At 39.9% G+C, this 72,089-nt stretch overlaps 1 protein-coding gene across 1 annotated transcript; it reads right to left on the minus strand.

The window, feature by feature from the left end:
• Positions 1-7,448: 7,448 nt before the first annotated feature.
• On the minus strand, positions 7,449-44,056 carry SDHAF3 (succinate dehydrogenase complex assembly factor 3). The gene is made up of 2 exons (XM_039388647.1): positions 43,882-44,056; positions 7,449-11,978 (listed from the first exon to the last, which is right to left on the minus strand). The coding sequence occupies exons 1-2, from the start codon at positions 44,047-44,049 to the stop codon at positions 11,775-11,777; spliced, it is 372 nt and encodes a 123-aa protein (XP_039244581.1). The 5' UTR covers positions 44,050-44,056; the 3' UTR covers positions 7,449-11,774.
• Positions 44,057-72,089: the final 28,033 nt, after the last annotated feature.

Below are 72,089 nucleotides of genomic sequence, written 5' to 3' on the forward strand. Positions count from 1 at the left end.
ACCTTCACTATCTATGGCAGAGACTGAGTCTAGCAACAAGCCCCATTCCTGGGAACTCCAGACATGCTGTCTGCCTGCATCCCATCCTAGGCATGTAGTTTGGCTGGGGTTGAAAATGGACGCTAAAAGGGTTTTAATTTTCCCTTTTTGTGTGCTGTAGAGAGGCAGTAAGCAGTTGCAGGCCAATTCAGCTGATCAAAGTCCCTGTTTCCTACTCACAGAGGGATTCCCTCTTAAAATGTTCCCTCTGCTACTCGAGCACATATTAACAGTGTCGTGCTGTTATTGGTGAAGTCACCTTTGATTATGATCCAATAAGTTAAAAGAACTTTGCAAAGCTGAAGAACATCTCCTGTCAATCAAATGCCCAGTTAGAACTGATTTGAGAACTTCATTCTATTTAATTTTAGAATGTGAGCACATGCCACTGGGTGGTGGGAAAATGGACCTGTCCTAAGTATCTTAAAATGACAGTTTCTTAGCGTCTGTGTCCAAATCTTACCAAAATCTTTCCACTGGAAAACTTGAGCTCAAAATAGTATTATACATTGCTCCCACGATGTACAGTAAAAAGGAAAACCCATATGGGGCTTTTCTTTACAAATGATGAAATGCAACTCTTCTGCTTTGGCTTTTCCTCTGAGTGAAATTACAACATTCCCGTCCAGTTCAGCTATTCCAAATTAATGTTGTTAATTGGAAGATCATCTTGGAAAAGAAATTAAACGCATTTTTATCTACACTGAGGTACAATAACGTTTGTTCAGATTCATCTGTATTTCAGCTTGCTTTTGTTGTCCTTCTCGTCATAGAAACACAGAAATCCTTAGTTGGAAGGGACCCACAAGAATCATTGAGTCCAATTCCTGGCCCTGCACAGGACCATCCCTAAGAGTCACACCATGTGTCCAAAAGTATCATCCAAACACTTCTTGAACTCTGGCAGGCTTGGTGCTGTGACTACTTCCCTGGGGAACCTGTTCCAGTGCCCAGACACCCTCTGGGTGAAGAAACACTCCCTAATATCCAACCTAAACCTCCCCTGACACAGTGCTAGCCATTCCCTCAGGTCCTGTCACTGGCCACCAGAGAGACTGACCAGCAGAGCACCAGTTATGCTGGTAGTTGCTGATTTCGTATGGGGGGACTTTTCCCAGATAGTGAGAGAGAGGGAATCAACACCTTCACTACAAATGACTGTAATGCTGTGTGACTGACACATGTTGCTGCATCACAGGCAGGAACATGGCACACACAACTGAACATCTGCAGCCCCTGCCTGCTGCTCACTGGCAACCTCTGCCCAAGAGACTGGCAGGCAGGGAAAAAAAAAGATCTAGGAAGATCTGACTTTACAGAAAACCAGAGAGGTCTTCCAAGCATCTCTTGGTATTTTAAGGTACTTTCATCTGAAAAGGCCTCTGCCAAGTGCTGATCCATCACACAGAGCACCAAAGCCACAGCAGAGGTCTTGGTGCCAGACACTGGCTCGAACTGCGGGTTCCAGCCTTTCTCAGGCTCAAGATTCCTCAGTCTGTCCTGGGAAATTCCATTTGTCTACCTCAGGAGGCAGCGGTCATTGATGGATCTGAGCTCCCCTGTGCTCAGGAGTGCAGCACTGCCTGTGTGCAGTGTGCACTCTGCATACCTGTGGCAGGTTCATGGCAGTAACGTGGGACAATTGCTTTGATTTTGGTGCAAATACAGCAATGCAGCTCCATATTTTCAGGGGACTTAGTGTTGCCTTCCTGATCCCACAGTGGTGGGATGGTCAGTCTAAGGAAGACTGTCACTATATAGTGTTAAGTCCTACAGAGGTAAATGTGCTATTTCCTACCTGCTGTTCCCAAGCCTGTGTCTCACCTCCCAAAGCTCAGGAAAGCGTTTTGGTTCTCATTTGGTCCACGCTACTTACCCCAGTAGCCTGCTTTTAAAACTGCAATGAGCAAGGAAGTTATGAGATGTTTTAACCTCTTGCCGTTCATGCAAGCCTCAGGTGAGACTATAGGATTGGAATTGTAAAACTGAGTAAGGGAAACATCTATCATTGTTGCTATGGAGACTGGAGTTTATGTAGCAATGACTTGTTCTGTTTTTTATCTCCTGGATCTTAGGCCAAAAAAAAAAAAAAAAAAAAAAAAAAAACCCGCAAAAATATAATGGACAAAACCTCTGGGACATGAGAATACAATTTGAATGACCTCTCAGCAGTATTGCAAAAGAAAACAAAGATGACAGGAATAGAGAGAAAAAAGTCTTTGTGTGTCAGGACAGTATCTTTCTGCAGAAAAGGAACTAGGAAGAGGCTAGAAAATGAACTAGGGCCACAGTGGACACAAGAGCAACCATCAGTTGCAGATTCTTTGGGTCATTCAGTGTTCTCTGTCCAGAGCCACTGCTCCAGCCGCACAGCTTATGCACTCTGGTCACGGTCAGATGCTCAAAGAACAGCATAACATTTTTTAACAATAAGGCCTACCCACATTTTACCTGTAATATGCGTCAATGGACAACAGGGATATGGAAACTGGGACTTTACCTTCTCCTAAATGGCTGTGTATGATGTCTTCCCTTGCTAGCCCATTACCTGAAGGAAAATCTGCTGCAGGAACTGTATGGCAGTGTAGTAAGGAAAAAACATGTACCTGTTCCTTGTGGGCACACGATCAGCATGGGTATGATGACAGTACATGAAATCTGTACCAGGCTCTATTGCAGACCAAAGCATGAAGCATGTCTGATCACATTGCTACAGTAAATAGATTATCTGCAGTATTTGAAAGCAGCTCTGAAGTTTCAAAAAATGACACATCTTAAGCATAATAGATTGCCCTTAAAAAAAACCCTACATATGCATATCAGAAAGTGAGGCTCTGTCAGACTAAAGTTATTTTGATGTCACAGAATTTAAGCCTTGGAGTGGAGGGACAAGGTATCCCTAAGACAGTGGTCAGACAGGTTTCAGAGCATTGTGGAAAAATATGCCTTTTGGTTTATGATCATTAAAGTTCTGTGCTGAAGACGCAAAGAAGGTGGCCGCGTTACCCCATCCCTGGCCATCCAGATCCATGAGCAGCCTCTTCCGGTTGTCATGAATCAGGACATAACTGAATCCCTGTCCTTTTCCACAGCAATGCATATATAAGAAAGATATTAAGCTACTGGAGAGTGTCCAAAGGAGAGCAGTGAAGATGGTGAAGGGCCTTGAGGGGAAGACATATGAGGAGCGGTTGAGGGCACTTGGTCTGTTCAGCCTGGAGAAGAGGAGACTGAGAGGAGATCTCATTGCAGTTACAACTTCCTCATGAGGGGAAGAGGAGGGGCAGGCACTGATCTCTTCTCTGTGGTGACCAGTGACAGGACCTGAGGGAATAGCCTCAAATCATGTCAGGGAAGGTTTAGGTTGGATATTAGAAAAAAATTCTTCACTCAGAGGGTGTTTGGGCACTGGAACAGGCTCCCCGGGGAAGTAGTCACAGCACCAAGCCTGCCAGAGTTCAAGAAGCGTTTGGATGATACTTTTGGACACATGGTGTAACTCTTAGGGATGGCCCTGTGCAGGGCCAGGAATTGGACTCGATTCTTGTGGGTCCCTTCCAACTCAGCATATTCTGTGATTCCGTGATTCTGTGTGCTAGTCCAGAAACAGCAGCCCACCAAGCAGAGATGTTCCAGGACAAGTAAATCAGATGGAATTTGCTCCATTTTCTCTTCTTTTTCACTGTTCACATGGGCTCTGCAAAGCTGCACCGGGCTCCCAAAACAAGAGGCACTCTAATGGCTGTTTCTTTAACATCTACATAGCCTCTTTTTAAGAGCAGCCACGTTGAGGGCGTATGGACTTGTGTGCTAACTGACAGTCCTTTAAGAGTGGCTAATGGCTTTGAGAGTAAAAAAAAAGAAAACAAAACCAAGAAATGAGATGACAGGGTACAGGGGACATGTTACAGCAATTTACTAGTTTGATCCCTAATGCTGAACTGTTGTAGGAATTTTACTCCATATCACAACAGAAGCTCACTAAAAGTGAGACAAAACAAGCAAGGAATATCGACCTGGAGAGCCAAGGGGGTACTTGGAGTTAGAGGCAATTCTGTAAAAGCTATTTAGATGTTATTGACATCCTACAATGTGTATAGCTATTTTGAAACCAATTTTCAGCAAGTTTATAGGCCAAAATATAATTCCGCCCATCTCAAAAATAGGATGAACTCTAAAAGTCCATGTAAAAATCAGTCTCAAAGGGAGACTAAGGGAGCATCTGAGACAAATTCTAGAGAACTGGAAGGGGAATCTGGGATATCATTTAAATCCCAGAGTGTCTTCAAATGCTAAGTGCAAATTAAGAAACTGATGCTGGCTCGAAGTCAGTTCTTGCCTGTCACTGGGAAGTACGGTGCTTTTCCTCTGTTGTGCGGACCAGGCAGAGCAGGTCACACACAGGCTGGAACTGCTGTCTCTTCTGCTCTTCCTGCAACAAGTCTTTGTATCTCATGGGTGACCAGGGACTCAGATCTCTTCTGAGAGAAAATCCCAAACTTTGCAGGATGAAACCTGCTTTGCTAAATTTATTTGAACAGTGATAGTTAAGCTGTGGCATGAATTTGGAGGTAAGTAACTTCATCTTGACCCAGCTTGTGTTCTTGGTTATTTCTATCAGGTTGGGGTGGTGGTTTCGTTTAATTCTACAAAGTTGGTATTATCTCCTGGTATGGAGTACAGGTGATCAGCTTTGCTGTTCTTCATAGATTAGACTGGATATTAGGAAAAATTTCTTCATTGAAGGGGTGGTCAGGCATTGGAAGAGGCTGCCCAGGGAAGTGGTGGAATCACTGTTCCTACAAGTGTTCAAAAAACATGTAGATGTAGTGCTTAGGGACATGATTTAGTGGTGTTAGGTTAATAGCTGGACTCGATGATCTCGGAGATCTTTTCCAACTGTAAATAGTTCTGTGATTTGTTCTGCATTTCACTCTGCTTAATTCATCTTTTTATTACCATAAGAACTACTCGATGAGCTAAAAATTCTAGCTATTTCTTTTCAAGTTCAGGTGATGGTGAGGGTTCTTTAGACCACTACAAAAAAGTTCCTATAAGTAACTAAGACTTTGGAAATTTGAAAATGCCTGGGCTATATGCCACAAAAATCAACAAACAAAAAGGCTCAGAAAATAGTTATTTATTACTCCAGAACATAATATATTTAGTGAGATACCTGTGTAGCTCTTTGCATCACATGAACCTTATGTATGATTTATAATCACTTCTGGGTCTCATTATTACCACATAACCCTTCTATTAAAATAAACTGATAACTATGTAATTAGTGATGGTACTGTCATTTGTAAGAGCAAAATTTTGTTCCCTGCCTAGAGGGAGCTGGAGAGAGCTATAAACATGAAATATCAATGCTACTCGTGGGATTAAATTGCTATTTTCCAATAGCTGCGATGCTTAACAGGATATTGCTGTAGTATGGATGTTTCGGGAATACGAGGCATGATGCATAGCTGTGATTAAGCTAAACCACACTTTCTGTCTTTCATTTGGCTTCCCTCTAAATCAGATATCACTGGGTATTGCACTCTTGCAGCATCCTCTGGGGTCCAGAGGAGTACATGTGCTGGTGGGAGCCGGGGAATGTTCTCCTATGGAAAGGGGGTACCTATCCCCAGGGCCCTTCCCCATGGTCCCCACTCCTGGCTCCTCCCCAGGCAGTGTGACCAGCTTCAGGGGGCTCAGGGCAGCCATCTCCATCCTCTGCATGGTGAGGAAAGGCACTTCTGGCATTGCACAGCAAGCCAGAGGGACATCCTGACGTTTCCATACCCATTGTCCTCAGCAGGCTGAGGTTTGGACTGCAAAGGGTTCATTTCTTCCACATGTAACACACCAGCAAAGCATCTTCTGAGTGCAGGGGTGTGCCCACAGCTAGACTTTTCGTTTCCCTTGGGGGGAAACAAAATGGAAGAAACCGAAAATTGCATCAAAGGAAATCTGTTCCCAAATGTGTTTGTTCTGACTGGTTTTTCCAGTCCCAAGGTGGATTTCTTTACCAGAACTGTTTGCTTTTCAGCTGAGAAAATGGAACTGGCTTGGAAAAAAGGTAGTCCTTAGCTCTTCCCCTTTGCAGATAAGAAAACCTGCTTACAGTTTGCAAACCTGGTTGAGATTATTAAAATTGATGCTATTTTACTGCAATGTCAGAAGCTTTGGGAAGCTCAGGACCCACTGCACTGGCCTCTGCACTAAAGGTCTCCTCTTTGCAAATGAGCAGAGGCTTCTGTCATCACTCCGAGGGATCTGTGAGGTTTTTCTGAATTATTTTTAACATACCACAGAGAGGATTAGGAGGGAACCTTTGTACCATCTGTACTGGACTGCAAGTGAGCCTTTCCGGAAATTACTCAGATTCTTTGGTGTGAATAGGCTGCTTAGATGTTGCGTTTTTCAGCCTCTGGGCACTGCACAGTGCCTGTAACACCAATATTTTAAAGAGCATGGCCTTAAAATGCCACATCTTTAAATAAGAAATGAACTTTGTAATGAACATTGGCAACAAGCCCCAAACATTTTTTTTTTTAATGATTCTCACTCCCTGTGCCAACAAGTACCAAGTATGCAGAAACATCTGCTGCATAAAAAGTACATCTGCTCAGCAGGTGGAGAGGTGGCAGGCACAGGGATCGCCTTTGGAGGGCATGGTCGGGGTGGGGATAAACAGATATAAGAGGCTGCAGAGGGTGTGAAGAAGCTTTTGGTACAGCTGCTCTCTGAGCATCCTGCTGCACGTGCCTCTGTCCTGCCTTGTGCCATCTCTGGTCAGCCTCTTTCACCATGGAGGAGAAGGCTTTCCCAGACGGCCACATGCAGTTTAAACCCCAGACTGGTTGGCAAAGCCTGTCGGAACACTGGCCTGTCATCCCCTTGGGCTATTTACCAATTCCTGACATCACCATGCTATTTTTTATGTGAGTCCCTTGTACAAAGGAAGAGCATGGCCAGTTTCCATTGCTCTGGCAGACTTTCTATGCTACAGATTCTGTACAATATTCCACTACAGCAAAGCTAAGTGAAATCCTGCCTTTGTTACAACCCCAACTGTGTATTGCCAGCTTACAGTCCTCTACATGTTTTATTGCTTTTGCTGTTAATCTCTCAGGGTAAACACATATCACTACTTTAGATTCTGTAGTAGTTGTTTCTCCAGTCACAATTAGAAATAGGAACCTTTGGGGAAAAATGGTAAATATGTTAGCTCACTTAACACATGATTGAAATTTCACTTCAGCCCTCAAGGAATGTAATTGGCATAAAACAGAAGGCTCGTCTGTGCTGGAAATGGTGTTGCAAATGGTGGTATTTCCACAAACTACTTCTCAGGGTTTTACAGTGGTAATACACAGTTGTCTCTATGTTCCTCAGCATTTATAACAAGTTGACAAATATTCGGTAACTAAAGGTCATTTTATTAAATGAAGATACTTGTTATATAGTATCAAGTTCTAGCTTTGAAATTGTTAGAGAGCAGATTAAACACTGAACTCCCCAGACACACATATCGGTTGGGCAGGATCATACACCATGTAAATAAGCTAGTTGAAACACCTGACATTTACTCATAACACACTGCTACAAGTGGCAAAACCATTCCGTTCTTAGTCATTTATACACTGAATTTACACACTGACTTATCACTCTCAATTTCAATGAACAAAGAATACTTTGTATTATGCTTATGTAATGGCTGCATCCAAACAAAATTAAATTCTGTCATCTTCGTGTGCTGTAATTGGTAGACAGAAACCACTGGAAAAGCTGGAAGGACTCAGCACTGTCAAGACTGTTCCCAGAGCAGAGCTGTGGACACTGAAACTGCTGAAAATGTTCCTACCAAAGCCAGTGGTTTTGCATCAGATACGTAACCTCCGTGAACAAGAGCAGACCATTTACAGCTGCAAATGTTATCACTTCTAACACCAACCACTTGATTTGTGCCAATCTTTGCAGCAAGCTTCCTGATGCAGTTCAGTGGGGAAGACCTCTCTGCACCACCATTGCTCAGTGTAAGGCTCTCAAATACTGGCACACCAAGCCTGGTCCCACACCAGGACATGGTGCAGCAGGAGGTGGTTCAGGCAGTTTTGTTCACCAAACAAGCCCTGCAAAACCTCTGCTGGTGCATCTATACCCTCCAGCAGGAAGCATTTACCTTGAAACCCTTTCCAAGAGGTGTGAAAATCAACAGTTAAGCAGGACAGCATTAGAGACATCTTCTGCCCTAGAATGTGAGCTGTTTTTTAAAGTGATTCAGTTTTCACCCTACATCAAAGGTACATCGATCCTCCGTGGTTGCACTTGAGTAAATCAGTCTGCTGAGAAATTCAACCTTCCCTCTTATATTAGTTCAGCTATAAAAAGTAAAAATTAAAATAAGTTATAACATGCAGGGAAAGGCATGTTTCCTTCATTAATTGTTCAATATTTTTACCTAAAAGCCAGTTAAAATTTGGCCACTGACTCAGTGAATAGCCAGCATCTCATAAATACGTATCCAAGAAGAAGAAATAGAATGTCCGCTAATAAATCAAAAAGATTAAACTCCAAATAGCTGAGAAATTTCTTCATAAATCCTACTTTCAATATGTTACATTATTAATTTATTTTTAAGGAAGAAGTATGTCCCAATAGCTCTTCCTGGATGGACAGTTTAAAAAAGCGTAATAAAACACTGGAAGAATGACATTTTTAGGGGGTTTTTTTTGTATTTGCATATCATGTAATTTTTAATAAGACAGAAATTTCTGAAAATTTCTTTACATATTGCTAAGACTTCAGTTCGTGCCTTTCCCAGCTACCTAAAACTTCTGCACCCTCCAACTCCTACCAGTTGCCAGGCGATTATATAAAATGTTACCACAGATAAGGTTCAGTCAAATCAAGCAGTGAATTTTATCACTCTCTTTTAGTTCTATAAGAGCCAAATGGATTTAAGATCAACAAAATATAAAGAATCTTTCTTAATGGATAAACTGAATGGAGAGAAGGCTTTTTAGGGTGGTAGGAGCTTCTTAGTGGTGAGTTGTATAACAGCAATCCATCCAACACACAGAGAGTACAAAACTCTATACTCATTTCTGAAGTGATCAGAGTCATTTTTCATTTTAAGGTGAGTAGCATCTTTTTTTTTCTAAACAACTCTTTTGCCATTTGAAATAGCATGCTGCTTGTAGTTTTGAAGTATTTTTGATGGATGCTTTCCTCCGCTCATTGTCCTTCAATCCCAGGGTAAAATTCTCCACAGAAAGTATCCTATAACTCACAAGTAAAGAAACAGAAGAATCTGTGTCATTTTGTCTTTCTGTGGCCAAGATGAGAAGCCCATTGTCTTCTTCATCTTCTTTAACTTGTCATTAACCACTCTTGTAAATTAAAGAATTTCACTAAGCACAGCAGTGTTGGCATCACGAAGCTTCTTTGGGGCCATTTGTGCCCACCACTTGCATAAGCCCTACTCAGATCAGAGCATGCCTTACTACTAGCACTGGCTGTCTTAAAACCAACAACCTTTAAAGATGTTTCATTCCTATTATGAAATTTTGGCTTTTGTAAGACTTGTTTTAAACAAGGCACAAAAACTGTACAAAATACAAGCCACCAGGGGGAATGAAAGAAAAAAGCTGTTGGATTTACTAGAAAAGGGACTACGGATGTTAAGATGTCTACCCTCACCTCCAACTCCCTTTAAATCTCATTATATGCTTAAGTTTTTCATACCAAATAGCAATTTTCCGTTATTAATTTAGGCTCTAAAAATGTGCATTATCTAGGTGCATACATGAGTAGACAGATGCAAAACAAGTACTCTAGTTTCATTGAACTAACAAGTTTCATCAAATGTGTTGATAAAAGCAACTGTGCTTTAAATTGCAGCATTTGAAGTAAATTTGAAGCAACTTGGTTATTGACTGGAAAGCGGGCACATGTGTACTAGCAGTCAAGGAGGGAAACAAACTCTGTTGTCAACACCTAAACATCATTTTTGGTATGAAAACTGAATAGATTTAGTGATGCAATTACTGATTACTGTACATCTGATGGAAGTGCAACAGAATACATCCTTATGTCCTCAACTCCGGAGTTGGATTAGACTTGCACAGACTTTGAACTTTAAAAAGAAAAAAGCTTAAGCAATGTGTAAATGGGAGTATCAGAGACTGATACTGCTTCAAGCTTCCTGCGTGCATGTCCCATCTGCTTCCCACTTGGATGCTGTGGCAGGACCTAGGTACAGAGCAGGCCAGAAGGGAGCTGCCATTCTCTCCAACCGTGCCCCTGAAGCACCAAAAATCAGGACTCGTGAACCTCAGCCTTGCAGTCTGGGTGTCATCTCTGCCCTTCAGTCCTACTTGGATTAGGTGCTTGAGGCTAAGGGATGTTCCTGCAGCACAAGCAACAAAGGCTAGGGGTACCAGAGGAAGATGCAGGAAAGCAAGCATAAGTGTTTCTCACACAGGAGTCTTGCAATTGAACTTTTAATAGAAATGAGCAACCTGCAACCTACAATCCCATCAAAGAATTGGGAAGAGAGATAAGGGAGAAAGAAAAAGGCTGTTCCCCAGATTGCTCCTCCACCCCATTAGGATCCAGGGGCACAGCTTTGGCGAACAGCATGTTGTTACAAACCGAGACAGATGGAAATGTGGTTACTTGTCAAAGCTGTTATCCCTCAAGAGCAAAGAAATTATGTTGTCCTGAAAACGCTGTGGGTAACAGACAGGGAAAGGTTCAGAAATAGAACAAAACTAATAATATAAAACTAGGTTTGGAAGAAGAAATGAAAGCTGTCTTTTGCAGAGAAAAGGATGTGTTTTTTCTTAACAGATAAAAATCTTTCTTTAGTCCCAACAGTATATGTTACAATAGATAAGCATTGTCCTACTGAAGACTTAACCTATTAGAAATAAAACAGTAATGTTTGTCATGCAGTATTATCAACAGGATAATTTCTGTGATTGAAACTGAAGGTATTTACAAATTCCGGTCTATACCAAATACTGGATAATATAGGATACCGAGTTTTTAGAAAACCTTTAAATTCTAACTACAGCACAACCCACTCATAAAAGGCTTTTAAAAATTTTAGGTATTAACAAAGATCTGAGTCTACCTTTGAAAAAAATGCAGAATTTTCTTCCTAAGACAGTGATTCCTTCAAGATTAATTTAATAGTGAGCTACATCTTTTACTTTTAAGCACATTTCACAATAAAGCTCAAGAAGAAAACCAATTTCCCCAGCAGTATGTTTTCCTAATACTGCTCATTTCTTTCCATCAAAACAAACTGACTCTAGTACCATACCTTTGTCTGCTGAATCCAAGCCAGAAAATAAATGATAACTGCATCTTTTCCATTAAGGAAGGGGATGATACACAAAGAGGAAGATGTTTTGTCCTACAGGTGCCAAAATTAAAAAACAAAACAAAACAAAACTAACAACTTTATATTTTAAAAATGTCACTTTACTTTTACCGAAATCTTTCAGTCTTCACCTTTCATTAGGAGAAAACAATAAAGGAGAAAAAATACTGCAATTAAAATAGCAGTGTTGTGATTATTCCATTTTATATTTATTCTTGCACAAAAAGCCAAATAGCCAGAGAAGTTATGGCATCAGCAGCGACCATTATTTCACAGAAACCACATTCAACTCCAGTGGGAAAAGGAAGTTTCAAAATGCTTCCATATGTAATAAAACAATTTTCAAAATCTTTTAGGTTTTGTATTTTGAGTCTTCAGAAATGGTGATTTTTTTATTAGGTTTGGTAGCCTCGTCCATCAGTTCCTTCAGCTGCCCAATCTGTTCATCACGGAAGTCATTAAGTTTTTCTTCTGTGAGCTGGAGTCCATAAACAGTCTTTTCTCTCAAGTTTTGTTTGTCCTCATCGATTTGTTGCTGTATCAATGCTGCATAGTTCTAATGAGGAAGGAATACGAAGGTTACAAAACTGGCAAATGCAGGATTCATGTCAACTTTTTTCAAAAGCATTTTACTGTAATAACATACTCTTACATGATCTCCTACAACAGTCTATTAATCAACACCAAATGACAAAAAATTACACTTTTTATAAGAAAGAAAAGTTATTAAAACATTTCTACATTAAAACATCTACCACCAATTTTATGTAACTAGTTTAAAATGCATATTATATATGTACAGATTAATTTCATTATGTCCTATCGTATAACAAAACTGAAAACTACTGAAAACAAAACACAATTTAATTATAGATCAAATATAACTACTAAAATAGTGTTTTCTATCTAGCAGGATATCAATAGGATTCACTTTGTAAACTGATACAGCTGGAAAAGTATTATTCTTGAAATGTATTAGAAAAAGCAATCTATAATTAGACAAATGTCCTGAAGCCTTTTTGCCTAACCAGTCTCTGCTTTCCTCAGAACTGATAAGGTCACTTACATCCAGCCCTGGACTGCTCCAAACGCAGTAGGAATTCAGTAACTATGAGACTTCTGTCATTCTGCCAGTTTTTAGAAGAAATTAATTTAAAAAATCAAAAGTCAGGTGAGAATAAGAAGGAGCTTAAAGATACCTCTGTATTGCATACTCACTCCCCAAAGGAAAAAAAGAAAAAGATAACCCCCCTTTCTGCAGGGTTTTGAATATATGTAAGTTTGTTCAGACTGATTTACAATCCTGTTGTAACAGAAAGCATTTGGACCATGTTTACTCAGATAACAGCACTTATGTCAGTGGACAGGCAACACGGTCAGTGTGTGTTACATCAACAGCAGGCTGAGGACCACTAAAAAAAATCAAACCTTTCTCAAGAGCAGAAACAGAAGTGGCCAAGGGATCACACCAGTAATGTGGGCATAGTTGGAAAATTGCTTTCTCACCACTTCAGAGCAATCTTTGGCCATTACGATTTTTCTAAATTACAACACTCAAGGTTCTGCAAGGACAGCAGTTCTGCAAATTTAATTCAGCTGGTGGTGCTCCCACTGACACCACTGTGTCCAAGGCCCATCAGCATGGATGCTGCGAGCTTCCCAGCTCCCTCTGCCCAGCACCAGCCCCGCTGCAGCAGCTCTCAAACAGGTTGTAGTGAGTGAATTCATCAAAAGCCTCATGGCGTGTGTACTTACAGAAGTCAGCAAACCTACTCAGATGTTTAGAAGTTAAGTATACATTTAACCACTGGGTTGGAAGGGAGCCTAAACGTCCATTTTTCTTAAGAAGAACTTAAAAACAAGCTCAAAAATTAAGAAATTATTTTCAAAAGTTAATTTTTAATTGGAAAAAATACAGGTTTCTATCCTACTTCAGTAAGGTATCCTTTAAAGTACCTTTAAAGTTTCAAGCACAACTCTGAATAAAGTATAAGAAGCTGAACTAAAAAAAACATTTTCTGAATACTAAGAATAAGGACTGTTACATGGCAACACCCTTTTTTAAAGAAAGGATTAAATATCAGAAGTATTCAAAAGCACAGCATTACAGCAATGAGAAATAAGCATTATTTGAATTCCCAATCTTCAGCTAAGAGAAAACTCATTACTGCATACTGAATTGTTAATCCAATTACCAGCAGAGTAACTGAAGCCACTACTTCAACTGTCTGTCTAATAATTCCAGAGAAGTGGGCAAGAAGGAAGAATATTTGTGAGCATGTGATAAATTTCAAAATGACACCATTTACTAACATAAATACACTACATTGTTAGTGAACCATGTCAAGCCTCACTCAAGTCAGCAGGATCTTATCACTCCTGCTGCAAAATATAATTCATGGCTATTTAAAGAAAATAGACAGCTAAAACAAACCAGGGCAAACAAAAATACATTTTTATTAATAGGGACTCTGAACTAATGTGATTCTTTGAGGTTCTTCCCAACATCACCTCTCCTGCTTTTACATTAAATATGCATTCAGGAACAGTAACACTGCAGTTAATCCCCACAGTAAACCTACACTTCAGAGGTATTACCTCATGGTAGAGTTGGTGTAGGGTTTAGAAGGAACTAAAGAGTTTTTTTTCCGGATGATTGAACAATAAAGTAGTAAGAACAAGATAAAAAATTATAATGGCTTAAGTCTTCAACTTTGTGATTTACAGAATTTCTTATCAAGGCAGATGGACAAATGTGATCTGTGAAGCTATCTGCAGACCAGAAACACACCAACTATTCCAGCTCATTCTGTCTTCACATTTCTGCACAGAACAATCCAATCTGACTCTGGACTACCAAAAGAAAGAAAAGAGAAAACAAACCACACTCTCATTATACCAAAGAACAACATTCACAGCATATAATAAACTATAATGAAAGCAAGCAATGTGAAGCTCTTCACATCTCATCAACAGATCTGACTAAATGTAGAAACCCTGAGAACCCCTCCATGTGATGTCCTGTGCAGGTACTGCAGCAAGAGAAAAGTCCTTCCCACTGCTAATGAACAACACCCAGGAGCAGCCTGGGGCTACTGCTACAGGCATGGGCTATAGTACCCAGAAATAACTGAAGCCCATTTAAAGAGTGGTTATAATTTTACAAACTTTGTTGACAAGATCATTTTTTACAAAAATATCAAACTAATTACTGGAAAAGAGTCTGTAGTTTATTTTTTTTTCATCTAACATCAAAGCATCAGACTTCACAGAGCACCAGTGTTAAAGAATCCAGATCTTGAAAGTGGTAGTCCTGAACAAAGCTGCAACGCCCACTCTCACAGATGTTCTGCATCCAGATACAGAGCAATGGACTATACCTCCCCCATTCCCTGATGCCAGGTGTTCCACCTCTCAGCACTCCAACGTGCTCTCATCCAACTGTCACTGCTGGCTCTTTTCCCCTACTCGTTTTCTAGCTGAACAAATGTTTTGTATGTGCCAGAAAATCTCAATAGCTGCAGTTTCACATCAATTTGCAATGTGAACAGAAATTTAAAATTGGACCCTGGAAACATGCTGGGTTTTGGTTGGCTCATGACAGAAAATGGAACTTTCTCACCTCACTTTACCAAAAGTCAGTGAAGCACCAAAGAAAATATCTTTCAGCCTTTACGAAAGTGCTGAGAAAAGATCAGCTATATGGCATATCTCATCTTCTCTCTCTGTGTTTCCAGATGAGGAACAAACAAAGCCTGGAATATTTAACTCTTTAACACTTTACTGCTACCTAAGAAATTCATATTGTTATTATGTGATCAGTGATTTGTGGAAAGCTACTACATGATTTGACGATACACGGTAATTTAAGATTTGGGGTCTATACAGAAAATGTGCCACTTTGCTAACTGCACATGAACTTTAATATGCTGAACTCCAAAGTTCTGTAATAGGTTTAAAAGCATAATGAAAAAAACGTGGGGGGAAGCTAACATTTTTACTTCCAGTAATATAACTGGTCACAAAATATGATGACCACAGTCCCTCTCAGGTAATAAGGAGCAGCATGTTCATGTATGGTCTAGTTTTCACTGGAACTTAAATAGTTAGAGAACTTTAGTATTTTCCAGTGTCATCTTCCCTACCAGCAGAACTGCAACAAACATTTGCTTAGCTTTTCCAAACAAGGAAAATTATTTCCCTTCTGTCTTTATGTTACATATAACTGCATCTTCCAAATGTAACACCTTTGTCAATCACGACACAAGTCCTGGGCAGATTTTTCAAGGGCATTGTATTCCCATTATGGTTCACACTGTGCTCACAAAATCAGAGACAGGAGACACAAAATGGAACACAAGTAAACCTGCACTCTCACAGAGCCAGGCTCAGCATACACAAGGATGGCAGAGGGACACAGGCGCTCTCCTCCTTTGCACAGAGGGTCAAATACGGTAGGTCAGTCAGGGACAACTTCTGCATCTTGGGGGTTTTTTAGGTTGCTTGGTTGTCTCTTTGTAAGTACCTCTCACTGCAGTGATCCTCTGCGTGCACCAGGTGTAGACTTTCTGAGCACCCACATGAAAAAAAACCAAACAAGAAAGGCCCTACCATCTGAATGGTAAAAGTCTTTGCCCCTTGTATACGACTGCCACCAGAAACCCAGAAGATCAGAATCAAGTTCAAGTTAAGACAACCTTTCCTGACCATTTACCATCAAAAGATGGCTGATTTATCCAGTACTAAATCCCAGCATGCTGGCCATCCATATCACAGACACACTCTCCATCTTAAAGGAGGTCCAAGGTAACAGTGTGAGGTGTAGACTGGCCATGTCCCTGCACTGCCATCAGTATGTGCAACCACAGACACACCCCAAAATTCTCTGTATCACCAATGCAGAGAGGCAGATCCCTCACCTGGATGGTCTCCTTAGAGATGCTGGTTCTGCCACAGATCACAATGGCACCTACAGCATGCAAGCTGAATCCAACCATTAGGCTCTCTTAAAATCCTATGACGTGACAAAATACTTGAACCTCTAAGTGATTTATACAAAAAAAAATAAGGTAAGTATTTGCTGTAATCAACAGCCACAGGGGTTTTTGTTTAAATTCACTAACTGAAATGAATACACATTATGTCTCTGCTGTCTGATTCATAAGCACTCACGGAATGCACAAATTCATTAAAAGGACAAGAGGATGAGCGACATTTGAGGTTTTAAAATACCTTACATCACAGAAAGGGCATTGGCCTTGTTGTTTTCAAAGTTTTCAAAGGATTAAATAAAAAAATATAAGCAAAAATCACACAACCAAAAGCCCCACTCCCTGACTGCCAGATATACAGACTCTTACCTAGGCCAGTCCACATTGATGGATGTTTATCTCATATGCAAATAAAAAATGCAGACAGACACTTATGATTTAATCATAAGATTAAATGAGTTAAGAGCCCATTTTGGCCATTTTCACTGGAAAGAACAGTAATCATAATTTCTTTGCATCCCCCTCAACATGTACAATTTTACATTTTAGAAAACCACTCCAAAAATCTCTGTAAGATTGATTTAGATAGAAAAAGTCAGAACAGATATGTCTGTTCACAGCAACTACCTGTACAATTCACTTTCCTGCCAGATTTTCTCTTAAAAAAAAGGTCTAAAATTTTTATCTCCCTTGAGCATCTGAAGTATAAAGCTGAAGAATTCACACATTCCAGAACAACTATATCCACTTGCAGCCATAGCACTGATAAACAACAGTACTGGGGCCAGATCAGAAAATGTTGCTCTGAGACATGTCAAACAATCAGGGCAAAGTCAGGCACTAGAAAAATGCTATCAGATTATTTGAAATTTATTTTTCTCGGGGTGACATAAAAAAAAAAAATTAGCATGGCCTGACAGGCCACCCTCATTGCTCCCTGGAGGTTAACTTCCCATTGCAGTATTTCAAATTCTTCTGCTGCTACTCAGAGCAAAATCAAACACACGCTGCCAGGATGGCAGCATGAAGAAACTGCTGTAAATGAACAGCACAGCAAGCTGCAACCTGTCCTTATTACTGTGCAGAGATATTTTGAATTATTTTATATTCATTCAGACAGAATTCTGCAAGCTATTTATTATATGTTTTACTGGAAAACTGTTTTGATGTTAAACTAATTGAGCATCAGCAAAAGATAAAATATTACAGAAGTGATTTTTAAATGGGTGCTATGCCCCATGAAATTCCAGACCTTCTTCATACATTTTATCTGAAGCTGTAAGTATAGTTAGAAATGCAATAAAAAAAACCCAGGAAAATTCTACCACACAAGTTGAGCTTAATACACCACTACAGTGAATATTTTCATACACTCAAGTACCTATTAAGCCATAGCAACCTACATTTCATGCTATAAGACCACTTAAAATAGCCCATAAACATTTTAAAAATTGCATAAAATACAATTACTGCCAAATAAATTAACTGGTGTGAATAAACAGCTATGTATCCTCTAACAGGAACAATGTACTATCAATTTCAAAATTGAAATTTCAACCCACTTTTAGTTTTGTAAAGAACACAGCATGGTCACTTAAAAAAAAAGTGAATGTACTATAAAGAATGCTGAGTAAGCCTTCCCCTGCTTCTGAAGATATCCATCAAATGGTATCTGAATGATACCAGGTAGTGACATATGGTAGCATTATCACAGTTTCTTTTTTGGAAAATTAAAATAGCAACTGCTGGGAAAAGGGCAATAAAAGGAAGATGGTAATTTCATTCTGAGGTATCCAGCACAGCAGAGGATCTGTGGGGAATAAAGATATCCAGCTCCTACTGCACATCTCGACAGAAGGTGAAAAAACAGCTTTCTCTTCTGGCATTTAAATGACCTCAGAATCCATCATACGTGTAACAGCAGACCAGGCAGATACAAGGAAAAATAGGGACAAGCTTGTTTATCAAAGAAACCAATGTTTTCCCTCATGTTTTGTTCTAGCATCTCCTTCATCAACAATATCACCACACATATTCCATCAACAACATCTTGAATATCTATTAAGAGTGGCAGAGCTGTGCAAAGTAACACAAAGCGTTCTAGTTTCAAAACCAAAAAGGTCTTCCCAGCACAGATATGTTAAAGAAAGTCATGGAACATCCCTTCAGCAGGGTAGTTTGGGGAAGGTAGCCATGGCTGCCAAATTAGAGACCTGAGATGGTGCTGCAGCCCACAAAAGCTGCAACAGAGGTAAGCGAGCAAATGCTCTTCATGTCCTGTGTTCACCACTGCTTATCCTGAGGTATTGCTTAGTTTCAGTCCTCCTGAGATCCACACACAAACCTTTGTTGTTCAAATTAAACATACTGTAAACACAAGCTCTTTGGCCTGAGTGAAGCACCGGGGTGGCTAATGGACAGATACCAGTGGCTATGCTATAGGCTACAGATGTAATTAGCTGTCCTGCTGAATGATTTACCTACCTCTCATGAGAGCAATCTGGTTTTAGATGCTGCTGTTCTGAGATTTGTTTACCACCTTCTGACAGCTCTTAGATGTAAAGAATACGGTGCCTGAAACAAGCTATAAAATCTGTTATTTCTGTTACATTTCAAACTTCAGCCACCCTTGATACTGTCCATTAATAACAGAAGGGTTCTGTTAAGCAGAAGTTAGGATACAACATATTAAATGTCTGTTTTATTCGTATACATTTTATTCACAAGCCAAAACACTTAAAAATCAGACTGAGTAGCTCTTAAGTCATAATAGCAGTCATAAGAAGACTAAGAAGAAACTTAAAACACCTATAAATAAGAATCAGAAAGGGTATCAGAAAGATATGCTGAAACATTACTCATGCTTACTTTAAAAAAGCACTCTTCTCAGAAATTAAAGGAAAGCACATTTTCATATAAAATTTTGGGAATTTCAGACTATATGAAAAATAATTTTTTTTAATATTTCTTTCCTAAACTAGCAATAGTGAAAATTGCATACCTGCCAATACGACTTTCCTGTGCACTACTACTTTTCGAGCAGGGTAGTGGAGGAATCCCCAAAGGGAAAAAAAATCCCAAAATAGCACTAAATCAGAGTTGGTAACTCACAGCCATTGTCCCTGCCCCTCTGCTGAGGCAGCCACTACAGTGGTACTCTAGAAAAGGAAGGAAAAACAGGGACAGCAGAGCAGCACACAGAGTTCATTTAAGCAAATGCAGAGCAAGAAGGTACAAAAATGACACTGTTTGCCAGCTGCCAAACTGGGTCCTCAAGAATCCTTTAAGATTATTAGTATGGAGAACCCATTTCACTACAGGGTATAACTCCAAACTGCAAAGAAAAACAATGTAGGTGAAATAAATTCCTCTCTTTTCTAAAAAATATACACAACTGTAATTAATAAGGAGCTCTAAAAATGTTGTGTGAAGAGCAGCTTGGATAAGCTCTTTTGTATTTCAGTTCATTATTAGATGGAAAGGCCATCTTTGCAGAGGCCACTTCAAGCCATGGGAATAGTCTTGCACTTGCAATCAGACTGCCTACGTCTAAATGTCATGTGTCTAAGTGCAGCTAGAGATGTAGGATGTCTTTGTGCTGAGCACTGGAGAGAGAACTTTGGTCTTAAACATGATGTGATGACTGGATACACTGTCCTCCAGAGATGTGCCTCTCATCACTGCAAAAGCAACTATGTGTCTCTCTCTGTGTCCCTGGCTGTAGATGACTGTCTTCAATAACTTCCTTGCTTATGGTAAAAGGAAAGTGTTCATTAGTTATTTTGTTTTGTGCTTTTTTAATTACACAAGGCAACAAAAATACCATTTCTCCTTGAGCGAATCTACAATCTCTCCCTGGGAGTTTTATCTTTTCCTAACGCTGCTAAAATCAGACTCAGCAACATCCTGAAGTGAAACACATGATGAAAACAAAAATTGTAGTTTTCCTCTTTATCCTTAGAAATAAGTATGCATTACGTATATTTTAACTTCTGGGGATGAGAGACCATGTCACCATTTCTAACAATGCACAGAGGTAAAACAGATTTATCCAAATAACGTCACTGGATCATAAAGAATGGGAACAACCACAAAACTTCAGTTTACTGAAAGTTAATCTGAAAGGAAAACAGGAGAACTTTATAACAATATCATGTTTTCCCAGGATATTCAGGAAGGATGCTAGGGTATGTGATTATCAACCAAATTTCAGGGAACAGATCACACTAACACAATGATGCACACAGAACTGTTACCATAAGGGGTTTGGGGGTTTTTTTCAGTTGCTTGTTCGTTCTCAGTTTGGGAGGAGAGAATGAAAAATTGTTAAGCTAAAACGGAGCCAGGGAATATAATTATGTAATACTTAGTAATCAGCATGGAGAATTATTATTTGATCAGGAAGGTATAAAATGGACTGCTTTTTTTTGAACACAGTTAACTAATATTGTTAAACTGGAAGAAATGACATTTATTTAGAGGAATGTGAAAAAAGCTCAAGAACTAACTCAGCTTTGTTTATAGCTTAAATAACATGGTATTTTAATGTTCTTTTTTAATGTAAGGCTTATGAGATCATAATTTGAGGTGGAAGTGGGAAGTTTATGGCCTGACCATCAAGGTAAACATATATAAATGTTATTAAGTCCAAAATGGAACACAATACCATTACAGTACATCAGAGGCTACTGTCATTTGTTGAAAAACAAGCTGTGATTATTTCTTTCTTTCTGGATGCACAATACTTACACCAGTATTGTACATCAGGGCCAAAATATAGGTCACTAAAAGCTTTTTGCTTCATCTGGTAACAGCCATAGTCTTTAAGATTCTTTCCACTTAGATTAATAAGCTTCATCTCAGGCCTTAAATAAAAAGCTTGAGCTTATTCTAGGGCATAATAAAGGAAAAAAATTGCAACATACTTGAGAGAAAAACAACATTTAAACAAAAATAAAATGGCCAATTAAGTTCTTAAAAGAGAGATCAATGTGAAATGTATGTGCAGCACAAGAAAGGAGGACGATATGGGAGGCAGAATGAAAGCAATGGCCACCCAAGGGGGTTCCAAGGGCTCAACAAGATCTCGTCATGGTTCTCTATCCTTGGACAGGTTGTATCATTCAAAGTGTGAGCTCCACTGAAATAAAAGACTTATTTTATGAAAGAATTAAAAAAATATTCTTCTCCGAAGTACATATCAGTATTTGGAAGCCTTTTAAATTGCTATTGAAGACAAAAGGACTTGGAAGAGAAGTATATTAAAAACCCCATTAGACTATACTTAAGAATAAAAGGTGGAAAATTATTCAGACTGGACCTTCATCTGTAAAAATTACGATAAAATTACACTGTTGCTAATACCAAAGTGTAAGACTGCTGTGACTGAACAAATAACCTACAAACCAGAAAAGTTAAATTTCAAGAACATTGTTTCGTATTTTCATACAAATCCTAACAATCCTGAGCAATTTGAAAGATGGTAATTTCTTGACTCAGTTTCTATTTTGCTTTGACATTTTATGCTGTGCGTGGCAGTTCTTTGGCTAATAAAAAAAGCTATTCTGTGCACTTTTGTCTACAGCTGATGTTTTGTCTGGTAAATATTATGCTATAATCTCACAAAATATTCAAGGATTTACCAATTACTGCTAATTTAAAGCAAGGCAAAGGAAAAGACTGGAAGTGATAGTATCACTTTGTTTTTAGGAACTTAACTTCCACAATGCATCAGTTATACTGCAATATGTCTATTTAAATATTAAGCTAGGAAATCTTGGCAAAGTGTTTCACTGCAGATAATTCCCAGACAAAGATCAACGCTAAGTACAGGCATTTTACCTTAAAAAACCCTAAAGACTGTTTTAGCAACATAATCAGACAATTATAATTAAAGCTCACAATGCAAACATCTCTTACAGACTCCTGTAACAATTCTTTAAATAGACAACAAGCATCTTAAATATGCAGTTATTTCTTTCAGAATTATTACTTCCAGATTGTCAAGGAAGACAATGATTTCATATCTAGATATTCACAAAAGGAAAATAAAGCCTGTTTCCAAGACAACCAGATTAGTTTCCAGACCGCTAGATACTAAGAACATTCAAATGATTATATATCCCAGATGATGACACTTGAAAGACTTCCACGCATGTTCTTCTACTCAATTTATACCTAATGAAGCATTTCAAGTGTACATATATACCCAAGAGAGACTCGGTATTCTTATTTTTCCATTACTCATATTTCTAGATGCTCAATAGAGCCAAAACCTTAAACTAATAAAGTAACAAAGAAAAACTCAAGTATAAACAAAAAATTAATCCACTAATAGGCATCTTGTATTGATTTCCATGACACCACGAAAAACCTTTCTGCTGAGGGTGCATGGAATTTTTTACTTTAATGAGCCTGTAGAAGAAATATGTGCTTGAATGAATTAAGTAAAAAGTCGTGTGCAATATTTAATAAATGCACCAGAAGGTCCATTTTACCATTAGTGTAAAAGTCAGATCCATCTCTTAGGATAAACAGACCAAAGCTTCTGCATTTTTAAATGAACGAACTCTACATTACCTGTTCCAATACAATACATGGAATTTGGCAACAGAAAACACCGAGTCAAAGGCTCATTTTCTTGGCCAGTATTACCATGATCGTTCCAGTAATAGGGGAGAGATACAAGCCCTACATGAGTGCTTCTAGAGGCATTTAAAAGAGACAAACAAGGAGTCATTGAAGTTTATCTACCTGCTTCTTCAAAAAGGCACAAACATTTTGAGGTGAGCTCTTTATAGAGTACTATGTAGGAGACTCGCCATCAATAAAAGAAAGCCTACACACTGGTGGACTCGTGATTAAAAAGTAAAAAAATATTGCCACTGTGAAACACAGGTGAGTTCTTATAAGGGTGTTATTTACCTGAGTATGACATTCAGTCCGGAACTTTTGAAAACACTGCTCTGTAGAAATAACTCAGTGTATTTGGTCACAATCATTTGATTACCATTCAGTCCTTCTTGCTTTTAAATAGCAGCAATAGGACATTCCTATGAAAAGAAATGCATACTGATATAACTGACATTTTCCTTAAGACAACTAACAATATATTAGTTTATATTTGTAAACTCACTTTATGGAAAGAGGGCTTGTTACTGCAATTAACATCTACTTCACAGTACTTAATAAAAGGCAAAAAAGATTAACTCACTAGTCTCTGTGCTAGACCCAGTGCAAATCTTTAAAGGTCTTGTTGCTACAGACCTTTGTAACCTAAAATATGTTACATGACGTTCAAGTTTTAGACCATGCATATGCTTCATATACACATAAAAGTACCTCTGTCAAATGAAATCAATGACATACACAATTTAAAAAGTCTTCCATGTCCTCCAAGCAATAGAATAAGTTAGAGCATTTCCTTCATCTTTAGTTTGATTGCTCTCAAAATTACAACAGAAAGTTCCTTACTCTGGTTTATTTTCCTAAAATATTATGATATAACCTATGGAGCCACAAAGTCCTCTGAACTGCAGAGGACTGCAGAGTAACTGCAGACAAAAAAGGCCAGAGAAATTAGAAGTTCCCATTCCAAACATAATTCTAAAATTGTGCTTATTTTTTAGCACTTTCTTAAGTGCCTAAGCTGACGAATCTGTGTAACTCACCAAGGGTTTTTAACTTGCAGATTTTTATACAATCTCTGAAATAATTCAGAAATAGCCACAGAAGTTAACTGAAGAAAACAAATGTGTAATCAGTATCCCAAAAGCTGCTAAAAAGGAGCATCCATTTTTACTGACATCAGAGCCATCAAATCTGAAACCCCCCAAAACTTCTGTAATCATCTGCAAGTCACTATTTATTCCTTTATCCAATGGTTCTGACATTTAAGAGGATTTTTATAGCGTCTGTCACAATACAGCAAGTGAGAGCTGGGGCTGTCACAGAAGACTGGAGGGATTAAGCACAAAAGGAAAATGGAAAATTCAGTCACCTGCTGAATAACTTTCAAAATTCAATGAAGTACTGTAGAGACAGCTAATCTGAAAGCACTTCTGAAAAATTCCATTAAATATTCTGTACTGTTCTTGGGGAGATCATATACGTATCAAATTCAAGCCTGAACGCATTCTACTGTAATCTCTATACAACAGATACTTCAAAATTAACTCACCTAAACCTTGCTCTATTCCTTCTTTTTTGTTTCTGCTATTGTTGGAGGTTTTCCAGTTATTAAAGGGGGTTTGCTTTTAATTAGCAAATGGTGGGGAAAACAGGGCAGGGGAGAAATACAGGTATGGAAATCAAATAAGTCGAAGAGCTTAGAGCTTTATGTACCTCACTTTGAAATGAATACTCAGTTAACAAAACCCTAAGATTTCACAGCAAAAATCCAGATTGTCTACTTATTCCTAAAAATTCTCACCCACCTAGAACCTCTCCTTTTTCCCTGTGCAAACATAGGCTGTCTGGTCCCAAGCAAAAAAATACATGTTGAACTGGAATAGAAGTTAATTTACCTCAATACTTTAAAGGAAAAGAATGCAAAAACACCAGAGCCAGGAAAATACCAGGGCAACCTTCCAGAAATGCAGATGCACCACGTTCAGATTGGTCAAGCCAATTTAGCTCTGTGGTCTGGCTGCCAGCCTCACAGGTGCTTCCACAGCCAAGTGCCGTGGTCTTCGCTTAGAGCTAAACCATCAACTTTTGTAATAGAAGCACCCTGCCTGTAGAGAAGGTATCACGAATGGGGAAGTGTCACATACTAGTTCTACTTGTGTGTCAAAAACTCCCAAGATAAACTACCTCTACTCTAAGTGGTATCATTTAATCATTTTGGTATGGTACATCCACATCTGCTCAGCTGCTCTCTCCACACTAATATAACGATACTTTTATCATTAGCGTCAATGTCAAACCACTGCACTGTCTGCTTATATTGCACTAAGAAACAAGTTCTTTTTCTACTGTATATGAGAAGAGTTTTCAAACTGACTATATAATAAGTTCTAGAAAAATCTCTGCTTCCCATCTACTGATGATGTGAATAAATAAGGTTTCTAGCAGTCAAGAGAATACTAAAACTATTCAGGAAGTTTCATTTGTGTTTCAGAATTTTTTAACACTAAAGAATTATCTCAACTTACATTTGCACTGCTTTAAAATTACTCTGGACTTACTTAAAGCAATGCAATACTATATGAACAATAAAAACTTGAATTATTTTTGAGTTGTTTATACATCTTAATGGATTTTGCTTGCTAGTCAATAAAAATATGGAAAAGAAAGTCTTGTGTAAATCTGCCCACAAGTAGGGCAGAACCTCATGAATCACACTGATTGGTAAATTATGGGGTCTTTGTGACCAGGGGTTTATTTTCATCTTGAAAGGGGGATGAATGTTAGAAAGCTTTGCTGTTCTGCACAATGTTTCACATGCCTTTGGAAAGAAGTAATTTGTGAAGTCACCAGTCCAGGGGAAAGCTTAGGTCAGCCCAACTAAATCTGTTCACTGATGTAGCGGAAACTTCTCCCGCTCACCTGTATCATGAAGATGCAGCACGTGAGCACAGCATGCAGATGCTGCAGGTCATTGCTCTGAGCACTGGCCCTGCATAGGAAGGCAACAGATTGTGAGGGTTCCTCTACCATCTCAGTATGTGCATCATTTCTATCACAGAAAAGATGAGAAGTTCTTTACACCAAAACCCACTTATGGGATGCTTGCTGAACTGTCCCTATGGGTTGGACATTGAAAGCATCTGCACAGGCTGGTCCCAGGGCCATGGCCAGGCACTACTTTGGTGCCCCGAGCATGCTGGGCTTCCCAGAGGATCTCTGATCTGCGGGCACATGCACTACAGTAAATTCAACCAAAATGTCCACTGGCTGCTATAGTGCAGGACTAGTCTTTACTACTGACTAGAAAACCAGAGTAAAATGTAACTTACCTTCTTATGTCAAAACATAACAATTTAACATGAATTTTTAATTTCCTGAAAGATGAAAACAAGACCATACATCAATGGTGAGAACTGATGGGATCATTTGTATTCCACTGTATTTATTTATGAGAAAAATACAACAGATCTCCTCATCTTCACTGAACTCTGCTATATTCACTATAGCAGTGATTTTACAAATAACACCTTTGCAAAACACCTTCCTTTACAGAACCCAGCTTGGTAATGCTTTATTTCATGAGGGGGGTGGAGAATTTCCTTGGGAAAGTTCTGCCACAACTTCTGTCAAAATTATCATACCTATTTGAAATATTTTTTGGAACCTATCTTCCTTCAACAATGCTGCCTACAATCTATCTTATCACAAAGGAAAATAAACAAAAAAAAGTCCCACTATACAGGAAAAAGGAAACCTTTGGCAAATAACTTGGCAAGATGTCAGTGACAGACACATTACTGTAGTGAAAGCTTTAATCAACAAATGGGATATGCTAAATAGTACAAGGGGTCATGAGAACTTCATCTGACACAACAGAATTGAACATCTGAAGGTGAAAAAAAGAAAGACTAAGTCAAATAAAACAAATTCAAAGTGTTCATTCACACCGTAATTAAATCCACTGCACACTGCTGCATGCTTTCTGCTAGACTACTAAATAAATTCAAGTGAAACTGTTAGAAATCAATCTAGCTATTACATCCTAAAATTTTAATGCCATGAAAGACTGGAACTAAGTCTTTTGGATACCATGGAACTGATTTCGAAAGAAAAATCCGCACAAACTCATACGTTTAATTTATTCCCACTTGTTACTGTGCATCAAAAGTGTGTATTTGTGCAAATAAGTACACAAATGATCCATTAAAAACAATACAATAAAAATTAATAATGATGTCGACAGCACTCACATCACACTGGTTTCCAAGCTCTTGCTAATTGCTGTAAAAGTTTTTCCATCCCAATTATGCTCCACACTGTCTAGAACATTAATCCTCATTTCAACCACATATGCAATTTATACGGTTGACTTGTGCCTCAACATAAAAACAGATAAACCAAGCTAAAGTGTACTAAACATATTGTTGAAACATAAACACACCACCAACATCACACCTACACAGTTAGATTTACATATAAACTTAAATTATTAGGCAAAACCCAATACAGTATGGTTTTCAATTTTTTGAGACACAGTACTTTTGGATTGAAAACAAGTGATCAGATGTACTGCCTTAAGACACCAACCTGTGTCAGTGATGATGTACTTTCAGAGTGCTGAGTTAGCACTTGTACTTCAGTACCACTTAGCTGTGAATGATGATTTAGGTTACAACTGACTTTCAGAATGTAATTAGTTTTGTTTGAACATGAGAAACTTCGGGAATCTTCTCAGCTAATGTGAAAATTTTACTTTAAGTCAAATCTTTTCTCCACATTCTCTAACACAAAACAGCAAAAATCAAAAGGGTTTGTGACCAGATGAGGTCACAAACAACTGATCTAAAATCGCCCTGCTCTGAGTAGGGGACTTGAGAGGCCCTTTCCAGTCATGGTTTTCCAGGCCATCTCTGCTTTATTACTTTACTCATTAAAAAGCAAAGATTAGTCCACACTACATTTTAATGACTACTCCCAAGTTAAAAACGTTTAAAATACAAATATCAGGTTCTTGATAAGACTTGACATTATGTTTTGAGGATTACCAGATTTAAGATTTTTCAAATGTTCCACTACTGAATATATCGTATTAAAGAGTTTTCCCTCCAAAGCAATTGTTTAAAAATAATTAAACCAACTACAAAGTTCACTAAGACAGACAAGTTCACATCCTTCTGAGGTTAGTAGTAGAATATTGTCACCATCCAATAATCAGTTGATTTATTTATATTGTATTGGAACCCAAGCTTCTACAGAACACATGCATGAGCTGGTTTCTATGCTATTCTTTCACAACAAACACAAAACTTCATTGGCAGCTATTTCTCAGAAAAGAAAGAGACTGTATTTATAATTTTCCTCACTAAATCAAAGTCATTGAATCTTTACTCATACCATATGCAAGTGAAAAGAAGAACAAAACCTCCTTTCCACTTGAAACACAATATACATTATGCAACAGCACCCCAAAAAATATCTGATCAAAATTGACAAGCAATACATCTTAATGGTTCACCAAATTAGGCTCATCAACAACAAAGCACAAATTAGAAATACTCTTAATACACAAACTGGCATTAAGCCACAGAAAAACAAAGTATATTTTCTGTCTGCTTGTCCTTGAGGTATTGTGTAAAATGATAGTAGCTCTAGTTTTTCCAGGGAACTCAGGAGTTCCTCTACATCCATCATCACCCAAGCAAGTTTAACCAGGCTTCTTCGTGCTTTTCTTCACCCACACAACACCCTCTCAGAGACACCACACACAACAAACTTCCTAATGTCAGTCTCATCTGCTGTGGCCCACGAGAGTTTAAACTTGGCCCACGGCATTTCAGAAGTGGGTCAGTAAAAGGGGATGAGAAAGTGTGCTTATCTTATCAGTGCAAAGCATGAGTATGATCAACAGCTGAACTATGTTTTTAAGAGGACACTGAAAGGGCTAACAGCAGTAAATGTTCTCTTTGAATTGAATCAGAAATGTTAGTATTCAAATTTCCAGACCTATGATAGAGTAACAAGACACATCTGACAATCCCTCCTGATTAGAAAGACAGCAAGGGTGGGGTTTTTCATTTTATTTTCCTTCCAGGAATGTGTTTTCCACCTGCTCAGAGCAGAACATTCACAGTTGCTGCTGTACAGACATGGTGCCCATCTCTAACATGCAATTTCATTAAGGCCTAGAGAGTCTTCCCTTATTTTACCAGACACAACCAACAGAACAGCACTAGAGAGCTTGTTTCTTAGGAGAGCTCAATCTCCACACAGGTTCCAGAGATGATGACTCTTGATTTGGAAAAAGTTCAACAAATCTAACGGTTGATGAGAATCTGATAACGCGTGTGAGAAAGAAGCCAGAACAAAAGCAGCACTTGCACTTGACAGCAGAGGAGTCAGAGCTCTGTCTGCAGTAAAGACTTAAAGCAGTGTCAGGGAATGTTTTGAGAAGGTACCACATCTCAGTCACCCACCCTGGGAACTTGGTGCCATGGTCCCTGGCACAGGCTTTGATCAAGGATAAGCATCTTTCTGCGAAACAACTTGCAGGTTCTGCCGGTGAGCTGGCACAGAACAGGGACTGCTCCCAGCGGGCAGTTTGGATGTGGCCACCCTGCTTCGGAGCGTAAGAATGTAACAATATGGAAATGGGTTGTGCCGCTGCCAGTTGCAAAGGAGCCCCAGGCACATCCGATTCAGCAAGCTCTGCAAGAGGTGTATTCCCGAGCCAAATCCTCATTTCATACACTGCTTGCTTTTGGCTTAGTATCTCCTCTGTGATGTGTAGTTTTTGTATTGGGATAATTTTTTCCAAAACCTTATCACACAGTCTATGAAGACTCCAGGTGGCACAGTACACCATTTGAAAGGGGTGGGATTTATCAATATGTTGTCAAGCAGAATTAATACAAAGGTTTGCTTCAATGCAAACAGATAAATAGTTAAGTTCTTCAACTGCAAAATTCAAACTCCTTTCTCTTAACCAAATACTCTTGACACATGAATGACTTTACCTTCATACTTCAGTAAAAAAGCTGAAAGGAACTTGGACTTCACCTACAGCTGCTCTCCCCTGAGAATGCTGTCCAGCACACTTGCAATTTCAGAAGAACCCACTGAAATCACCATATCATTTTACCATGCTTTGCTGCAGGGTCATTAAACACTCAGTGAAATAGATGGTGCCAAACCCCTGAAATACACCATACATGTATGCTGCACACCTCTAGAAACATGAATACAGAAAAAAACAATTTCAGTGGGTTGGAAGTAGTTATCATCTAGAAAATTAAGCTTGTGAAACACCTGTTAACACTGGATAGTCAATACTAATCAATGCTACAGAAAATGTCCTTAAGAGAAGCTAGTTTGTTGTAATGCCAAATGATGACAGAAACACTTCTTCCTGAAAATGATGCAAATAAAACAACGTTTAGAATACAAAATTTCCTAGGAAGAGCTGATGAAATCCAAACTACAGAACCCAAATACAATTTAAAGAAGGACTCTCCCAGGAAACATGCAGGAATGCACAGACACTGGCACAGATGGCTTTTTTCACAATTAATCCTCCAGGGCTTAAATGGCATCCCCAGATTTTCACAGGTTTCCCACCAGCCACAAGAAACTAGTCTGCGTTATTTTTAAAGTTGAGGAGGTGGAATATGTATGTTTGTGTGTGTGTGTATAGATAGATAGATGGATATATCTATACACATACAGATAGATAGATATATATATATCTATCTCAGATCTTCTATCACCAGGAACATAAAACTAAACCTTTTAGAACAACACACACAAGTGGTTGTGTGTGAAAAATCAACAACTCATTAGTCATATCAGGAATATTACTGGCACACTGGATTCATACAGACGAAAGGTGTCAGGGCTGAAAACGTGACATCCATCACCTCAGTCCAGGGTCTGCTGGTCTAACCATTTACCAATTATCAAAATAGTCTTCTACTGCAGATGTCTACAGAGGCCAAGACAGGCCAAGACGTGACATCAGATGCTAAAAAGATGCCCGTTTAAAGTTTGGAGATAGCCCCAGGACATCTAACCACTGGATAATGTCTTTTCAAAATTTAGAAAAAACAAACAACAGAATATCCTTACCAAGATTCCCTTGTCTATTCTCACTGCACAGCTTCTTAGTTCCTTCTAGCACTTACAACTAGGACAACTTTTTCACTATGTGTAAAAGTTTTATAAGGACTTGACCTATTGCAAGTTATTGAGACTTCAGCTTCTCAGTCTTTCTCATTACACCTTTTCAGCAATTCCTGTATAGACACCTTTCCACCTTCCACTGAGAAGCTCCCTGAGTCCTAAAAGATTTCTGGGTCATGCTCTATTCAACTGAAATACTGCTCTACACAAAACTTTGAAGAACAAAGGCACTTTACCTTACATACTAGCATTTTTGCAGCCCTGAGGTTTAATGCATCAGCAGGAAACAAACCTTTAAACAGCTCCATTATAAAATATAAATATTTAATAGTTTATAGCATAGGTTGTTCTTGTTGAGGAAAACAAAGACAATCCCAGGCAAACTGCCATCAATGTTTCTAAAAACAAAGGTGTACCACAACTATTTTCCTCTATCTGGTCAAGTCTGGGAAACTAGTCTGCTACTGAGGAGTGGCATCTGCTGGCTGACAGGCAATCCACAAAAATGAGATTCACGGATACAATTAAAAAGGAAAAAAAAAAAGCCAAATCAGAGTCCACATTATTCACCGAACAACTTTCCATCCTGACTGATAGGATGATGTTTTTCTCAACAATGTAACTCTTTTCAATTATGCTGATGGTACTAAATTGCCCATGAACCAGAATGACATCGCTAGTGCTGCCTATAAGATTTCTTTTCACTAGTCAATCAGCAACAGAAGTGAAGGACAAAATACATGTTTGTTATTTAATTAAAACCATTCACATCATGGACCTCTTAAATAAATCCTTACTATGACTCACTGTAATGGGTGCTAAATAGCTCGCTAGGGTACTTCACTGCGAACAATCAACTGAGTTTAAAAATTAAAGAGGCCCAGAAAACAACTGAATATCATGATTTGCTGCATGCCTTAAAATTAATTCAAAGCATTAAATGAAATTTACACTACTGTAAATGAAGTAAATACACAGAACACGTCACTGAACATGAACCAAAATATCCTTAATTTTAGAGCAACCTGCTTGTACTACAGCCTAAAGCTGACCTACACTTTCCATTAGGTGTTATTCCTGGAACTGTAGCAATCTATAACTTTTTGGCTTAAAATATCATAGTGGATGACTAACACATGCCATTCTGAAAGGGACAGAAAAAAACAGAGACTCAGTTTAAATGTTTTACCCATGACCAAGAACAAGAGCAGGAATAAATAATATTTTATACTATATTTTCACTTACAAAGAAAATTTCCTACTCTACCATGCTATATCAAGATACTTTGCAACAGCATCTAAAATGTGGCATTACTAACAATATAGTTTTTCATTTGGTGAAAAAAAAAATAAAAGGCATATTGGGCTATTACTATACACTTCCAAAAATATAATCGCTTTAAAACTCAATAGATCCATTATGAAAAAAAAAATACAATTTTAAAAAAGAGAGGTTTGTATTTACATACCAAGACTCCATCTGCTCTGGGTGTACTCTCCTGGGGGCAATTGCGGCTGATGGGAATTTTGTAATGACTCCCCTCAGCTGTCAGGTTAGTCAGATGAAATCAGAGCAGAAAGCTACTGTGGTAATGATTTCCCTTCTTCATACCATAGTAGCAACCAAAGGTGTGCTTTAATGTCATGTATGTCATAATATATGACATCTGACATCAGATCTGCACCTAAAGGGAACATTTGGTTATCCAACTACCATTATCCAATATTGATTAAAACACCAACAATCATTCAATTGCTAGATTTTCAGAAATTAAAGAGCCTGCTGTTAGTAAACACAAGTCATGCTCATAGAAAGACTCAGCCCTGGTGTTCTCATCACTCCACTGAGGACCTGGTCACAGCACTTCCCAAGTCCCTCTCAGCCCCACGACATTAGAAGCCTACAGGTGGAAACCAAGGAGCTGCAGTACGTGCAGTGTGGAGTCCAAGCCATAGCCTAGGCACGAAGGGTATTTCCTTGGCCCAAGAACACTTCCTGGAAAATTTACATCACTGACCTAGATTAAAAGATAAGAACTTGGAAAGAAAGACTGCTATGGAGTAAAATAAAGAACAAAATACTTTAAAGTATGTCAGAACTATATATCTATTAAGAAGTACAGGAAGAAGAAAGTATTTAAGGTGATAATGTGCCAGAAAAAAAAGCCTGAAGAGGAGCAAATGAAGCAAACCTATCATGTTGGACTGTTTAACCACAAGATTATGAGAAAAACACTTTGAAGGACTCCAAAAACTTTCCAACTGCAGGAAAAAGGGAACTTTTACCATGCCAACATCTGTTGAAAAATGCAGATTCACAGAATCACAGAATTGTTAGGGTTGTAAGGGACCTCTGGAGTTCAGCTCATCCATCGCCCCTGCCAAGGCAGGGTCACCTAGAGCAGGTTACACAGGAATGCGTCCAGGTGGGTCTCGAATGTCTCCTGAAAGGGAAACTCCATAACCTTCACACACCAGCAGTCTATAAAGTTCCTAGAGTGTGATAATTACATTTTTTAATTATTTAAATATGTGAAGGCTACTGCATGGTATGTATCTTGGGCTGGTTCTCCATTGCAGGTCTGACTCATCTACAAATCTAATTGTGAAAAGCAATTTGAGTAAAAATCATTACGAAATGAGAGATCAGCATTCTAAAAAAGGAAATATGAAAGAGACTATAGAACACCTCTTTGAAGAGAGATCAGATATATTTCTCCAATAGAGAAAAAACAAAATAGGCTTCAGAAAATCAAACTTCAGCACCACTGAGGAACCAGAAGTGCCAGGGCAACCCTCTGAGGAATAACATAGTGTTGTAGGTGTCCTTTTCCTGTGATAGGGTAATTAAAGTTAGCAATTAAACATTGCTAACTATTGGGGTACCTGCTGCTGCATTTCACTACTTGGGCAGCAAACTACCCCAATGCAAATCCAAACTACAATGCACATTATGAGAACATTATGACTAAACCAGGTGGAAACCACAGCAAAGTTTTTTAATTGAAAACCATTCTCAAAATCTGCAGCAGTAAGTTAACAATTCTCAATATGTATTTCAATCAATAATTTAACCTGTGAGAATTATAGTTTATATTAGAAAATTCAATATCCTACTTGTTTCTAGTACAGGAATGAGACTTCTCTATTTAAGTATTTGCTGCCATCATGTGTACACTTCAAAAACTGCAAACGCACGAACAATACTCTTACCGAGTCAAAAATCAGCTATGAGTACACATAAGGGCATTACAGGCTTCAGTCAGAAGGTGATGAAGTATCAAGGATCACTAATGTAATTATAACATCAATTCAATTACGAAGACCACATACTTCCACTATGTAATCAAAAGAAGCAAGAAACTCATTATAAGTAAATGGTATTTGGTGGTCCACAAAAAATAAACCAATTGTGCTGGTTCATTCCATGCAGATATCAAAACTACCAGAACAATTCAATACCTTCAGCCATGACATCTCCAAAACAGCAGTAGTGATGGGGACTTAAACCCTTCCACCAGGTTTCCTATGGTTCAGGAAGGAAAAAAAAAAGAAATAAAAAATAGAACGTTGCAGTGACCTAATGTTCATTTCCTATAAATTAGGAAATAGAATAGTTCAGTAAGAAGAAAAAAAATACTATGAAATCACATAAAACTAGTTTATCAATTTTACACCATTCAGTAATTCCCACAGAGAAAGGGAAGATGCATCTACATTTTAAGGGTCTGTTGTCAGCCAGTCTTGAAATGCGTGTGCAAGATCAATTTAGAACATATTCTACCAATGTAGCTAGTTACTGCAGTGAGGAAAAACGTGCATCATGCTCTCTTTCACCTCAGACTCTCTCTCACTAATATCCCTGAAACAACAAAAAGCAGCATATTAACAGGACTCAAACTCCCCACGTATCAGTAAGCCTAAAATTCTACACTCAGTAACTCTGCCTCTAGTATTGCTTCTAACTTGTTCATTAGAGAATAGCTCATTACTTAACATTACTTCTGGAACTGACCTTTAAAAGCTATAAATTCAAACATTTTAGCAGATACTATGATTATATATGTTTTCCGAATTATATCCTTCAAAAATGTAGCTTGAAATTGAGACACAGAAACAAAAAAATACTTCAGGAGAAATTTTCTGCTCGATGGATTGCCAGGAGTGAGCTGCATAAACAGCAGGATATCACTTAGAAGATCTATGTGGTAAATACAGTCAGCTTCAGCCTTGAAACAGCCAAAGCTCTCAGCATTACAGAAGACATATAAAACAACATGAAGATTGACAAAGATGCTGCTAAATACAAGATTATGAAGCCAAAATGTGAGACTCAACTTCTTGCAAAAAAACTATCTCAGATTAAACGACTGAATATTGAACTAAATAAAAACCCTTTCACCCCTCAATGTGTACTCATCAGTATGCCCTAAGTATAGCCGTATATATACAAATCTGGGGCTTTAAAAATCCTCCAATATGCATAACTCTACTTGTTCAGACACCTCACATTATGCTGAAAAAAAGAAAAAAAAAAACAGTTTCCAAACAATTATTCAGATGTGCTCCAGCTGCCATTTTAACTTGCATAAAATATCAATTTTGTGTCTACACAGGACAGAAAGGTACATCTATACAGTACGTGCAATTACAGCACTCATAATATTATTGCAGTAATTACAAAATGTGGTACTTGACAGCACTTGTACAAAGTTGGCAGTGTTTATAGTGTTGATACTGGAAATGCACTGACAACATAGTAAAACCTACCATGCTTACAAAACACTACATGCTGACAATATTCACACAAGGAGCAAACAAATGCTAGAAGGAAGGTGTCGATAAAATACAAACAAGCAGAAATCCTTATACATTTGCAATTTCAATTTGTATTCAGTTTGTCTGTTTGACCCACTACATTGTCTTAAAATGCAACAAAATTCAAACCTTGATATCTTCATCTGAAAATCTAGCCTGATAAGGTTCTCTCAATTCTACTGTATAGTACTTTAAATACTAAAAATAGACTGTGCTGTAACACTGTGGGCAAAACAATCAGAATACCCATCTTCTCCTCTTTCTTTTTTTTTTTTTATTTACATGTAAGAGGAAGCAACAAATCTAACAAGACCCATACTTGCACACATACAACTTACAGACAACTTTTTAAGACACTCATTTTCTTTCTGTAACCTGTATCAAGTTAAAGTATTTGAAATGGCTGTCAAGCAATACTGAAAAAGAGGAAGCATGCTAATTTGCAGCAAATATGATAAAACTGTTAAATTCAAAGAGTACTCAGGGATTTGAATGTACAAAATAACAGATTTCTGATCACTGCAGCTCTAACTTGAAAAAATCCAGAGGCCCTGAGAATTATGTGCCATTTCGTATATAATTTATACATAATAAAGGCTTTTGATTCCCTAAGTTTCAAACACATATACAAGTACAACAGAATGTTACCCAGTGTGGATATGCACATGTTGTCTCATATGGCTTGGATGGAATTTTATACCACCACTAGATGGAAACCTGAATTACCTTTTAAACTGACAATTCTGTAAATGCTCCATTACTGGCTCTCCTTCTACTGTGTCTGGCTATTTTCTCATTTAGAGCTCTAATCACGTGCTGGCTGTCACTAACCTGTACTCATTAGGAAGGTATCCATGGAGCAGAAATACACAAAACTTCTACAGTATCTTCAACTCTGAGAGCATTAACACAAATATGCCCTGCTCAGTTCCCAGGCCAGTGCACTCAGTGTAAGGAATAACCTGTTGCACATATTATTTACCCCACTTCTACAGCAATTTAAACTTCTCAATCTAAGTTACAACTAATAAGAATTGCTGTAGTCTGACAAGAAATTTCAGTAGGGATTCACTTAATAACACATCATATTAACAACATCAAAGGCACGCTACCAAAGCATCTGAAATTTATAAACCTATTTGCACATCATGTATTTATACGAAATTTCATCACTTTGATGGAGTTCACTGTGCAATGTAACTGAGGTGACTGGCACTTACAAGTGACTGGCATTACTGCCTGATGTGACTCCTATGACTCAGATATTATTTCCTGCTGTGTCCAAACAATTGTAAACAAAGACTTCAACTGACAGACAAGCACAGTTAATAAGACAGCCATCTGACTAGCTACATGCAATCATAGATACAATAACACAGAGATAACTGGCATAGTAACATAACAGAAGCACTGAGAGTACTGATGCCACATCATATAAGATTTTGAATTTGGAAAATACAGTAAAGGTCTAAACCCAGTATGTACACAGAAAAAAAAAAAACAACCCACCAAGGAATCACTGACCTTAGCAGTAGGGAGTTGAACCTGAAAGAGAATGACACTGTTTTCCAGGTGAGAAGTACCAAATGCCCCTTCCTGTGACAGGAGTGCACCATGCACAAGCCAGAGGGTATCCACCAGGCTACCCCAAGTCTCCCCACATGAGAAAGCTCCCAGACTGCCTGGATTCTCCACGGAAGAGAAGCGAACACCAGCTCCTGCTTCTAAATCCAAATTTGAAAGAGCACTGAAAGGATGGAAGTAATGCCATAATATGAAAAAGATCTTATTACTGTGAAACTTTGCAACAGGGACCCACATGCTCAACCTTTGCTTTTATTTCTTTGGTCAAAAGGACAATTGCACATGAACACTGGTTCAGGAAACTCTTCAAATCACAGGTCACCATGACAAAATTGTATCTTACGCAAAGACAGACTTCAAATCTTACAGCAAAGCAGGCCACCAGGAATGCTAGGTCAGAGCAGCAGGCTGCTTTCTCTTTCTACATGCTCTTCAATTTATCAGCCACAACTCCATGGCTCTCAGAAAAGGGTGAAATTCTTTCCTGCCTTTTGATAAATATCAAAGAAAATAGAGGGAACTGTCTCTAATTTATTTCTCACAAATCAATAACCAGTGAAGACCCTAAGTGGGGACTAAATACATAAGGCTCAGTAGGAATTCACTCTTAATAAGAAGGTTTTGGTTCAGATAGCCATAAAAATCACTAAAAGCAAATTCTGGTATCCAGGAATGTTAAAATTAAATACTACTCTTAAATCCCATTTCACAACTTTTATTATAGTCATAAAATGGCAAAAAACTTAAAGACATATTATACTTCAAAAAAATGTACTCCTTTGTCAGGTAAAGAAAACATAGAATCATAGAATCATAGAATCGATTGGGTTGGAAAAGACCTCCAAGATCATCGAGTCCAACCCTTGGTCCAAATCCAGTCCATTTACCAGATCATGGCACTCAGTGCCACGTCCAATCTGCGTTTAAAAATCTCCAGGGATGGTGAATCCACCACCTCTCTGGGCAGCCCATTCCAATGCCTGATTACTCTCTCTGTAAAGAATTTTCTCCTGATATCACTTATATAATCTACTTCACTGAAATTGAGAGCATAATACACAAAGTCAGCAGCAGTTTTAGACTTTTGCAACCTATATTATTTGGCAAAAGACAGCACAAAAAGCAACCCACACATCCCGTTCCCATCTCAGTGTGACTTCAGTACTGGCCACAGCTGCTTCTTCCATGCTCTTTGACTATTTGCTCTTCAAACTCTCCCATCAACATTTTGACATATTTTTCAGTGTCAGAAGCTTAAAAATAAAGTGGAGGGAAGATCATACTAGCCCAGAGAATTGAGAGGCAAAAAGTTCTGTAAGCGTATCCACTCACAAGCAGAAAAAGATACATCAGAACACTATGTCCTGAGAAATATCACGGCAGCACCCCACAATCATCCCTGCAAACTAAGTATTGCAAGGGACCTGGCTAACTGAAAACAAATTTGATGAAAGACTATTACTTGTATCACATCAAATATTATACTGATTCCAAAAAATTAGTCACTCTTGAGAGGCTACGTGACCAGGTTCCCCAGACAGAGAGATACTGTTCTGTCTTCATTTTACCAATATAATGCCTAGATTTGTTATGAGGAATGAAATGTCATCTTTCTTTGGAGTATACAACAGCAGATGCCAGCTCCCAAATCGGTCTCAGTTCATTTGAAAGCTTATAAAAAGGCTTTCAGAGTCAAGAGTGGCCAAAGCATTTCAAAGGCAATTTATTCAACCTGTTAGATGTGAGAAGATGCCACGTAACTCTGAAGAATGATTCTGTTCATCTTCAAGTAGTCCAGGCCTTCTCATCTACAGGTCAGGCTTTAGAAAAAAGCCAAGTATGAAATGGTCATTTTCAAAACTAAAAGAGGAATTAGCTTAAATGTGAAACAAATGGTTATTGAAATTACTTAGCTGAATGTTCTACTTATTGTAACCTGGAATGAAGTGATCAATACTATCTTAATATTACCTATCTTAAGTAAGCATTCTCATCAGCTACCACATGATTTAGAAGACTGTTGGACTAATTGACTTATCATACCTGGCAACATTAATTCAATAGCATTCCAAAGTAATAATCACGATCAATCTAATTATATCAGCAGTCTCCTGTGAGTACCAATTATTTTAATTAAAATATTAAATATTTAGAAAATAGATAGGAACATATATTAATAATTTATATACTTAATTTTAATCTACCTGAACAAGCATAATTCCTGAACAACAAAGCTTACTTTCTTTGTATCCCACTTTAATATTTTCCATCAGGTTTCAAGACATCAATCTAATACCAATGAAAAAAGCCCTATTTATATTGTTCTACTTTTATATAAGTGTATATGGGCTTGCAGACCATTATTAGTCATATTCACTTAAGAACTCTTCCAAGAATATTCAAGTGATAGTCTCCCTATTTTGTAAATGCAAACAGGTCAGTTTGGGTTTCCTATAAAACTACATTAACCGTCTATGTGGTTGGGTTCTAACACTAAAGCCCTCAATTCCTGTGTATTCTAAACAAGCGAATCCCTTCTCATCTCTTTTACAGGAAAATTACATGAATCATTCACATACTAAGGCAGTATCATTTGGGAGCTTTTTACCTTTTTTTTTCCCCCCATTCTTTTTAAAGCTAATCTAGAAATCTCCCTCCAGATTCTTCACCATGTTTCACAGGAAATAAAGGAAACTTGCTCAGCTTATGAGAAACAATCTCAGAATCATTTGAATTGGAAAAGACCTCCAAAATCATCAAATCCAACCTTTGACCAAACAACACCTTATCAACTAGATAAGTGCTAGGCCCAGTAATTTCTTGGACACTTCCAGGGACAGTGAATCCACCACCTTCATGGGAAGTCCGTTCTAATATTTAGCAATCCTTTCTGTGACAAAATTCTTCCTGATGTCCAATCTGAACATGCCCTAGGACAGCTTAAGGCTACATTCTCTCATCCTGTCACTAGTTGCCCGGGGGAAGACACCAACCCCCACCTTGCTACAACCTCAAATCAACATGCTCAGTTCTCTTGAATCAGCATGATTTAAATACCAAGGGAGCAAAAAAATCATTTGAGGCAACCATAATGTGATTAGAATACCAGGTCTGCTTTCTAAACAACTAACAAATATGAATCAAATTGGAGGACAAGAAAGCACACCATAGGCTATGAACTAGTATATTCAAGCACACCCAGAAGGTCTGACTACCCAAAAAAATCCTGAAAGGTTTTAACAATAGTCAAGCAGTTTCATGTTAAAATAAGCCATCCTTGAAAGTTGTCATTCAAAAAGCATTTGGGATGGCTTATTAAGATTACATTTCATACTGAAGTCCTCATTCAAAGTCAACAAACATCGATGCAATCATCATATCCATAATCTTTATCCTCTGATGAATATACATTAAGATATACTATTTTAATATAAAATTATGAGTACTAATTTTCTGTAACATGAGACATCAAGCTACTCTGTACCAGATGCCCTGCATGCAATAGAAGACATGAGGAAAGAACATTTCCAGATGCAAGTTGAATACTGATAACACTAAAGTGCATACAGCAAGGTATATACTCAGCCTAATGAACAAGCAAATTGGGGAGAAAAGCGCTTGACATGCAACATGTAAAAATACTGTTAACAGAGCTGTAACTTCGCTTCGTTTTTTTCTTAAATAAACTTAACAGGAAATTCAAAAAATCATTTTGTATTAATATTGTAGTGATTTGTTTAGGTGGATTTTTTTGTTTGGTTTGTTTTTTGTTTTGTTTAATAAACATAGATAAGGAGGCAAGGAGTACAGTTATGGTTCATAAATGTGAAGAACTAGCATATCACTGATTCATTCACCACTAACTGCAACTCTTACGCCCTCCAAGAACTGGATGCTTTGCAGGTACCCTGGCTCTGCAAGAACTGTCCTAGAGCTTCTAGCCTATTTCTGGTCAAAAGTGTGTCCTGCTGCCCAGGAAGGGGGCAAAGAATAAAACCCAACAGAAGCAAGTGATGCATAATACAACTGTTCACCACCCGCTGACTGATGCCCAAACCATCCCCAAGCAGCAAATGGCCCCACCTGGCCAACTCCCCCCAGTTTATATATTGAACCTGATGTTCTATGGTATGGAATATCCCTCTGGACAGTTCAGGTCAGCTGTCCTGGCTATTCTCCCTCCCAGCTTCCTGTGGACCTCCTCACTGGCAGAGCATAGGAATCTGAAAAGTCCTTGATTTAGAGCAAGCACTACTGAGGAACAATTAAAACAGTGCGTTATCAACATTATTCTCATATTAAATCAAAAACACAGCATATACAACCTATTGAGAAGATTAACTCTATCCCAGCCAAAACCAGGACAGAGGACTCCAATATGAATTAGAGCCTAATCGGAGTCTACAGTTACCTAATCCAAGTTGTCTACAGTCCACCTTCCTCAATTATCTAGTTCAAGTCTTCAAGGGGCTAGGAACCACAGCATAGCATAACATGCAAAGAAAGTCTCACAGACCAAAAATATCAAAGTCTGATGTAAATTCCACCCTTGAAACAGATTATCATTTGGGGGAGAAAAAAATCGCAGAACAAAACAAAAATTAAAGATGAGAAGAGACCTGTTAACTATGTGCTAATATCTCCCAGCATCTTGTTAGAAGACAGACATATTTGCAAAGTTCTTTATACTCGCACACTCAAAACAGTTATTAAATTAGTTTCCTTTCCTTGAACATATCATACCTAATAGCACTAAATGTCAGGTTTCAAAATTCAACTTCTGTTCCTCGTAGTCTAATTTTTGTCACAATTTTCCCTATAATCTACTTCTGAAACATTTTAAAACTGAGAAATATTTTCACTGTTTACTTCACAGAAACAGTTAAAGGTATTTCAATGTAAACACTTACTTCCTTTTCTAAAACTATTTTAAGGAAGATTTTAGCACTGAAAATAGTAACCTGTAACTTGTCTTCTTAGCTCATGTTAAAACTGGAAGCAACGATGCGGAAACATTTCAGCAATATCAAGTAAACGGCAATTGAGAACTACAATAGCATCAGGCATTTGAGAGGTAGATACAAATTTCCCTGATTTGAGGATCTATCAGTTGGCAAGAGGCAATTAAAATACACTTATTCCTCTCCTATGAAGAGAATACCAGGCAGCATTCTCCCTGCTGGTTCCTGATGCCCTGGCCCAAGTTCCTTTACTCCACAAAATTTCAGCTACAGCACACAGAAGGGATGGGCCAGTTCTCCCCTCACTACCCTTCAGTTGGTAAACTGGGAGGCAATGGATGCTACCTATGCTAAGCAGCTTTTATGGCAAAGCAGAATATAATTTTTTTTCACCGAAAGGAAAACAGTTTTGAGATTCAAAAATACTCCCAAACCAGTAGTTCAATGAGCATGAAAATTAATGGGAAGCTTGTCTACAGATCCATCTCTTGCAGTTGAGTTCTTGTTTTAATCGAAGTTTCTCCTCTGTGAAGTGTCTACACATTTGTCTGCCGTGTGGGTTTTTAGGTGTCTATTAATACTCTAGCATCTGCTGGAGTTCAGGTATGTGGGGAAAGCACCTTATGGGTCTCCCTCCTCTGCTGCTTGTGAAACTTGTTACAACCTCATCACTTCAGAGTGATCTGCTTTTCCATCCTTGGTGAAACCAGGCACTAAGTTCGGGGAAGGGGCGTTCAGCAGAGAAGCAATGTTCACATAAACCTTGTTTTGTTAGGAAACACTGAAAAAATGTCACTCAGAAATAAAACACAAGATCATGGGGAAGCTATTTACACCTGTGTATTTAGTTAATTATAACTATACAATTAGCTATGTATGTAGTTATAAACATATATGGATCTATATAATATATTGTTATAAATAATAAAGGTAATACTGTGTATATATTTGTATATACAGTTCATTATATAATTGTTGTCATTCTGTTACAGATAACTGTGTGTGCATAGCTATCATCACACACATTTGAGGTAAGGAAATACAAACTGTAAAAGATAACCTGCCCAGAAACGTGGAATTCAAGGAATTCTGTAGCTCTGTAAGGAGTTTGCCCTTCAGAGGAGCGTGCCCGAGGAGACAGAATCAATCAGGTTGGAAAAGACCTCTGCGATCATCGAGTCCAACCCCTGAACAGCCCGGAGCCCCTGACCTTGTGGGGCCTTCTCTGCGCCCCGCCGGGCCCCGCCGCTCCCGGCCCGGGAGTGCCCCGTCCTTCCCCCGCGGGGCGGCGGGCACTTGCCTCCCATTCCCGCAGGAAGCGCTGGGCCTCGGCGGGCCCGGCCGCCCTGTGCCTCCGGAACTCCTCCTTGACGTAGCGGTCGCCCAGGTCCCGCAGGGCGGGCGGCAGCGCCCGGTGCAGCTGCAGGATGCGGCGGTAGAGGCGCCGCGCGGCGCCCGGCGCGGCCATGGCGATGGCGGCGAAAGCGCGGCCCGGCCGGGCCCCGGAGCAGCCGCGCCGGGGCGGGGCGAAGGGCCGGGCGGCGCCGGGCCGCCTCTGAGAGCGCCCGGCTAAACACAACGCTGTCGGAAAATGCTGCCGATACACTCAGAGCCTGCGTTTTGCAGATAATGTTTAAAACATTACCGAGAAATGCAGTTGCAAATAGTACTGTCTTCACCACCATATGAACAAACTATGCCCTTTATACCAGGATAGAACGGGGCACAAGTGAGTTAGTCCACTGAGCACAAGCTTCATATGCTTAAATTTGTTTTAACTGCATTTCCAAGCGTAGGTTGAGAGACGAGAGAAGACACAGAAAGAAACCTTCCTGCCTCTGTGGGCCTGCTCGGAACTTTGTGCCACCGTGTCGTCACTACCAAGCTCCTGCTTTCTCTTACCTCCCTCTTAGAGCCCAAGCTCCAACTCCCCAGCTCTCCATAAGGTTTTTTCAGCAGCTTAACATCAAATCCAGCTCGCCCACGTGAAAAAAATCTTCATGAAAATCAACAGTCGTAGATATTTTGGAAAAAGCAGAGTCAGGCAGTGGCCACAGTGGCAAAATTCCTGCCTCATCACGGGTGCGTGTTAAGCTCCTTCCATCCAGTCAAATCGCTGGTGCTTCAAAACAGAAAGGAAATATTTCTATAGGCCCAGGTAGCGTTAAGCTTTCCCTGGATACTAGGAAATGTCATAAAAATGTATTGTCTCGTCAAAAGCCCAAGTCATTAAGTGAGAGGAAGAGAGGAAAGAGCAAAGTACAGACTATTTTGCTGACTACAATTTCTTGATGTTTATTTATTCTTTTAAGCGCTTCAGTGATGGAAAACTAAAGTTCCTAGTAACACTAAGTTACTGAAGTAAAACAAAATTGTTATCGTTTCACTTTCTATCACTGTCAATTTCCAGTCTTCTTCATGCCTGTGATGCTCTCGAAGTGAGCAGTTGGACCCTGGCAGAGGAGGTCTGATCTTCAAATTGATTGATCTTGCTATATTTTCAAACTGTATTTTCTGCAGACATTTCTTTGAGGAAGAGTTTCTGGACTTAATGCATTTTGTCTACCCTGTGTCCTTCAATATGTTCACAGTTTAAAAAGATTGAGGCTAAAAAACTGATTTGCTTTATCAGTTTTATTTGCAATGATGCAATTCCACTGAGTCATCTCAGAGTGCATTCATTTACAGAAGTTTTTTAAATATTTTATTGTATATTGACCACCATCCTCATGGTGCACGTTGAGAGTTTTCTCCTTGCTATATCCACCCTGTGTAGTTTTTAAGAGTCCTTTCCTTTAAGTGGCCTGCTTAAGCCCTCTGCTGGGCGCTCACTTTGAGGCTCAAATATCAACTCAGCCAGATCTGTGACCTTTAATAGTTTCTACACCTTTTCTTTCTGTCCAGAGAGACCAAAAGCCATTTTTTATTGGGTCTGGCTGAGATGGCGTTCATTTCCCCCACAGTGCTGTGCTTTGCATTGGTAGCTAGAAACGTGGTGATAACACAGCAGTGTTTTGGCTACTGCTGAGCAGTGCTGGCACAGCACCAGCACTGTCTCTCCAACATTCCACCCATCAGTAGGCTGGGGGTGGGCAAGATCCTGGGAGGGGACACAGCTATGCCAGCCGACCCATATTTCACACCATATGACATCAGCTCAGATATAAAAGCTAAGGAAAGGAGGACAAAAGGGGAGGCATTTGTTATTTTCAGTGTTTGCCTTCCAGAGCTACTGCTATGTGTGCTGAAGCCCTGCTTCCAGGGAAGTGGCTGAAGACCCCTTGCTGATGGGAAGTAGACAGTAAAGCTTTTTTTTCCTCATTGCTTGTGCACGCACAAACTTTCGCTTTTGCTTTGGTGAATTGCCTTATCTCAAACTACAAGTAATTTTCCATCTTATTCTCTCTCCCCTGTCTGGCTGGGAAGGGGAATGATAGAGCAGCTTAGTGGCCACCTGACATCCAGCCAAGGTCTATCCACCACACCCATCCTCTGGGGCAGGTAGTTCCTGTCCAGGAGAAGAGGAGAATTCTTTCAGCATCTGTGCACCTCCAGGATGCTTCAGCTGCAGCTCTTGAGCTTCCTCTTTGCACCTTCCCTAGACACTGCTGGAGAAGTGAGGAATTTGCCAGTCAATTCCCCATGGAGCAGAAGATAGAATTGTAAGCTTATCAAGCTGCTGATAACAGCCTAAGTTGTCAGTCTTTGCCTATTAACAGTTTTTATATCCCAAAGTCCTTGAAGGTCTCTGCACTATCAGGGAATGTGGAGAGGCAGCAGATGCAGTTGAATGTCATATCCCTTGTGTATGGGCACAAAAGGACTCACCATCAGAACTCGTTAAGACATAACATGATATTAGACGTATTACTTCCATATAATGACCTCTCAATCATCAGTACACAAAATATCTGTGCCACAGCTTGACTCCAGATACAGTTTTAGCTAACATTCATGAATATAACTCCTTAGCTTGTTACTTGCAGCTGCCTGCCTCTGTTTCCAGGCAGCACTGCTTCTGTGCAGGGCACTGTGGCGTCCATGCTGCTGTTCCCAGTGCTCGACAGCCTGGGAAAACTTCTTAGCTTGCACCAAAGAAAGCAGCACCTCCGAAGAGGGATTTATCCCACTCCTTTTTGGGCAAGTGGAGGAAATTAATCCCTACTTCCTTTCAGATGTCAATAGAAGGATGTGCTGTGGTATATGTGATTTAGTAGCCCATAAAGGATACTGTATCCAACTCAGCTTTAGCACCCTGGCTCAGTGTCAGTTGTGCTGAAACTGGTGTGAAAGCTACAAAGATACCAGAGTGTCTCTGTGCCATTGGATCTCCGTAGTGCCTTTGGATCTGGGGAAGCAGCATCTGCTCTGCCATTGGGGCAGCAGAAAGGCAGGCAGAGTGACTCAGACAATATACTAAATCTTTATTTACATGGCTAGGACTGTGTGAGGTAGCATCTCAGCCTTTTCCCAAGGATATGTGAGAAATTTGTGGTAAAGAATGGATGCAAAGTGCTCTAGTTATTTATCCATCCTTCTGAGCTTTTGACCCTGTGAATCTGCCAGAGTGGCCATGTTGTTTGCTACAGTCCTAATTCCAAATGTAGAAAGACTGGAGGAACACTTCCCTGTTTATTTTTTCCTTTTATCAGTAATGTGTTGACTAAAGAAGATGAAGCTGAAGTATTTATTGAGCTGTAATTGCTGTAATTTTTTTAATTATCAAGAGCATCCTGAGAGAAGTTCTTTTTGTGAATCAAAATAAATGATTAAATATAGAATCCAAGGATGTGATATTTCTTTCTAGAACTGTTGGTAGTCCTGATGAAGCTAAATTGTATTGTCATATTTTAAAAAACCAGAATAATCTGCAATCTTCTTCTCTAAACTGTGGGTAAATATTAAAATACAGTCCAATTTCCTGCTATTAAAAAAAAAAAAAAAAAAAAAAGAGCATGTAGCTCTGTCCCATATTATATTTCCTGGTTTTGCATTGTGCAGATCACAACAAAATTGCATCCCTTACTTCAGAATTATGGAGTTTTTAAAAAACTCTCTATGTATTTGAATAGATTCAAGACAGTTTCTTTTTGCATATTATTCCATACCAAGGCAGACTTTTCTGATTCAAAAACCAAGCCAAAGATCTGTTATGACAGCACAAATTGCCTACTAAACATTCTGCGGCATCTTCCAGTGTGCCTTGTAAACTAAAAAGACATGGAATTATCCCTGCTTTGTGGGAAACAACTGCAAAATTAATAGTTTCATAAATGACTTAGAAAAAGCCATGGATAATTAGAGATTCACAGGGTGGTTCTGCCTCTGTCAAAGTAGAGTAGAGCTTTGTCCTTGACTCAACAGAAACAAAATCAGTCCTAGCATGGGATGGTCTGCTTCAAAACCCACCTGAAATTTGGACATGCAAACTACTATACATAGATGCTGTTAAAAAAGGGACCAGCTGTTTCACAGGCTGATGAAGATACCAGTCATGTTTGCTGTTGGCTGCAGAGGCAATTGCCTGTCTATGTCTGGTCCAGGTAAAACCAGCGTTCTTCACACAGTTAGCAGGGTAAAATAGTGAGAGCAGGACAGATGGTTTTCTTTCAAAAGCTCAATTTCTGTGAGGAAAAAAAAGGTGCCATAACAAATGCTGTTTGGTGTAACTCATCAGGATGGCTTCAGGTACTCATGTATGCATCTCATAGTAAGATGAAACCAAATAATAGAATGTATTTCTTATGAATTAAATATAGTACATGACAATTTTGGAAGGAAGAGACAGACAGCTGTTTCTGCACTTCCGTCAATTGCATGCTTGGTGCACTGATAGATTTGGGACATTAAAAGGAAGTTCTGCTTTGGTTCAGTTTCTCCTTGAGCTGCTCATTCATTGCAGGAATTCTTGTTCTTTCATCAGAAGCACCTAATCTGTATCATCAAAACCAAATTTTTTTTACAGTTTCTGAGAAAGTTCTGCTTGCCTTCTTCAGACTTGAAAGATGCCAAGTGTGTTAGAAATCTTCAGAGAATGTAGCTACCAAATTTTATCAAGTTTCTGATTGAATATGTGTGAGCAGAGCTTTGCAGGGAGTCAAGTGTAAGCAACATCACCCCAGATGTTGCAGGTTGAGAGCAGGCTCATGCGTGGACCCTCTCGCTCACCATCACTTTCATCTCCCAGTAAATGTAGTAGTCTAGTGCCAGATTTCAAAGCATACAGGCACCAGCATGTCACAGGGAAGTGTTGTGAAAGAAAGAGAGGATTGTGATGAACCCGTGTGAGTTTTCTCTAATCTCATTTCAGAAACATCTATTATTCAGCAGAAATTTTGTAAAAGTTCCACTCAGTGAACTGATCCAAAATTAAATTTTTGGGTAGAATGATTAAAGAGCATCAAAACTCAATGTAATGGCAGGTAAGATGGTTTTAGGGGAAAAATCCTACACCTTCCTTTATAGATGGTGCCAAATCAGACTGTGAACTAGAAATTTTTTTTTGTCCTTAAGCTATTAGTGTTTTCAACATTCAAAGAAAACACCCAAAAGACTGCCTATATTACAAAACAGTTTTTCTAATTTTGAAAATTCAAACGTAATTTGAGAATGTCAGTATTTAGAATCAGTGTGTCTTCTCCTTTTATGAACAATCTTTTTGGTAAATACAGTACTAGTTCACTTGATTAATCTGCCACATGTGCTGTTCTGTTCAACTGCATTAAAATTCTGTAAAAGATGCAGTATTCTGCTGTTAATTCACACAGTAAGTTGATTAACAGCAGAATGTTGCTGCTGAAATAAATACAGTTTGAAAGCATACATTTTGTTATTTCAAATATAAAGAGTATATTGGGTAAAGCTTTGTGTTCTTGGTCTACTTAGTAACTAATCATAAAGCTTAAACTCATGCAAAGATGCTTCCACAAATCCATTATAATTCCTTCCAGAACAACACAAAAAGAGCACAGAAATTGTTATGTTGATGCTTTTAACAGAGGGGAGAAACAGAACAAGGGAGAAGATGCCCAAACTAAGTAAATTAGTATTTTGAAAAGCTACAGAAAAGACCATATATGTGTGAATGCAAAAGCATAGCCCAGCCTTGGAGCATCAGGAGCAGAACACAAGTGATCCCCTTCCAAACAATGGCATGCATGGCTCCTGGAAGCTCCAGATGATGTGCCATCAAACCCCAAAGTCTAAACTAAGGGAATAAAACTAGCTAGGCTACATCACTTCTAAGCTTTTAGTCCAGCTTCACATTAACCCAAGGGGAATTTAAAGCACAGCATAAACATGTGTTTAAATGAAGTTAGAAGAAAGCTTATTGTCCTGTCTCCTGTTTTAATTAAATGTGTTTTATATTAAAAGCATAGCTTACAAATGTAAGCTGTGTGGTTTCTCTGGCAGCATTGCAGCTCTAAGTAAACACACCATAGTATTATTTTGTTTGCTTTCTTCCCTAATTAAGTTTTTTAAGTTTCCTCAGCTCTCTGTGTGGCTGCTTCAGTTTTGGCCGTAGTACCGAGGCAAAGGAGACTGGAAAGAAGACTATGCTTTCTCTTTCTCCCTCCATCCACCAAGTAATCACAGATCAATTGGATATCCTTTCTCTTTTTTTTTAAGATATATAGATGTCAGACTATATGTTGCAAATAAAGCATGAGCCCTCTGGATCATACCAATCTGGGAGCCCATACCCTCCCACTGAGAGAGCTGCAAGCACCCAGGCACACTTCAGAGCAAAAAGCAGGGCTGAACCACAAAATTTGAAGGCAAACCTGAATTTTGACAGCCTTTGAAAGTGTTTGGATTTCTCTTTTTACCATCCTCAGAGGCTACAGATTTTCAGGTTCAAGGCTGTTAGTGCTTCACAAATCCAGATTGTTGTCTGCTGTTTAAAATGAAACATGCATAATCCAACATCATTCATTATTTTGGCATAAATAATGTGCTATCAGCAAAGTACATGTCCCATCTCAGGCCTCTAGGCCTTTAATAGCCCTCTGAATGCATCCAGTCTGTCCAGGACAGTTTAACATGCAGGCCAAGTTCTGGAATACTTAACTGGCCTCACACTTGGCATCACCTTTGATGTGAAGCACTGGATAGGCATCTCTTGTCTCTATCCAGTTTCTGATGTTGTAATCAATCAGGAAAACAAATCCGACACGAAACTGTGTAGCTCTGAAATTGTGTGTCTGTTTGTTGTGTTCCCTGCCCTGAAATTCAGCACCACACTGCAGGCTGGAGGTGTATCTAGATGGCTACTCATCCAAGGTTTATTATTCACTGGATGTGGTAATATTTGGGATTACATTTCTTGGTAGGATTTTCCTTTGTAGTTTCTTGATATACTATCACACGTTAATGGTTGATATTCAGGATGGAACTATAGGATACCACATGAAAAAAAAAAGGTAGTTTTAAAATAAATACTTGAGGTTCCCTAAACCCTTTTTATCCAACAGCACTATCAGTGTTCATCAATTCCTCCCTCCGCCCCCTCCCCAAACCACCTGAAGGCAGGATTGGTAGTGATCAAAAGACATACAACATGTCTTACTATTGAAATGACCACCTCTGTGAAATATGGTTTTTAATAATGAGCTTATTGCTGTTGCTTTGTGAATTATGGCCTTGCACTTCTCCTAAACCCAAACAAAAGTTATTTGCAAGGTGCCACAGGAATAATTTTTCAGCTGAAAAACAAGTACGTTAGTGATCACAAACTCCTTGCTGATTTGTGGAAGTGGCATTTGGTTTTTTACTTCTTTGAGATTTGATTTTAAACTGAGATGTTGAAAGATAATTTATTTTTGTAAGCTATGGAGGAATTGCAGCCCCAGGTGCTACAGAAAGCAAAGAGCAATATGTAGAGAAAAAATTTCAACTGTTTCAGTCTAATGTGTTAGATATTAGGATGGTCACAATCTCTTCAAAAGAAAAAAACTGGAGACTTTTCACTGATGGGAGATAGCAACTAAAAGTGCCATAGCATTGTTTAGTTCCTATTTGGTTATTTTTTTTCCCCATTGTATAGGAATTATAACATTTTATATTCATAAATAGGGGATGAAAAATAATGTATATTTAAAAATCCTTGAAATGAGTCTTGAAAGCAAACTAATGGTGCAACGATGTACTTCTGGAGCCTATAGTGAAAACAAAATTCTGTAGGACAGATAATTCTTCTGTGAGCTCTAAAATTCATATGATTGCTTTGACATCTTGAGAAATTGGAGAATCCCATCCAGGTCTAGGATACAGTCTGGATTTCAAATGTTAGGTTGTTTAAGAAATTAATATCAAAAATGAAGGCCACCTTTACGAAATATCCTAGCATTAATATCTGGCTAGTCTTACTGAGTTCAAGGGTTATTTTTTTAATTTTTTTATGCATGGAGGACCACAACCATACCATGGGCTGTACTTCAGGGAATCAATACTTCAGAAATTTTTTGAAAGAACAAGAATTGTACCCCTTCTGTTGTTAAGCTTCATATATCAAAATTGCGCTCTTCACAGCTTCCAGAGGGCTTTACTGGGACTCATTTACTGTCTTCCTGCATTCTGTTTTCAAAGTTATGCCCTGGGAGCAAAACTTTTCATTTAAGACCTGGATTTCAAAGTGCTCTCAAATCCACAGGCATCTCCGACATGTTTTGAAAACTGTTGCACCTTACCAGAGCCAGAGGCAACATTATACATGCAGGACTGAAGTCAGTTGGTCTAGCAGGTCTTCGGATAATACCTTTCAAATAAAACTTCTTTTCAACTTTCCCAGGAGGACTGCACTTTATATGCTCTAAAATCCACTGGGATATGATGGCTGTCTTGAAAACTTAGTTGTGACATGGATTGTGGGGCATTTCACAGTGTAAATTTGGAGTAATTCCTCCCTCCCTGTGGAACTCCATATAGCCATTTTTTATTCTTGTGGGTTTTGGGGGGGTTGTGGGGGTTTTTTGTGGGTTTGTGGTTTTTTTTGTTTGTTTTTGTTGTTTTTTTTTTTTGTTTTTTTTTTTTATTAACAGCTCAGAGAAATCTGAGGGTATGAATTCCATGAACTATGTGTATGTTACAGCCTGATCCTAAGCTCAGTTCTTCAGCTGATGTGCCTTCAGGTACATCAAGATTGTCTGTGAGTACTACATCCCCATTCAACAGATGGGAAACTTGAGAGGCAGAGACGTCCTGCAAACCTAGCATTCCGTAAGACAGTGGCAGAGATGGTACAACAACTTAAGGACTTTCCTGTCCATTCAGTGCTTTATCCAATAGCTGATAATGTCTTTGAGGTTTGCACAACTTTGTATTATTCCACACTGTGTCAATGTGACAGCTTTTATTTGAAACTTTTTGGACAATACCTCAATCTTATCATATGATAAGTTACCTGTACAATATCAATGTTAAATCTACGGGGAGTTTAGTAAACTCTTCCTATACACAGTGTAGAGGCTCTCTCAACAAAAGGGAGATGAAACTATTGAGATCTGAAGCCTTAACCCTAAAATGAACTGAAAGGTGTTCCCACAGCAAAGCTGGAAATGCCCCTAGCAGCAAAAGACTTGAAAGATACCAATTCTCTCTAGCTGACATTCTGTAAGAGAAATATGTCTTAAGGCAAGATTAAAACATTCATTAAAGAGAAAAAATAAAAGAGCATTACAAAAAAAAAGAGGTTTCCTTCTTACACTTCAGAAGTTACAAAACATTCTTCTGTCTCTTTAATTGCCGCTTGCAAAGGCTCTGCACTGAGTCATTTAGTTTCTGAAAGTAACAACACTGTCCTAGCCTTCTTATTGGCATGTACTCCTATGCCACCCACATTGAGCTCCAAATCTGGATCCAAGGATTGCTGAGCTGTGAAAACTGTATTTGTATAATTCTGCCAGTTACCACCCATATAATATCAAAAGAATCAAAGGGAACTAAAGATACGCTGAAACATTCAAGAGTCATACGAACGCCAACTACCAGGAGGTGCTCACAAGTTTAAGGATATTTTATATACATCCTATTCCATTCTCTGGTTGGTCTTTTCAGGGTGAAGAAGGTTGGGAACTGGTAAATGACAACTCTTTGTGTTTGATCATTTAGAAAAAAAGAAGTTTTGTATTCTATCCATCTCATCTCCAGATGGTAGTAAGTCAAATCTCAGCACAGTGCCAGTGCAGGACCAGAGGAAGGCAGCTGAGTGTTGCCACAGGATGAAAAACCATGTTTAAGAGGAGATGAGGAGTAAAACTCCCAAGCATAATTAGCATGGCTGTGTTGTTTAGCCATTCCACAGTTTGCTCTTCACTACCTAGTAATCATCCCTTCCTCAGTGGTTAAGTGTCTCCCTGCTAAAGAAAATTAAGAGATTTACCTAGGGCCAGCAAGAGGTCAGGGCAACATGATAGCAGCCTAAACATCAGCACCCTCACCTCCCTCTCTTGGGGAGTCCAGTTTTGCATGTCCCAGAGGAGTTCTGTCTTTAGGCTTGACAGATGATGCTCTAAGACTTTGGAAAGAGAGTGTTCACTGCTTCTAGAGTCTGAATTAAGCATCCTAAGGATGGCACAGGCTCTGTTCTCCAAAAAAGCAGGTTCTTCCATGACATCTCAAAGTAAAGACACAAAGGTGAATGATGCAGCTCACTCCTGAAGTGTGTCCAGATGGAAACTGCAGCTCCAAACATACAAAACTCTCTGGTTCATCTCTGTATAGGTATGTGAAGATGTATATTTTTGTATCCAGTATGAAAACTGACCTCTGTATTGAAGACAAGAATGTAGAAAATTATGTAAAGGGCTCCTCCCCTCTTAGTTTAACTAGAAATAGCAGTGATCTGGAACACCGATGGGGAAATGTTCTTCCATCTGTGTTTTTAACCAGGATGCTTAATACTCTCACCTTTATTTTCTAAGACTTTATGAATATTTTAAAGTATTTAAGTGCTTCTTTATATTTCCCTATTCTTCCAACTTGAACAAACAAAATGAGTTGATTTATTTCAGGTTCAAGTAATGAATTTCTCATCATTTTCTCTCCCTGACTTCCATGCACAAGCATGAGGCTACATTGTCTGGGGTGCATTGGCTGAGTTTATTTGTAATAAGGATACAACAAGATCCCCTGTATCCACTGAAAATAATAAACACAGAACTATCTCCACAAGTCTTTGGGTTGTTAAAAAAATTATGTTTAAAATTACTAACTTTAGGTCCCAGTTTGACATCACAGTATCTCTTTAAACAAATAACCCAGGCAGTGTAATGCTTTTTGGAAGGGGTGTGAAAGTTAGCACTGAAAGTCTTCTTGCTGGTCAAGAGATTCAGCATATTTTTGGGGGTTGGATTAAAAAAAAAACAACTCACACCCTTTATTATCCAAACAAATATTTTTCCTTAATAGTTCAATGTAACTAAGTTCATGGAAAATGTCAGTAAAAGTCAAACTACAGAAGTAAATAACTAGGGGGACTCCACGGAATGTTTGATTATTTCCCAGAATTATTCTGGAATGCACTCATTGATGTATAGACATGTGCACTCACTTGCTATCATAAAAAGCAGAAAGTTTTTATTAGCACTGAACAGGGACACAGACTTACTGTTTTCAGGTTGCATCTCAGTTGGTTACTGCAGTGTGAAAACCACTAACATACATGACCACTTGCAAAAGTCATGGATGGTGTGGTAACATAGAACAGCATCCCAAAATCTGCATCTAATTTCTATTTTACTCATTATTGGATGTCACTATGGTTAACATGACAATTCACATCCCATAAGAGCTCTGTTTAAAAAAGTTACACATATCCAAAAAATATGGAAGACATTTTCTTGCTCTTGCTTAATTTTTTTTTGTCTCAATACAGTGTAACCATTCAGAAACAAATCCAGTATGACATATCCAAACAAGCTTTGCAGTTACACACATTCCTGTCTTGTCCTGCATTCTGAATGCTGCCAGTCAGGAATCAAACACCAATTCTGACACTCTGAAATTATCTGAGGAGAGAAATTCTGCCCACAGTCATCCCATTGCTAGCATCCCTGCATCCCCTGCAGGGATTGTCTAAATCCAATGAACAGAAGGATACATCTTCTGTATGTGGTCTAGTAAGAACTTTCTGCAATATTTTGACAGTCAGATCACTTTTATCACAGATTTGTGTTTAGTTGCTATGAGGAAGACAATTTTTAAATCTTTATTATCACAGACTGAACAAGTAACACCTTACCATTTTTAATTTTCTGTGTTTTGCCTTCTCTCCTTCTGTCTCCTCCCTCTCCCCTTTTCTTCCTTGCAAACAGCACAGTGAAAAGCCTATTGTTGAGCAGTGGAGTTGGGACATTAGGGTCAAATCCCTTCATCACATTCCCTCTTCTCCTCTGAAAGGGGTTGAAATCTAAGTGAGGGAGTGACATACAAAACTGTACAGAGCTTTGGAGCATTTGCTTATGTTATACAAGATCCTGCTCCAGTGCAAGCACATTCTTGACTCCTGCTACATCCAGTGTGGAACAGTACTCAAGTTTCCATGGATTAGGGTGACTGCAGAACTTTAATGCAGAGCTTTATGTCAATGCATTTCTCATATTTGCTGCTCTTGCTTCCATGCACAATATTCACTAGTTTTGGACAGCCTAGATTTTTTTGTCACCACCTAGAAGCCTGTACAACTGTGGACTGGATCTAGTCCATGCTATATGCCTTAGTTCTGGATTGATTTGCTTCCGTGAACTGAAGCCAAAGCCTTCTTTTCCACACAGTATGTTCCTCTTCTGGATGCTATGCTTATACTCTGGCTGTATAACATTTCCAACCCAGTGCCGCTCACTGAGTAAATTGCACGGTCTAGCCATTGTAGAAAGCAAGTATGATGATTTTCAGAGGTGCTGTTCTGCTGAACTGCATCATCTTGTTGAGACAACACAACTAAAAATTATAGGAGCAGAGCTGATGGAAGACAAGGGATTTCAAAATTATACACTTTGAACATAAGAAGTGTGAGCTGGTAGGAAATTTATCCTCTTTGCTATCCTTAGCATTCACAGTTTCAGAAACAGACATGTTTTGATTGCCTTCTTTATTTATTTTTAATAACACTATTTTCAAGAGAAATACCTTACTGCTGTAGCACTGTGCATTTGGAGTTGATTAGGCATAATTTTCTGCACAAGACTTATAGAGATTGCATCAAGTGAAAAATGCAGTAATAGCAATGCAGTGCAGAAATCAGGACTGTGTCATTTTAGGATATCAGAAAGCCCTCCTTACATGTCTCTCTTTTTTCAAGAGCAGAGGGGGTGCGTCTGTGCATTTTGGAACTTGTTTGTGAGTTTCAACTGGTTACACCCAGTGTAAGTTTCTTTAACTCCTTTTTCAATTGACAGCCACTACTGAAGACAACGGAGAAACTTTGCACCATCAGAGGATTTGACCAATGTTTTGTCATTCGTTCGTTTGTTTTTCAACTAACAATAAACAAGTGGTACATAAGTGAAATACCTTATATTTTTTGGGTTTTTTTCAATCTCTGTTGTATTCCTTTAGATATCTGCAGATGCTCTGATTTATCTTCCTGCCTCTCAGAAGGATGTCATTCCCTTTCCTCACAGAGCCGAATCGGGGCTGTTTTCTGCATACAGTCCTCCAGCAGACACTCTGACAGCCAGCTGCATCGGCCAGTAGATGTCATTGTGTTTCCACCACAAAAGCACACCGAACATATTCATCTGGCTGCAAAAGCCTGTCCAGTCCTACAAACAATACTGTTGACTATTTAGGACGTTTTCTACCCTGCAGCAAAATATTTGTTAAAAATGCTTAGCCAGAAGAGAGTGAAAATTAAGTTCCAAGCATTTGATAGCTATGACTAACTAGCCAGAATACCCTTGGTTTCAGCTGATGTAGTGCCAATGGTGTTATACAAACAGAGCTTACTCAACAGGACACAAATCATTGTTAATAAACTATTACAAAAGATGCCAACAGAAGAAGACAGAAATAATGTCTCATGGATTAGCCAGTTTCTTTAAGGAACCAGCTTGTTTTGCTGTGAGGTCAGCTGTTCTTCAGTACTCAGACAGCATTGAGAATTTATACTTCAGAACTTTTTAGACCTTCAGAGTGTAATGAAAAGAGGCTGTAGTCTGTTATTTTTCAGCTATTTTATTCTGGACTATGTTAATAGCTTCCTAGCTTGAATGATATAATATTTGTGATGTAACTAGAAAGTTCCATTTGAAGTCAAAATATGGCAGGAATAGAGAAGCAAACTCTTGGCAGTAGTCCCAGCGGTAGGGTTTTCCAGAAAGTCTGACATATTTTTTATCAGCAAAAACTCAAAAGACATAATTTTAAGTTTTATTTTTAACCACAATTTCATAAACCTAATGAATGTAAACGGGCTTTGATATCTATAACACTACATTCTCAATTACAGCTCATTTCCCAAGCTAAAGATGAAGCACAAGATGAACAGAGGATGCAGTCAGCTTGCAACATCCATGCTGGAAATGGCACACGGGGCCAAATTCCCTGCTGGCAGCAACCAGTGAGGCTCTGCTGGCTCTAACAACACAGGAGACCCTTGACAGATTCAGCAGAGAACTGGCCTTTTGCAATGTATTCTGAGTCCCAGGGGCCAGTCACAAAACTGAGTGAAGTCAATGGAAATCTTTTGCTTGTTGGCAATGGCTGTGGATGAAGCCATGAATCAGGTTTTCTGGAGGCTGGGCACAGCACATCTGTCTTGGGGTGAGGCAGCTGAAAGGCGCAGACTTGGATTTGAAAGGACAAGCTTCATTTCATGAGTCTCTGCTCAGGCTCAGCAATAACCTGAGATGGCGCAAGACAAACAATGTTCTTCCCTTGCAATGCCTACGGGAGCTATGAGGAGAGTGGCTTGTCCTCTTGCTTGCTCGTGGAAACATGTAAAACCCTTTCTGGACTGGGAGACTTTTGCACAGGGAGGAATCACAGTCTGGTGACTGGTTTGGGTTGAGAAAGAGATTTAAAGATCATCACATCCAACCCCCTGCTGTGGGCTGGGGCATCTTTCACTAGACCAAGTTTGCTCAAAGCCCCATCTAACTTGAACTTGAATATTGCCAATGTGGCTGTTTCCAAGTTTGGATATGAGGTATATGATATACATACAGAGACCTTGTAACTGATGACCCTTTGGACTGTCTAGGCCACCAAATCCTTGCACTTGGATGAGCAGAAAGTTGTCCAGTGGTGGCCCATAGGTACTACTGCAGTGTCCTCTGGGCTGAACGGCATATGGGACATGTTTAAGGATCACAGCAGTGTCACCTGCTGTCTTACAGATAAACACCTACAATTACAGGAGCCACCCACAGTGCAGAACTTCTTTATTAACATTCCAATGTCACCTCTTACAAAAAAATAATGTTGTGGCAAAACATAAGCCTAATAATATTCATGGATCAGGCTATAGGTGACATACCCATTTCCTACACACCATTCCACACTTGTGCCATACATGCCAAAGGACGTGAAGGAAACTCTGCACTATTCAACTGAGACCGGTCTCAGGCTGCTTAGCTCCCAGTGCTGTGCCTCCAGACTTTCACATTTACCTGGGATTTCCCATTCAAATAAGATAATTTAGAACTTTCCCCCAGGTAACTTTTTTGATCTACATCAACTGATCCATAAATATCAAATAAGAAACCTGTGGCACTGTCTCAAATAGCTCTATTCCCAGCTCACTGCCTCCTCATCTGATTCCTCTCACTCCTGCTCCCTGTCTCATGCAGCCAGGGCTTGCTGGCACATTTATCTGAGGATTTTGCTGACTAAAAGCACATAATGAATTTTTCTACTTTCAGTGCACATTATTTCCAGGCAACCTACAACGTCATTGCAGCGTGAAGGTGTCAAACACACACAAGATACAGAGAAGAAAATAGAGCCCTATTTTACTATCTGCCTAAGGATATCCACACAGAAGTGGAGACAGTGGCGTGTACACCGGTGAGATGGATGTGGGAGCCCAAATTGCTGACTTTAATCTGGACTCCAGCAAGTCTCCTGTCTCATTTTTCCATCTCAAACAGGATTGGTAATGCTATTCATTAGCTCATTTCACCTGAGGAAAAATGTTATGAAGGTTGGTAAGGCATTGACATAATACAGAAATCAGAAAATTCCCACTCCTGCAAAAGACCTTGAAGAAAGAACTGATTCTACTTGTTATACCAAATGAACTAGTTAAGGGAGAAGATCGATAATTTAAAAATGACAGTAAAAATACTGACCTATCTCACTTCCTAAGCATGCCTTAGGACATGCTTGCCAACACAAATGTTCCAATTTACAAAAAAAAAAAAAAGAGTTGATGACATAATTAGAGCCTGTGCTAGAACACACTTCCAAAAGGGAGATGAATTAAGATTTTCTGAATATCATATATTTTGTTAAATCTAAGTTTTTCTGTATTTGGTGCAGCTGCTCTTTTAATATTCTTTAACTTTTAATGCAGTTGTGCATAAGCTTGCATATCTTTCCTTGCTTAGAGCAAATCCAAGCATGGGAACAGTCAGGTGCAGGTGGAGGTTTTGCAGAGGGGTTACCACCCTCTATGGCAGACAGAGAAATGCCTTATCCTGGGGTGGCTGCACTGCTGGCCTACACGGATGTCACTTCAAGAGCACCTCTGCCACCATTGATTCAGCCTAATCACAGAGGCCTCAGAAAGGTACCTCTATTAGACTTGTCACCTGGGATTCCTCTGCACACCCTGACTTGTACAATCATGAATCTATAAGACGTGGCACTGAGAGGCATAAGAAGAGATGTGTTGGAGGTTTTTAGTTTTTCCTTTTCTTCTTTTTTTTTTTTTTTGGTTTCTATGGTGGTATTTTTTTCCAGTTGCTTTTTTTACCCCCTTGGGGAGAACTGGACTCTCCTAACTTTAATTATTTAAGTTAGGCAGTGAGGCTAATTCATAGAATCATAGAATTGTTTAGGTTGCAAGGGAGGTTAAAGATTATCTAGTTCCAGCCCCCCTGCCATGGGCAGGGACACCTTTCACTTCTCCCTCTGCAGTTGGGACCACCGTGGTCCCAACAAAATCTCATCACATCTTAAAAGGCGGGTCACTGATGGGTCAAACCTCCTTTGGTTCCTTCTGCTGCCTGTGGTGGGAGCTGAGACACCTGGGCACCTTTCTGCCCAGCTCAGGCACTTGACCTTCAAGGAGCCAAAGATGATGGACTGGCTCCTGACTCCTGATGAGTGCTGTGCCCACCTTTGCTAGCCACAACAGCAATCTGTGCACCCACCAGGCTCTGCATCCTCCAGTTGCAGGGCAGCTTTGCCTATAGCTCGAATCTCTTGGCCATTTTTAAAAGATTGAAAATATCAAACGTTGCAACAGCTGAAAATTTAAGCAAGAAAGCCTGTTCATGTTCATGCATAAGGATTACTCTTCAGCAAGGTTATTTTGCAGCCATGTTAATAACCTATTTATTCTAACTGTTCTTAGTATAGCATCACCACAAAACTCTCTTGGTGTGCTCCGTGTGGAAAGTCATTTGAGATGCTATAATGATGTCGAAATGAAATGCTGTCAGTGCAAATCCATAAAATGACATAACGGTGTCAGAAATGAAAGGGAATCATATCAGAGTGTGTTCCAGCACCACTCAAAAATTTGTGAGAGGAAAGGGTGCCACAATTGGGGGACAATGTTTGTTATGACAGAAATGCTCAAGCAGCTTAAAAGGGAAACTGCGTTTGCCAGCCACATCACTTTTTAATCCAGCAGATTTATCAAGAAGTTGTGCTAGTTTGCTTTATAAATATCTCAGTGAGCAGAACAGTGCTTTGTGTTGCAGAAAGTGGTTTTTAAGTAGTTGTGACTCCAGGTTTCTTCTGAAAGAGAAATGTTCATTGCATTGTTTGTGCAATAAACGGTCATTTCTCTTTTAAGAGAAAGAAAAACAAAATACTTCTTATCCAGTTATCTTCCTTAAGAAAAGTCACATCCCCGTGTCTTGAATACCATCCCAAAGAAAGGACTTTCTAGGCATCACAGGTAGGACAAATCTATCCCTGCATCTATTTTTTTCTGCTTTGTAATGGTTACAAGTGCCTGAAAATTCCCACATCCTTTGAGGAAGGATCAGTGTTTTGCAGCTCTTCACCTCCCTACCCTGTAATAGGCTCAGCAACAAAACCTGAGGCAGAAGGGGGAGGGGTGCAGAGCTGGCTCCCAAGGCGGCCAAGTTCAGCAACTGTCTGGGCATTGGTCTGCCCATGGAATGTGCTGGGGGTTTGCCTTTGCTTTGCTTGCTAGTTTTTCCTCTTTTCTTTCCCTATTAAACTGCCTTTATTTTGACTCAGTTTACCTGCTTTTGCTCTTCCTGTTTCCCCACCATCCCGCTGGGTGGGGGGAGTGGGTGAGCAGCAGCGTGTGTGATGAGATGCTGAACAGGGCCAGCCCACCAGGGGTGTGAACTGGCTGAGTTAAACACAGACCTCCCAAGTTTTGGTAATAGTTTGCATTTACCTTATTAAGTTTGCAACATAGGCTTTGCTAAGCTCTCTCATAACCAAAACTATTTCTAAACACTTCTCAAAGTCCTCTTTAAAGCCAGTTGCTATGGGGGACAGCAAAGGGTGAAATAGTATGCTGCAAGAGCAAGCAGCCAACCTCATGTGCTGCAGCACAGAAACAAAACTTCAGCTGGTGGCTCCTATCCCTGCCCCATCCAACAACTAAACTAGAGCACATCATGATAAGCTCAGAATTTGCAAAGGCTCGGCACTGACTTGGTTTCTGGGGAAGCCCACAGTTAACCTCCCCTGGCACCAATGGGAGCAGCTTGACTCCAAAACTCTTCTGACGTGATTTACCGATGATAATGAATTTGCCATGACATTTGCTATAGTATCTGAGGTTTAATTACGTTCATTATTAGAAAAGAATTGTATCACTTCTGTTTGGAGCATTCTTGCTTCAGCTTCTCTTCAGACCACGCTACACTTGTCCCTGTGTTTGAATACCTGTTCATAGTGCCTGGAGTGGTAGCGATGCCAGAGGATGGGTTTGCCTATGAGTTTGAAGAGTCAAACATTAAACTCATGGAACACATGCACACAGAGCAAAACTACCTTTATTTAGTGGTTTTTGGTGGTTGCCCTGGGTTACATGCAGTTACAGTGCTACATACTGAGATTGTATTATAGATGGTCTGGAAAGTGCTCCTGACAGGTTATATTAGGTTGCATTAGCATCCACCTGTATCCTAAACACTTGAGTGTGACAATATTCTTGGTAGAAGTAATAGATCCAGTCTGTAGCCACACAGCTGTCCCAAGATGTCTCTCCTAGGAGACGGAGATGCCCTCCTTGAGACACATCCATCTTTCTCCACATCACCAATGGAAGCTGAGGTTACTGGCCTACACTTTATTTTATGTGGCTAAAATAAGGCAAGCTGTGAAGAACATGATAATGAAGGTTACTAACCAGATTGTGCCCTAAGTTCATGGGTAGAACCTTCAAACAAGAGAAAGAAAGTTACCCACAATTTTGGCTGCTGAGAACTTCTGGAATCATAGAATGGTTTGGGTTGGAAGGCACATTAAAGATTACCTAGTTCCAACACCCTACCACAGGTAGGGTCACCTTCCACTAGACCATGTAGCTGAGAGCCCCATCCAACCTGACCTTGAACATTGCCAGGAATGGGGCATCCACAGCTTCCCTGGGCAACCTGTTCCAGTGTCTCACTACTCTCACAGTAAAGAATTTCTTCCATATATTTAACCTAAATTTCCCCTCTTTTGTTTTTTACCGATTACTCCTCGTCTTATCACTACTGTTCCTCATGAAAAGCCCTCTCCGCTTCCCTGTAGGCTCCCTTCAGATACTGGAAGGTTGCTAAGAGATCTCCATGTGACCTTCTCTTTTCCAGGCTGAACAGTTCCAACTTCCTCAGCCTGTCTTCATAGGGGAGGTTGCTCTTATCCCCTCAGCAACTTCATGGCCCTCCTTTTCTAAGTGCCTGTCTGCTGTCCAGGCTTACAGTACGTTTGCCAGTGCTTGATTTAAACAACAAAGTAGGTTCTGATCACTTTTTTTTGGCCAAAGTTGTCTTTTAAGAAAAACTGTAAATTTGATTACTCAAAAGTATTCCATCACTTGATTTGTGAGGTTTTTGTCTTTAACCGTCCATACTGAAAAAAAATATAAAATAGTGTGGAAGCCTGAGAAATCCACACTGATGTTTTACAACACATTTTAATTCTGTGATTAAAAAATTTCTTTAATTTCCACTATACAGAACCAAAGAACTGAAAGAAGCACTCATAGCTGAATTAAATATTTATTTTCAGGTCAAGAAAAATTTATGTTTTACATGACCTGAAAAATTTGTCAGAATTTCTGATTTCTACAACAGTCAGAATAATTATTGAGTGATCATTCAAAATAAGTTTCTAGAAGGTCCAACAGACTTTGCAGTGAAATAAAATCCTACCTAAAAATGTCTGAATTTTTTGAAAAGTGGTCACATCATATCAACAATGGCTGAAAAACAGAAAGCAATTTTGCTAATTTTAAGGGGAAGATACTTTTCTTCAATGACTTTGCAATTTGTTTCTTCTACAGAAATGGTGGTAAGAAAAATTTTGATTTACTTTCTAAACAGCTATTCAAGCAGATTAAAAATCCCGAGGAAATCTTTGAGGGTGCTGCTGATTTCACCTAAAAAACATTTTTCAGATATTTGCAATTTTGATGAAATATTTCCATTTAACCAGGAATAGCTCATTAGGCTTTCATTTGTGTAAAATATCTTTCTCAAAGTAATAAAGAAAGTGGAAAATCATGATTCACATTATGGTAAAATAAGGATACGTTTCAAAACTTTTCTAGTAAAATTTGGATTTCTTCAAGGAAGGTTTAATATTCTTTTTTTTTCTCTGTATAAACAGAATTTCCACTCAAAGGAATTCTCCAAAATGTTATGTACATTCCTGTATTTTAAAAGTATGTCTATTGCTATATCAAATGTGTCTCACTGCAAAAAGCTATTGACTTTTCCATTCTATTGCTTTAATTTTCCACTACTCTTGTATGTTGGAATACTCCAGGTGGGTGCTGTGTGTGCTTCTGATAATGCCGTGTTACACAGCAGGGAAACCTCTTATCTCAGACTGGTTGCCTGGTTGAGAATAAAAAAAACACATTTAAGTTAGTAAACACAGCTGTGGAAGAAGTATTTTCTATTTCCTTGCTGTTTGTTTTAATGTACTAAAATGACATAATTATAGAAGTTTGCAAAAATGCCAAAGTGTAAAACATAATAATAGTTTGGTCTCTGTGTTTCTGTTATAGTTTGTATGTCTTCAGATACAGCTTTAAACAGTCCAAGAAAATCTTAAGAAATATCTTCCCTATGCTATGTTTTGCCCTGATAAATAATTTTCAGAGAAAAGGAATTTAAAAGTAATCTTGTGGTTACATTGGTATTAAGAAGTGTTCAAATCTTGTTCTTACCATTTTTCACGCCAGCTTGAAACTTCTGGCTTGAAGATTTGTGTTTCTATTGTTTTCTTTTTGATTCTGTGAAAAAATTTTAAGATAGGAAATTTGCAGATCTGTGGAAAAAAAAAAAGAATAGAGGTTTTTAAATCCAACCACCGCAACTTCATTTGAAGAAATGAAATCTGAACTCTGAAAGAGGACAATGCCTTTTTTTTTCCAGCTCGCAAAGAAATACAGTAATGCAATCCCTTTTATTTCCTATTCAAATGAGGCTGAAGCATTTTCATCTGTGGTGTGTAAAGCCCACTTTGCAAAGAATAAATTTGAAGCACACATAAGTATTTGCCAAGAGCATCGGGCTTATATTGGTTGAGTAAACAGCGCTATAATATTACAAAGATAAAAAACAAAATGTGCAGAAAAATGTTATTGTCACTCTTTTGTTAACACTGTATTAGTTTCTGAAGTCGTAGTGAGAAAAGATTAAATGTGAAGCCCTCAGTAAGGAGTTCTGTTCCGTTCAAGCCACAACCATTTTCCATCACCTATTACTTCACCAAAAGAACTAGACTTTGATAGAGATCCTTAGTCCAAACTCTGTGTGCAAACACATGAAGCCATCTCTCCTGAAATCCCGTGTAAGATAACACTAATGGCATCCTGGACACTTCAGTCTGTGGAAGATTTCACCTTTTATATCACAATGTGTAAGCAAACAAAGGGCTGCATAAAGTCCTTTTGACTGCGGCTGGAAAGACTCACACTGGCACCATTGCGCCTTTGGATCACGCTGTATCATCCTTTCATTCCATCCACAACTATTATTTCATTGCCCAGAATTGTTGTAATATGACTGCCTCCCTTCATAATCTCTGCATTTTATCTAGCTTCTTTTCCAAAGCCAGAGAGGATAATTGTCATCTTTTGTATAACACAGCAAAAAGGCTGAGGGCAGGCTTCAGGGCAATGGCTTTCTCTACTCTCCAGTCTATCTGTACCTTCTCCAGACTGTAAGTATGCTGAGGCAAAGAGCAACAGCAAGCATGACGAGTTTTTCTTAGATGCCTAAATTCAGTAATAAGTGGCAGAGAAAGAAAAGATTTTATGTCCAACCCATCACAGTGGAGTCCTCCAGTAAAGCGGGATGGAGAAAGACGACAGCTGAGAGCCTCCAAAGCATGACTGCCAAAATGAGCAGGCTAAGGCAGAAGCTACAGCTCTGTGGTTCCAGGTATTGAACCAGGAGACGGAACATGGGCACACAAAACATCTGCCTATTCCCACACTAAAGCCAAAGGGGACACTTTCTATTGGTTTTAGCAGGACATGGATCATGTTGGTGGTTGGTATCAGACAGGTTCCCTGTGGAGATCAGTGAAAAGGAAGATCTGGCCATGCACACCTTGTTGTAAAGAGCTGTAGGGTTAACTGCTGGTCTTTCAAGTGATGAAAAGCCAGAAATTGTCACACACCCACTTCTTCTAACAAAGAATGATCCTGAAATCAGGGAGTTGGAACATTAACCATAAGGACTTTATTTGGCAGCATGTGAGAAAAAAAAGTGGATTTTTTTAAGAAACTGACAAAAAGATTACTTAAAATATAGAGATTTGAAGGCCAGAAGGGAACACAACCATCATTTGCTCTTATTTTCTGCACAGCATGAGCCATACCACATCATTTGGTCATGTCTGCATCAAACTTTCATCCTCTGCTTGATCCAAAGACCTTGAAAGGGAGGCATCTTCATGAAAAGGTATGATGAGTCATGCAGAAGCCACCATAACCTTTTGGACCTTTTTTCAAAGATTAATTTACCCTTTCTGAAAGAAGAAATAAAAATTGTAAAGCATGGTTATTTCTAATCCAAATGTATTTTCAGTTAAATATCTTTAATGAAAATTCTTTTTCTTCTGTAGGTATTCACCCAGGTGGTACCTTACCTCCAAATATGTGCCTGCATATTCAAAATATGTCTCTGAAGAAAAATACGTTATTTCTCATTCCAAAACCAAGGCATTTTCCTAATAATAAAAGAACTAGCAGGCTTGCAGAAGCACAAATGATACAGCACCAAGAGCCATTTTTCAGTCACTGACTAGAGAAAGAAAGAAATCTGAGCTGAAGAAGAAAATAACCTCCATTTTTCCAATAAATTAAGATCTTAAGGAATGTCAAATGAGTCTTAAAGCAGAGCATCTTGATGCTTCTTGCAGCAGGGCCTCTTTCAAAGACAAAGATGTAATTCAAACATGGAAACCAGAAAAAAAAAAGTCTTTTCGTCTATGCTTATAAATATGATGGTGACCTTACAGAGCCCCTTGAGGAGACAGCACTGACAACGCAGCCAGTGACATCCAGCTTCCCTGCAGGGCTGCTCGCAGCTGCAGGCTGGATTGTGAAAGATGAAAGAGGAAAAGGTTCCCCTGTGCTGCATAGGGAACTGTTAGGAGACCAAATTTAGATTATGGCAGTGTACATTTTAGTGAAGGACATAAAAACTAAGGCAGGAGATGAAATAAAGTAATATAGCCCTGGAATTAGAGTCATGGGGAAAGCCTAGCATATATTTACTTTAAAAGTATTAATGATAAGGCTAAACTATAACTGAGGAACTGAACATAAATTGGTTTTATGACAGATTCAAGTTATTAAGTTATTTTATAGATGTATTCTACTGCTAGCTAGCGTATATATTGTTGGTGAGCACATACTGATAAACTTAGTAGGTGATGCCAGGCAGACCATGGAAGTAATAAGTAATAGGGACCATTTGACAAGAGATGTGCATTTGCTACTTTGATCTTTAACCTGTAAGAGCAAAAGGAAGGTTGCAAGCTTAATTCCTGAGATTTGTAGGGGAAAATCCACAAGGGCCTCTGAGGGGGGGGTTCCCTGAGCCCCTTGGCTAGCAGCCCTGCCCTGCCCTGCCCTGCTGAAAACACACCAAAGGGTCTGAAGAGCTATGCCTCAAATTCCTTGACCGGTCATCTTTTAACAGGGATGTCAGAGATCTAGGAAAGCATTCCTGCGGCATTGGGATGCAAAGGGATTTATCTCACATCTGAAGTCCTGCAGAGAGGCAGAGACCCTGCTCCTATCTGAGAGGCTGAGAAGTGAGTTACAGCTGAAGGAGATGTGACAGATGAGAGAGAATAAGCAGAGTGAGTGGCTATACTGGAGCTGAATCAACCCTGTTCCTTGAGGAGCAACTGCCTTTGGCTACTTGGAGCTAAAAGCTACAGCAATAAATTTAAAGGCCTGAAAAGATCATTACAGTTACCCAGCCCAGCTGCCCACTCATCCAGGATGCTGAATTTCCTGAAATCGTTCATGCCTGCCCCTCCTGCTGCCACAGCTGAGGTCCTTTTCTCCTCTGCTCTTGGTTGGAGGCCCTTCCCAGTATGCCATTGCCACCACCATCTGCCATGCCAGACATCTGCAGTGGACTCCCTGTGGCACTGCTGCCGGGCAGCAAGGGCAGCTAGCACAAACATTTTCCCTGTAGTGTTTCTGGCAAAGAGAGATTTTACATTCAGCTCTCCAGCAGTGCTGGCTCATGCTCTGCATCAAAGCACTACCTCCAGCAGCAGCTTTGCCCATGCAGCTCCAAATCCGTGCTCAAAGGTCTGTTATGGAAACTTCAGGCAACTGTGCAGGGAGGCTCTGCAACTCTCACTGCTGACCCAAACTGCAGGTCTGGGGATGGCTCCATATGGTTTTGTGTCTTGTCTTTCTTGGAAATCTCTGGGCCTCACATCAGTCGAAGAACCTACGGCTCCTGGAATAACAACATCCAGCTACCTGTGGAGCAGGCAGGTAGAAGAACAACTCCGTTGGGAGAAGTTGGGCTTTCTGATGATGTTTCTTTGCTGTCCTCCATGACCTCAGAAAGAAGCCAGTGTTACACTGCAATGGAATCATGTGGGCTGGAAATGGGAAAAAAAGACTAGGACAAGCTTTTGTTGAAACATCCTGCCCAGCCGAGAGAAGATCTTGTTTGTTGAAATGGGCCACAGACATGTTGAGCCCATGAACTGAAGAGTAATGGGAGTTCCTCATCTGTCCCATGAGCTCATGTGGACAGAGCTCCAAAAGAGAAAGGAATGACTGAGTTCATTAAGTATCTTTCCGGAGGGGCAGGCTATGGCTGGACTGTGACTGCCAGGCAATGCCTTGCCTTGGGAAGGCTGGGATGCAACAAGAAACAGCCAAGCAGCACCTCAGTGACCCTCACAGGCACACCCTGAGAAAGGAGCGAAGGGGGGATGCAGGCAGGAGCCTTGCATCTCCAGGAATCTCTTAAAATCATCTTGTCTTCCACATTCAGCTCAGTCTGCTACAGCTGACCTTAACAAGAAGCCCTGGCTCCTCTCTTCACTCATGTTAGTGCAATTTGAAGGAAATAGGTGCAAGTGTAAGCTTTTCATGTCAGCTCCTTGGCAAGAGAAAAAGACAGCCACTATTTGCCCTAGAAAGCAAATTCTAATTCTTAACATTGTACGTCATGGTTTTTATGCGCAGTGCAATTTACAGGGTGGACAAGCAAGGCCAGTGGAGCCCAGGCTGCAGCCAAGCCTGGCAGTGAGTCCATCAGCTGTGGAAATGCCAAAGTGACAGGTTCGCTTCGTTAGCTGGAGGCCCAACATTTCTTGGGCATGCTCAAGAAACTGGAAGAGAAAAGGCTGTTCCAGGGATGGCAGATGATTGGAGTCTAGGGAATGCTTTGGGATGGAGGGCAAAAAGAACACCTGCTCCAGTGTGTGAGGGACCAGACATGCTTCGACCCTAAGTTCACATGTCCATCCTTCCATCAACATAGATGGTAACCTTCACAGGAACACAAACCTTCTTTCCTTTTGGGGTTACTTAAGTTCCCCAAAGCTGACCATGTCATGCCTAGGTGGAGAAATGCCTTCTCCTCTCCCTAAACCAGCTGTATCCAGAGCAGAAGACTCTGCAGAAAGCTACTGAAATCCGAGCAAAAAGTCTTAGATACCTTCCCTGAGTTTTCTGTCAGGTTTATTTCTCCTGCCCTGCTCCCAATTGTTGCTTTCCAAAATCCTTTCCTGACTTTCTTCGTTTTATCACTGTGTGTGAACATCCTTCTGACTAGTTTACTAGCCCTCTCCACTGGATCCCCAATAGCTTTTGCCCATACTGAAAACAGACATAATTTTTTTTCACAGCTTTATGTGACTTTCAATCCCTTTTGCCTCTTCATTCTGAAAATACTTCCCTGGTTAAACAAGTCCTAAGCCTAAAATGAGGAAAGCCCTCAGTTCCTGAAGTTGCTGAATGAAAATCACCATTTTCTGATGCTGTAAAACAAGAGTTAATCCATGTTTCCACTGCGGAGGGCTGTTTGGGGCTTTTTTTAAGGAAGGGGAAAAATTTTCCTTTCATTCTTTGCCAGCAATTTCCATGCAAATAAAGTTTCCAGCAAAAACTCGGTGCCCAAGCGCGAATATTTTATCCAGAAAGTGAGAGATTTTCTGTGAACAATTGGAAGACTTTATCCAAAAGTCTTGAGAGGCTCATCCGAAATATTTCTTTCGTTGGCTGGAAACAAAGAGCTACCGAGGGAGACGGGACGGAGAGCCCTCTCTGAACCCAGGCGGAGGGTTCGGCCGGTGGGGATACTGCCGAGCCAGCGCCGGGGCAGGGCGGGGCGGCCGGCGGGCACCGGCCAGGACACAGCGCCCGGCCCGCTCCGTCGGGGCCCCAGCGCCGCCCCCGCGGCAGCTCCCCGGCGCGGGCGGGAACAATCGCCGCGTTGTCCGGCCGCGGCCGCCGGCCCGGCGGCTCCCGCGCCCCGGTGCCCGTGCCCTGCGGGGACAGCGCTGGCGGGGCCGCCCGGCTCCGCGCCCGCCGCCGCCGCTCAGTCTGGCCCCGGCGGGGGCGGCGGCGGCGGCGGGGCGGGGGGGGCGGGCGGCGCGCAGGTAACGCGGCGGCGGCGCTGCGGCCCCGCGGCCACGGCGGGGCGCTCTTGGCCCGGGCACGGACAGCGCGGTGCCCCCGCGCCGGGACCGGCGGCGGCCGCGGGGACACACGGACACACGGGGACACACGGACACACGGACACAGCCACCCTCTGCCCCGAGGGTCAGCGGAGTTGGGGCCCGAACGGGCCGCGGGGGTCCCGGGCAGCCGCTCAGGCGACGCGGCGGGCATGTGCCGGTAAACAATGACCATATTGTGAAATGGAAAACAGACTCCGGCTCCCTCCGAACCGCCCGCTCCCACCGGATGTGTTAAATAAAAACCGCTGGGGGAAAACAGCAGAAAGGCAAGAAAAAAGGGTTCGGGTTTGGACGGACGGGGGGCCAGGAAACCCGCAAACAGGCGGATTTGTGTGCCCTCAGCCTGGTAATCCTCGCACGGACTGCAGCGGCGGCAGATGCCTTCAGAAAGAAATCAGCTTGGGGGGGTTGCGGTTGGATCTGGTGGGTTTCTGCCTTTTTTTTTTTCCTTTTAATATCGAAACTTTTTTTCCCCCTGCCTTGCCACTGAATAAAACAAGAGCAAACTTTCTCTGCTGTAGGAAACCGATCCAGATTTCCCCGGTGAACCGCACAAGCAGCCTGTCGGGACGGCTTGGCCGGGACCCGCCGCGGCTCCGGAGCTGCCGGGGCTGGGTGCGAGACCGGCGCCCAGCTTCTCTCCTTTCTCTCCCTTCAAACGGCACCTTCCTGCCCGGACGTGTTGAAGTGCAGTGCCCTGGAATTTATGACACAAATGGGCTTTCCCCCCCCCCCCCCCTTCTCTGTTTAAAACCTCTACCGTCCTTTCCAACTGGATGCAAACTGGGAGCTTTAATAAACTTACTTCCCCCTTCCCCAATCGTAAACATACATCCCTATGCAGTTCCTCTCTTAAAAAAAAAAATGGAGGAGGGATATTTCCAATGGATTTAAGCAAGTAATTAATATCATGAAATGCTTAGGGATTTGTTTAATGTGATTTTATATGAGCTG

Source organism: Pipra filicauda, unplaced genomic scaffold, assembly GCF_003945595.2.
Source record: "Pipra filicauda isolate LSUMZ 115617 unplaced genomic scaffold, ASM394559v2 scaffold66_size7647185_pilon, whole genome shotgun sequence".
NCBI classification, from domain to species: domain Eukaryota; kingdom Metazoa; phylum Chordata; class Aves; order Passeriformes; family Pipridae; genus Pipra; species Pipra filicauda.

Coding starts and splice junctions, on each gene's coding strand:
- SDHAF3 (XM_039388647.1), bottom strand. CDS start 44,049: ATGGCCGCGCCGGGCGCCGCGCGGCGCCTCTACCGCCGCATCCTGCAG. Junction 11,979..43,881: donor GCTTCCTGCGGGAATGGGAG/GCAAGTGCCCGC, acceptor CTTCCTCATTAG/AACTATGCAGCATTGATACA.